General features: G+C 43.3%; 1 long non-coding RNA gene across 1 annotated transcript; it reads left to right on the forward strand.

Moving 5' to 3' along the window:
• The first annotated feature begins 377 nt into the window (after positions 1-377).
• Positions 378-11,324, forward strand: LOC103181041. The gene is made up of 3 exons (XR_488161.2): positions 378-454; positions 8,261-8,320; positions 11,197-11,324. It is a non-coding gene; the product is annotated as an uncharacterized LOC103181041 (long non-coding RNA).
• Positions 11,325-72,089: the final 60,765 nt, after the last annotated feature.

Genomic DNA, 72,089 nt, shown 5'->3' on the forward strand with positions numbered 1-72,089 from the left:
TATAATTCATCGCTCCCTGATGTGTATCCTATCTGTATACACCCCATTGCTTCAATCGGACATCGTTGTTGTACAGATCAGATGCTATTGACCTCCCTCAGAACTGGTAGGTTTTTTTCTTGAGTCCTGGAGAAATGTAAATAATAAATGAATGAAAAATCACTTTCAGTCAGTGCCAGGCTCTGTTCCAACTTTTTCTCTAAGCTCCTCTGTGTGAGGCTCTGTCCAGATGCATCAACGAATGGGCCTGATCAAAGCAGCCATTGGCAGAGATTGACAGCAGCACAGTTAGACGCTAGATGCTGGCACTCCCAGGAACATTCTGCAGTACTCTGTGAAATTACCTTTATTTTTGTGGGGAGGGAGGGGGAGGGGAAGGGGGTGATGAGGGGGCTGAAATCAGCAGAGAGGTCAAAACGGACAAGCTCTAGGCCAGTAGGACCTTGTGACAGTGGTGAGTAGAGATTTATTTTGCTCATAATTTTTTAAAAAGAAGTACAAGGAACACATTGGAATAAGGGGAATAAGGCTACAGGGGCGATCCGTGCGTTTTATAGACCACTGTTTCACTGCAGCTGGCTCCCCTCTTTTTCTTTCCATTTGTACTTATCTTTCCAATGCGCTTGGATTTCACGTTAATCACCCAAAATTCCCATTAACCTTGGGGCTAAGCAAGATCTGTCAATACCCAATTTGTCTCCTTTAATCCATGTGTACTTACTGTTCAGCGCTCTGAGATGCTAGACCCCTTGAAGGGAGCAATATAAATGCAAATTGTTGTTGTTCGTTCGTACGCGGCAGCAGAATTTCCAAAATGATTTCTTAGTAAAGAATCCTTTTAAGAAATACCGCATTTTAGATCATAGGTTAGCAGTGTATGTTTCGGGCAATAGATCAATGGCCCACTTCTGCAAATAAATAAATGGCACTGACATTCACTTTATAACATCATGCTGCTATTTTTGGGGTGTGGAGTGGACGGAGTGGAGAAATGAGGGAGATTAAAAGAACTTGTTGAGCTTGCAGTCTTTGGGGACGTCAGATGTGGTTTGATTTGGACACCATCTACAGTCTCAAATTTACGATTGTGCAGAATTGTGGAAAATCCATTCTTAAATTGGAAGCCTGTTACCTTTTAAGAACTGCAGGAAAAGTGGCTTCCAAACTGAGACCGAGAGGTTCAATGGTTTTCCACAATTCTGTTAGTATTTCACCCACAAAATACACAGTCAATCCACTTTACAATATATTCTGTAAAACGCTTTGAGACATTTCAACGATGTGATAAGGCGCCATGTCAAATGTGAGGATCGTTATTATAGATCTTAAACTTGAAGAGAAAACGGCCTTTTAGGCTAGGGCAGGTGGAATTTCATTCCAGGAGGGGGTTGGGGTGGGGGGACAGAGCGATGAGTCAACTAACACTCCTAGGTCTTTCATGCATTTTCATAAAAATATGATAATTATAATGAGTTAAATATAGTTTGCTGCAGTATCTTACTGAGGTGTTTGTAATATCAACACATGCACTGACAACTGCCCTAGTGTTTAGCTCCAAAATTATCAGTTATATTTTTCCAGACCAGCAGCAGAGGTATTTTCCCTCAGAGATATTTTCTGTTTAGCTCCACAACTTGGGCCAAATTTACATGTGGGACCCCATTATAAAATGGTTGTGTGGGGGGTGCAGAGGTAGCCAACGCCTATAAATATATAAAATCCCAATCAGCGTTATAATGGGGCGCACTTGCTGGTCAGCACTTCTGCATTTGCTGTACATATCTGCAGAGAGATGGATTGCTTCAAAATGTTGTCTGGCTTCTAGCACCGGGCATCCGAGATGGTCGACTTCCTGCTGGAGGACATGAAATCAGTGTTGACCCGGTGACTTAGTGACCTGGACGGTGGCCATTGCTTAGCATGCAAATAAACTGCTGGTGTTTTGAAGCGAGCCAGCCAGCCTTTGGTACGCACCTTCAATTTTTGGGGAAGTAAAAGTTGTGCACCACACTCCAATAAGTGAACCCATGTTACAATGAAGCACATGGTTCTCCTGTACTTAACATTATGAAAGGATTCAATAAGGTGGACGTTGATAGATTGTTTCCGCTTGTTGGTGAGTCCAAATATAAATATAAGACAGCCAGTGGTAGATCCAATAAATAGTTTAGGATGAACTTCTTCACCCGGAAGGTGGCGAGAATGTGGAACTCACTGCCAGAGGGAGAAGAGAACAGAGTGTTATGGGAGGCGTGGAGTGTGGAGTATAAACACCAGCTCGGAGTAGTTCAACTCAATTTCCGTGCTGTATCACTCTATGTATTTGGTTTTGTTGTGAAGTGAGTGCAGAACTTCCTTTCCCCATCTCTTCTTCTTCTTCTTCTTCTTCTTCTTCTTCTTCTTCTTCTTCTTCTTCTTCTTCTTCTTCTTCTTCTTCTTCTTCTTCTTCTTCTTCTTCTTCTTCTTCTTCTTCTTCTTCTTCTTCTTCTTCTTCTTCTTCTTCTTCTTCTTCTTCTTCTTCTTCTTCTTCTTCTTCTTCAACTTGCAAATGCAAGTTGTTGTTGTTGTTGTGCATTACTAGATAACTATTCATTTCACCCTAGTAAACTAGTAATTACTTTTTATATCTTATAAATATGAAATATAATTAGATATTTTATCATTTTAGTTTTTTCACCCACAACATATATATATTAATATATATATTAATATCATGAGTGATCTGGACCTCACCAATTATTGATTATTATGGTCAAGTTCACGTTAGTGTCAGCATGAAACTGTTTTGGTGGGAGCGAGCAGTTCATACCGTGCGTGAAATTGAAGTAATGATAATAAATTTGGTTTCAAATGTATAAAGTTTAAATGGGACAGTGTTTGTTCAACAGCTGGTGTACGCCTAATAATAATACCTCCAATAAAACAAAAACAATAATAAATTGGTCATTTTCAATCTGTTTGTGGGACATTACTATGCGCAATTGGCTGCTGTGTTTCTCCCACAAATATACGGTCAATTCACTTTACAGACTATTCTGTGAAGCGCTTTGAGCCGTCGAGAAGACGTGAAAAGCACTATATCAAATGCAAGGATTAATATTTTTATATTCTTCTTCTTCTTCTTCATAGGCAAACAGCCGTGAACAGGTGTATACAGGGTTCATGATAAATAATGCTCACAGTGTGCGACGCAGTTACACGGAGGTCCTCGGAAGTGTGCAGTATTATGTTAACTACACAACTTGGCACAGGGATTAGAGTAATCAAACTGAAGGAAAAAGAGATGTTTGATAACGTGGCGGAAAGAAAGAAACATCTCATTGTAAAAAATAACACCATCAAGAATGCTCTCGGGATGTCAGGTCCTTACAAATTAGCCAAGTCTAAATAGATCATCTCTAAGCTTCCCATTGTGCCACATGAGCTTTCAGTCTGTGGTCCCCATTGATAAGTAGTTGTTTCATATTTTTGAAAAAGATATGATGGGAGAGGAATGCAACATTTCTTATAGGAGGTGAATTGTTCAATGGGAAGGGATAGAAATTGCCAGGAGGGAAGTTGGAATCAGTGACTTGGGACATCCTTGGGACATCCTCTTAAGGTGAAAGGCACTATACAATGTAATTTGTTGTTGTTGTTTCTCTGTCTCTCTTTCCACTCTCTGTCTCTCTTGTTCTCTCCCTCTCTCCTCTCTTTCTCCCTCGCTCATTCTTTCTCCCTCCCTCTCGCTCTGTCTGTGTTCTGTTCATCTTGTTCTGTTCTGCGCTTAATTGAAAAGTTACATTTCATGTTTACAAGTCACATTTTGGCAGGATGCCTTCATCCAGCACCAGCACTGATGAATTGCGAAACAGCAAAGCGATGGGAAAAAAAACAGCTCACATGTTAAATATACACCAGCATGCAAACTATCTTTAAATATCCCCCAAAGGAAAGAAAATTCCCCTTGAGGCATGAAGCCGGAGCCAATTTATAGCACATCAGTTGGCTCTGCGTTTGCTATCATTTACATAAGCTTTGGTGTTGGGTTTCTGTTAAAAATCTCCCTGTTTTTTTGGCAGTCTCAGGCACGCTGCAATAACAGTTTGTCCAGCCTTATTTTGCTTTGTTCTCTTGCGAATCCAGAGGTAGTGTTTTCATCTTGCTGAATTCTCAGCAAGTCACGGCCGACTCAGTCTGCATCGTCTGGCTCCAGCAGTGACAAAAGCTCAGGAAGAGCAGATGTTTCACATGATTAATAACAATGTTTGCTTTGTGTGAGAAAATGAGATGCTTGATAATTTACATACATAAGGGCCGTTGGCATATTTCTTACCATTAAACAGCTTTGACACTTCCTCTTAATCTGCCAATTTTTCTCCTCAAAGATTCCCCCCTCCTTCTCCTCTCATAAAAGAGGGGCAGGGGGTTGGGGCAAATGCAATCTCACCCCTTTTCCCTTTTTTCCCAATTTCACAGGCATCAGTCGCGCTCTGGTACCTTGCCTGAGTATTTTCCTGGTGTGTGTTTGTAGATAAGAGGGGCTGGCAGGACGTGACGGACAGATGGTCATTGTGAGCAGGAATTCTTTCCGCTTGGTTCCCGTTGCCTTCAGTCATCCTCCCCCGTGGCCTCTCAAATCTAACCCGCAGTTCGTGTTCAAACCCTCGACTGTCCAGCACCTTGGGACATCCTCTCGACATGAAAGGTGCTATATAAATGCAATTTGTTGTTGTTAACCCTGCAAGCCAAAGACTTAAGGGGAAGGGTGCTCCTAGCTGGACAAGCAGCGTGAAGCTTGCCAGACAGCGCTCTCAATAGCAAGTTATGTGGTTTTAGCTGGTTACATTCCAGCAGTTAGCCCACACCACAGTCTGGAGAACCCAAACAACAACAACAACAACAGCCACGATTAAAAAGGTTTTCAAGCGGGACTTGAAAAAGGGGAGGCGGGGGGCAAGGTAGAGGGATTGAGGGAGAAGGTGTTCCACAGTTTCGGGGCCTAGTGACTGAGGGTGCGAAGGACAAGCAGGAGGCTGGTGCCAATCGAGCGGAGGTGCCAGGTTGTGGATTGGGGAGTGAGAGAGGTCAGAGAGGTAGGGAGGTGCCAAGTCGTGAAAGGATTTTCCAAGCCTTGACTCTTGTCAACCTGCCTAACACTTTCCGGGATTAGATAAGTAGAGTGTATCCCTTCAGGGAGAGAGTGCGTGTTCCATTTTGTAGCATTGCCACAGAACTGATGGTGTTATAAATTCTTTAATAAGTTTACAAAAATGTCCATTAGAATCTCTTGGGTGGTTCAAAGGGTGGTTCTGAGAGTTTTTAACCAAAGACTCTTTGATGCAGGAAAAAGCTGTGATGTTTTATTGAAGTAGAGAGGAGGAGGGGAGAAAGTAATATTAAATATTAAACTTTTTTTGAAAAATATTAAAGGAAAAGGCAAGGATGTTCTACAGAAAGTACTTTCTGTTCCATGTAATCCCCTGGGTGAAATAAAAACTGTTGCTTATAAAAATGATCTAATACTTTGCCAAGAGCCATCCTATTCCTCACCACTTTATTTAAAACCAAACGTTGCTTTATCAGCAGCTCCTAAACATCTAGGTAGGTAATTGTCCCTAAGATCCACATCTAGGAATTATTCAGGCAAACAACAGCGTGTCTTAATATAGTGCCGTTCATGTAAAAATAAGTCCTGGAACATTTTGATGAATCTCACTAATTAGACCCCAGTGTCCCTGACTGGGATATCCCCCCACCTCTGCCCTCTTCAGTCCCTGTTCTCGCCCCACCAGCACACACTCACACAGATACAGACACACACACACACAAACACACAGCACAGGTGTTCAGTCAGCTGTGTGAAGCGCTTTGAGATGTCCTCCTGAAGTGAAAGGCGTTGGGTAAATTGTACTGTGATTGTGTTGTCATGTAAAGGTTTAGGCTGTCCTTTCCTTCCTCCCATGTTGACTTGTAAAAACCCGTACAAAAATCATTCGCCGTGGCCAGCATTGTTTGAGTTGCTCAATAATTCCCCAGAGTCTGGTGGTTCTACGGTTTGCCATATTCCTTCATTATTAATTTATGTCTGAGTGATGGCACCTTGTCCTACACTGAACTTTGCAGAAAGATTCTCCTCGTAATATCATTTTTTGTGAAAGTTTAACAAAGTTAAACAGACCCAAGTGAGTTGTAGGAAACACATTCAGTGACTTTCATGTATAGAGAGGTGCAGAAAGTTTATTGCTGCTTATAGTTAAAGAAAGATTCTCCCCTTCTTCCAACATTATTCCTGTTACTATATATGCCCTTTTTCTTTGATGTGCCCTTTGTTAATTTTAAGGCCAGGTTTAAGGGGTATTAGCCACAAGCAGGAACTCTGAGCTCAGCTGTTAGATTAGCTCAATGGATTTGGCGCCCAGCTTTCAAAGCTTTCAGTATGGTCGGAGGGGAGGGATGGTTTTGTGACTATTTCAGTTCAATCCCAAATAATAACAAACATAATGATAATAATACTTGTGTTTGACATAGTGCTTATTTCATTACAAAGCGTGCAGCTAGTAGCTGTAGATTTGTGAGTGAACCACCCTAGCAACCAATTTGTGCACAGCAAATGTCTCACAAGCAGCCAGGAAGTGAATGACCAATTTTATCTGGAGGACAGTTTTGCCAGGACACAAGACCAGGATTCATAAAGAGCCTTACTGAGTGTGCCTGTATGTATATATGACTCACACCATGGCTTCCTCAATTTCCGGAAAGATTTTGCCCCTCCTAAATACTCTCTAAGAATATGCGTTTCATAAATTGGCAATCAAATGCTCTGGGGTCTGATACACAGGCAATAATGTGCATTGTCTGAGGTGCTGTGAGATGTTAAACCGAGGTCCAGTCTGTGCCTAATCAGGTGGTTAAAATCCCGTGGCACTATTAGAAAAGAGTTTCATTTGGCGTCCTGGCCGTCAGTCCTCTCATAAAATTGGTCATTCACTCCATCGCTGTTGATGGGATGTTGCTGTGTTAGCTGCCATGTTCGCCTACATAAAAAAACAGACTCCACTTTAACCGAATATCCTATGAAGTGCTTTGAAACACTCTCCCGACATGAAGGTTCTGTATCAAATGCAAGGATTCTTTATTCTATTTTACACTGATGAGCTCTGGGTCTGATCTGTGCTGTCACTAGCTGAAGACACAGTCCAGATGAAGGACTCATCGGTCCTCAGTGGTTTCCATTTAAGAACATGCAGAAAAAATGGATTTCAAGACCCACATTGGGACATTGACCTTATATTAGTCTAGACCCAAAGTGGATCTTGAACCCACAACCTTCTGGCTCAGAGGCAAGAATGCTACCAACTGAGCTAAGCTGACCCTTGCAATTTGATACTGAAGTTGGGAAATTTTCACATTACCTCAGGAGCTTGAAATTTTAAGACAAGTGCGTTAAGGTTAAGAAAGAGAAGTTAAGTGCCTCGGGCTATTTCTTGTGCTGTTGTCTTTAATAAAATGAATTATAATCCTTGCATTTGATACAGTGCCTTATCATTTTGGTGAGATGTCTCAAAGAGCTTCACAGAATATACTGTAAATTGGTTTTAACTGTATTTTATGGGAGAAATGTGAGAGCAAGTTGCACACAGCAGTGTCCTATAAATAGCCATGGAATGAATGACCAATTTTATTTGGGGTGTTGTTGGCCAGGACACTGGGAGAGAGAAACTTCTTTCTTTAAGATGCTGGCGTGAAAGCTCAGGCAACAAAAGCACTTTGAAATTAAATGAGCGAACTCTGCTTTTCGAGCGGTGGTGGTGGGAGGGGAGAGAATTTGTATGCCGATCACTCACAGAAAGTTCAAAAGTTGACAAATGGTCTTTGTCTCATTGTGTTTTTAGGGGAAAAGGCTTGAGAACGCCAGGCCATTTCCTCTTTTATCAACCACCTTGCTGGCTTGTCAGTTTCATTAATGTTTGTTCACTGGGAGGTACTGGGTGCTTTGACCATGTGTCCTGCTCTCTCTCAAGTCAGTCCTAACCCTGAGGCTGAGTTACAGCTCTGAATAAATGCAGCCTATGGGTGTGAGGACCAGTTGGATGGTGTGTGTGTGTGTGTGTGTGTGGCACAACCCTGGGTAATTTTAAGTAGCAATTGGGGGAAGGCATTTCTGTAATGAACAATGCATGTCCCATTCTTGAAAGAACAGGGCTATTCGTCAAACTTGTCAGCCTATAAATCACAGGGACGCAAGCTGGCATGGTCATCATTCCTTGACTCTTTGCAGTGTTGTGTTCCCGGACCGGGCTTTGAGAAGTGACTGGATCCAGAGACAGCAAACACAAAGGTAGGAACACAGGAATGTGTACAGGATCAGAAAAAGGACCTTGAGGTCCCACTGGCAAAAGTAAGAAAAAATGAAGAAATAAATCATGCTCTGTCTGGTATCCCTCAATCAGTTCCTTCGTCAAATAGTTATCCAGTTCTCTCTTGAATTTTCTGGCACAATCTGCTTCCACCGCTTCCCCCAGGTAGCTCATTCCATATCATCACCGCTTAGCTAGCAAAGTACTGTAGTTAAAACCAAACAGTTTGCTCACTTTCTCTCTTCTAGGGCCCCAACATTTCTTATGTTCTTAGGCTTAAGACCAATGCCTTAAAATTTCTGACCACTCAGAATTTTGAACCAGTCTTTAGTTCAGTCTTTAGCTGTAGATCATCCAGAACTCTGCGGCCCAAGTCCTCTCCTGCACTAGGCTCCGTGACCCTATCACCCCCATCCTTGTCCAACTCCACTGGCTTCCCATCACACAGAGGATACAGTTCAAGATCCTGGTCCTTACCTTCAAAGCCCTCCACGGTTTTGCTCCCCTCTACCTCTCTGCCCTACCACCCTGTTTGCTCCCTTCACTCAGTGGGCTCCGGCCTGCTTCACGTCCCCCGCCTCGCTCGCCCCACTATCAGCAGGTGGGCCTTGTGCCACTCTGCACCCACCCTCTGGAACTCCATCCCGCAGTCCCTCCGTCGCACCCCCTCCCTTGCCACCTTCAAGACCCACCTCAAGACCTTCCTCTTTCGATCTCCCAACTTCCCCCCCCCGCTCTCCACCCTCCCCCACACTGACCTTCAGTTCGGGTCCGTAACTCTGTCTGTCCAGCGCCTTGGGACGTCCTCCCGATGTGAAAGGCGCTTTACATTTTGTTGTTGTTATCTTAAACAGGAAACTGATTTTCCACAGTTCCCCTCTCCCCCCACACAGAAAATCAGCCCCCAAATTACGGCAATTTAAATGGGCTTGAGTATCACGCTCACTTCTGAGTCAGAAAGTGTGGGTTTAAGCCCCATGATGGGAAGTGAGCTCATAATCCAGGCTGACACTTCAATGTAGTATTGGGGGCAGGGTGGAAACTCTACATTATCAAATGAGATGTGAAACCTGATGTCCCATCTATTCCTTTTCCAGGTGAACGTCAATGATCCCATAATACTAATAATGCTTGCATTTGATATAGTGCCTCATCACGTCATTGACATGTCTCAAAGGGTTTCACAGAATATACCGGAAAGTGAATTCACTGTACATTTTGTGGGCAAAACGCGGCAGCCAATTGCGCACAGCAGTGTCCCACAAACAATCATAGAATACTCCTCGAAAAGCAAAAGGAGTTTCTCACACTATCCTGGCCAACAAGCCTCCAGATTAACTAACTACTTTATCTACTTTACTGCTGTTAGTGTGACCGAGTTAGAATAAAATGACTGCAGTGGTTATCTACAACAGCACCTAAACCTTGCCGCAGTTAGATGTGAAGCAATTTGAGATAATTCGATGTGATAAGATGCTGTAAAAATGCAAGTTCTTTTTTTGGTGTGGAGTATAGTTACTACTATAGTTACTATGACCATGATTACCATGGTTAAAGCACATCTAAAATCTGAATAATAAGGTGGCCGTCGATAGGATGTATCCATTTGTTGGTGAGTCCAAAATGAGGGAGTTTAAATATATTAGCCAGTTGCAGCCACAACAACTTGGATTATATAGCTCCCTTCATGCAGATTAGGGTCTTGGATTGCTGTATAATGCCAGGGTTGGACATTAAGCAAGGGAATAAGAGGGAAGGGGTGACCATAGGCATGTTTGGTTGAAGAGGTAAGTCTTAAGGTGGGATTTCAAAGATAGATAAAGAGAGGACGAGGTTGAGGAATTGAAGAAGGGAGTTCCATAGGTTAATGGGCAGATCTTAAAGAGGGTTTAGGAGGAACTTATTTAAGAAGAGGGTGGTGAGAATGTGGAACTCATTTAAGAGAAAATGTGAATCCTACACAAGGAAGAAGAGAATCGAGCGGTATGGGAGAAGGTGTTCGGATGGAGTAGAGGCTCGCGTAGAGTATAAAAACTGCACAGATTAATGTCTGTGCTGTAACGCACTGTGTAGTTGTAAATCCTGTTGAATAGAGCAGATTATGCCGAAATGTGGTTGATGGAAAGAGTTGGCTCAGCTTGACTGCTCTCCATCTCTCTGATCTCCTCCTACCCCACTCCTCTGCTCAGCTAACTTGGGTTTGCTACAAGTCCCTCTGCCCTACTTACACCATCCACCTGGTTGCTGAGCTCTCCAATTCTACACCTTTAACCTATGGAACTCCCTCTCTCAACCCCTCAGTCTAGGCCCCCCCCATTTTATATCTGCCATCAAATCCTGCTTTAAAATGCTATCTCTTTGACTGCACATTATAGAGACAGTGGAAGCAGAAAGTGTTGATTCATTCAAACTCAAATTTGATAGATTTATTTTAGAAAATAATATTCTGGGACACATGACATACAGTCAGTGTAGTTATGCTCGGAAGAACCAGGCAATTTTGGATCTAAGGTTCCCCAAACTTTCCACTCTGTTGTAGACTAATCCATAAAGAATTAATTGTTCTCTCCCATTATTATTCATTATTCGCCCACAAGATGCACAGTCAATCCACTTAACGATATATTCTGTGAAGCACTTTGAGATGAAGTCTTAAGGCAATATATATCAAAAGCAAGGATTATTATTATTAATATTATTTTTATTATTATTATTGTAGCATGTGACTACCAGGATGGTAGAAGGCAAACGAGAAGGACCTTGGGCTTTTATATCTAGCAATTCCTATGTTCCTAGAAGAGGAACCATTTTCTGACCTGAACTTTGTTCTTTTCTCGCAAACAATAATGGAAAGCAGCTGCTGGTTCAGGGCTGGCCTCAAAAGCCAACAGCCGGACACTGGAACATGGAACAGCGGAGGGGGAGGAGAGCAAACAAGGGAAGACTTAACAAAGGAAATGAAATACAAAGTAGAAACAGAGCTATCGGAAGGTAATAAGGTAGAACGCCCCCCCACCCAAAAAATCTTATAAAAAGAAAATAGGCTCTGTTATAAATGGCTCCCCACTGGTTTCGTGTAAATGTCAATTTTATTTAAATATTCAATATTTATAACTGTTGGTTTTGAGAGTAAGGTTTATGTGTTCTCAAGTTCAGAGCCCACTCCCTCCTCTCCCACCCTCCTTTCCCCCTCACTTTCCTTTTCCCCCTTACTTTCTTTTTCGCACCACTCTGCTTCCTCCCACCTCCTCACCCCCTACCTTCCCTCCTCCTCCCTCCCAGACAGTAAATGGACCAGCCTCTTACCTAATGTGTACATTTTGACAGGTCTGTAGCAGAGTGTTTCCCTCGTTCAATCATAACCATTAAAGAGGCTGTAACTCAAGCTACAAAGGTCTAAGTGTCAGGAATGAAAGAACAATTGAAATACATTCTCATCGATTACGATATCCTGTTTATTCTATATGTGAGCACTGTTGGGCTGGACTTGAGGCAGCGCCATTTTCTTTGGTAACTGATACTTCACACCTGCACGCGTGAAGTTCTCCTGTATTCAGACTGAATGTAAGTATCTTCCAAAATTCTGAACAGTCTTCAATTTTAAGACAATGAACCTAAGAGTATGAAGCATTTCAAATCTCTTAATTCTGAATTTCCCTCTCCCCTCCCTCCCCTGATGTGTTAAGTAAATACTATTGTGTTTTGCCCTGAAACAGCAAAGGATGTTGTGTGTACCCGGAGAAATGAAATTGAAACATCTGCCGTAATTCAGTAAACTGGCAGAACAGGCTCAATGAGCTGAGTAATAATATTAATTGATGCATTTGATTTAGTGCTGTTCATTTTGGGAGGACAACTCAAAGAGCTTCACAGGATGTACTTTAGAGTATAGAGACTGTATGGGCAAACATGTCAGACATTTTGTGCACAGCAATGTCCCACAAACATCCATTAAGTGAATGACTTGTTTTTATTTGGGGAATTGTTGGCCAGGACACTGGAAGAAACTCCCTTCTCTTTTCCAATAATGCCATGGGATCTTTTAACGTCCATTCAAATAGGCAAACAGGGCCACATTTTAACATTTTATCTGAAGGACAGCATCTCCGACAATGCAATCCTACCTCCAGCATTGTATTGGAATGTCAGCTTGGACTATAGGGCTTGAATCCACCACATTCTGGCTCAGAGGCGATAGTGCTACCAGCTGAGCTGGGTTGACCTGGAGCCAAGATCCTTTCTGTTGCTACATTCCTACTAACCTCTAATTCAGTGTTCCCATAAAAAATAAAGTTTACAGTGGTTACAATATAAAAAGTGTGGTCAATTTTCCCCAGGAGTAGCTTTTCTTTTTCAGACTCGATGAACCGCACGCAGTTCACGACCGGTGGGGAAGGGGACGGGGGGAGGAGTGTGGAGGGGCTTTGTCAAGCTGAGAGCAATTCATTCCACATAACAAATGTTTACCGCTCCACAGGGTGAAACCATTGGACTGTGGCAGTGATCAGATCAAAGCGATCCGTAAGCCCATCTCCACTTGAACCTGTGCATCGCCTTGACCCCTGAATGAAGAGTACGCCTGTTTGTCTTTAATTATTAACTCCTTTCCTCTGAGCCAATCTGGGAAACAATCAGAGCATTGAGCAGTAAAGTTGCTGAGCTCCGTTTTATTACCTGAATGAAATCCACCAGTATATCCACTAAAAGCCATTTGAAATGATGGGAACCTCTTTGTTGCCGGTTTTTAATGGGTTGAATAACCAGTGGCTGGACTTCATTAAAAAGAGGCAAAGCACATCAGAGAGTGCAGTCAGACACTTGCTTTATGTTGGATCATCCACAAAGGAAAATCCTAACACTGATACAGAGTAAAGGTGATGGATAAACATTTGGGGCTACAGCGGCTCACATTCACAGTGAGTTAATAGACTAATCCGAACTCTGATCTGTCAAAGAAAAATGCCGCCTGTGCTGTGAGTTGTGCAGTGAAACACATGAACTTCTAACCATTCCGTGTGCGTGAGACTTATAAGGTAGGGCAGAGGATAGAAATGATGCTGTTTTGGCTCATTTGATAGCACTCCCTGAGTCAGAACGTTGTTGGTTCAAGCTCCATGTTAGGACTTTGAGCTCACAGTCTAGGCTGATACTCCAATGCCGTGCTAGAGGTAATAATAATAATAAGCCTTGCATTTGATATAGCGCCTTATCATGACATTGAGACATCTCAAAGAGTTTCACAGAATATACTGTAAAGAGGAGTGACTGTGTATTTTGTGAGCGGAGTGTGTTGCATTGTCAGATGTGCCCTCCTTTGAATGAGACATTAAACCGAATATCTTCTGCCTGTTTAGCTGCATGTTAAAGATCCTGTGGCACTATACAAAAATACAATACAATGCAAAGTTACATGTATATAGTGCCTTTCACATCGTGAGGACATCCCAAGGCACTTGAGAAGAAATTTTCTTGTGTCCCTGCCAACAATTTACCAGAAGAAATTGGTTATTTACTTCATGGCTGTTCGTGGGACATCGTTGTGTGCAAATTAGCTGTCATGTTCACCTACAAAATACAGTCACTGCACTTTACAGTACATCCTGTGAAACGTTTTGAGATGTCCTCCTGACATGAAAGGTGCTATACTAAAATGTGGGGATATATTAAGCTTTAGTCAGGATGGATACAAGTGAGATCAGAAAACATTTCTTCACACAGAAGTTTATGAAAAATATGTAAAGCACTATCTGTGAAGGCCATAGAGGCAGATTCAATTGGGTTGTATAAAGGAAGAAGGAGACTTAGAAATAAGGAATGTTAAATGGTATGGAATAAAGGCAGGGACATGGGATTAAACTTTCTGCCATGCCCGTGATCTAATGAATGGAACAGGTGGATTGAAAGGCCTCTTCCTGTTGCTGTGTTATTAACTATGGAAATCATTTCACAAGGAAATAGGAGGTAAAAAAATTGCAGTCAACTGGCTTCCAAGTTAAAACGCAATTCAAGAATCATTGAAATTTCTGCAAATTACCTAAACATTAAGGCAGTGGGCTTGAAGGCTAAGACTGAGAAATTTCGGGCCTTAGCACATATTGGCACCAGTTAACAGTTGGCATACCACTTATTAGTGCTTTTCTGACGCACTATTTAATTGCTTTTAAGAATTCAGTTTACCTGAGTTATGTCTTGTTAAATGACTTACAGGCAGCTTGGCATAAACATTAACATCCTGCCATTCCGTCATAAAAGTAGAAAACCAAGCTGGGGGAAAAGGGGGTTATAAAATCTTTATTGTCCTATTCACATTAATACCAAGAGCTTAATGCCACCCCTTTTGAAGTGTGTCACATCCTGACGACATTCAGATCATCAGGGCCCATTGCTGCGGCCCAGTATATGAAAACCTTTCTCCTCAGTGTTAACCATCTGTCATTATTGGAATCAGGCCACATATTCTCTTTAACACTCCAATGATATCTCCCTATTTTGTGTTGAAATGCAAGATAGACACAATGCTTCCTATGCCAAGCTCACTCCTCCAGTTCTCTGGTGTTAGACTGCTGTTGAACTCATGGCTGCAGAGGGGAGGTCCTGTGCCACAGTGGATCTCAAATACATTCTGTGGCTAGACAGCACAATATGCTAATGTCGGGAGTTAAAAGCAAAATTGATTCACTCTTGATCCACGGATAGTCAGTTTGTATTCTGGAAGTGTATCTTCAATAACGATGACAAATTACATGTGTATAGCACCTTTCATGTCAGGAGGATGTCCCAAGAGGCTGAACAGTCAGGGATCCGCACCTGAGCTGGTGGTTGGGATCAGGACGGGTGGAGGGTTATGTAGGGGTATGAGGGTGACTGAAGGCATGGTCAAAGACCAGGGTCTTGAGATAGGTCTTGAAGGAGGCAAGGGAGGGTGCGAGGCGGAGGAACTGTGGGATGGAGTTCCAGAGGGTGGGGGCAGAGAGGCTGAAGGCCCGCCCGCCAATGGTGGAGAAATTTCTTTTTCTTTGGTCAGCCAGGTGTCTGACAACATACAGAAACCCAGCAATGTGCATATGACTGTCTGAACCAGATTGAGAGTTTCAGAAATATGCCATCTTCACATGGAAATTTCCCTGCCATTGGAAAGAAATGCGCACTCCCTCCCTGAAGAGATGCATCCTGCTTACCTAATTCCGGAGAGTTTTAGGAGCAGGTTGGCAAGAGCCAAAGCTTGGTGACCCCAACAGGTAACTTCTTGAGTTTAAACAGCTAAAACTACATAGTTTGCCATTGAAAGCACGGTGTGGCAATCTCCTGTCTACTTTTTAAGAATTTAGGAATTTCTATATGCCCTGTCAGCTTTTCTTTGGTCAGCCGGGTCTATGACACAATGCTGCATTAAGTGAGTAAAGCTTGACCCAGTTGGAATGACTACCTACAAAATGCCTTAGGGGTAATGTGCAAGGTATTTAAAAACAAGGGTTTGGGATTTAAACATCTCACTGCAAAGGTAAATTCATCACATCCAGGCTTGACTACGCAAACTCCATGCTTGCCAGCCTCCCCCAATTCCTCTTTCCACAGGCTACAGATCATGCAGAACTCCGCCGCCCGTGTCCTCTCTTGCACCAGGCTCCGCGATCCTATCACTCCCATCCTCGCCCAACACTACTGACTCCCCATTACTCAGGACTTAAAAAATACTTTTAAAACAACACACTAATAATACACAGTCTGTTGCATTAAAAACACTTTACAGCTCAAAGCGTGTTCACAATTGGTTTAAGCAGCAGTTCAAGATCCTGGTACTCACCTTCAAAGCCTTCCATGGTCTTGCTCCTCCCTATCTCTGTAACCTGCTAACCACCTACCAACCTGTCCACTTCCTATGCTCAGCGGGCTCCGGCCTACATCACATCCCCCTCCATGCCTGCTCCACCCTCTGGAACGCCATCCCACAGGCCCTCCACTTCGCCCGCTGCCTTGCCTCCTTCAAGAACCGTGTCAAGAACCCCCTCTTTGACCGTGCCTTCAATTACCCTTGTACCCTTACCTACCCCACCCTCCACCCTTCCTGATCCCAACTACCAACTTGGGTCCAAATCCCTGACTGACCAGCGCCTTGGGATGTCCTGACTTGAAAGGTGCTATACAGATGTAATTTGTTGTTATTTGCTGTTGTTTTGAGGTAATCCTGGAGGCGAAGGACAACCCCAGGCTACTGTTCTCTACCACATCCCAACTCCTCTGTCCCCCCCGCCACCCCGCGCAGGTCATCTCCTCCAACCTTCACTGCGAGGAGATGCTGGATTTCCTTGAATCCAAGATCAAGGGAATCCGCTCCGCGGTCACTTCCCCTCCAACATCCACCCACCACCCACCCCTTCCCTCCCACACTCCGACTCCTACCCATCCTCCCCTACACACCTTCGTACACGGTTCCCCATCCTCTGTCACCAAACTCATCCTCTCCCTGAAACCTACCACCTGCTCCCTTGACCCCATCCCCACTCCACTCCTTATCTCCCAGCTCCACCTCCTTGCCCCTCATATCACAGACATCGTCAACCTGTCCCTCTCCTCTGACTCTATTCCCATTCCCTTAAAAACTGCCACCATCACTCCCACCTTAAAAAAACCCTCCCTTGATGCGTCGCAGCTATCAAGCTACCGGCCCATCTCCAACCTCCCCTTCCTATCCAAGGTCCTGGAACGAGTTGTCGCCTCCCAGCTGCGCTCTTTCCTCTCCAACCATTCACTATTCGAACCCCTTCAATCAGGTTTCCGTGCTGCCCATAGCACAGAAACTGCCCTGGTCAAGGTCACCAATGACATCCTGACCATCTGTGACCAGGGCTCCCTCTGCCTCCTCGTCCTCCTCGACCTATCGGCAGCATTCGATACGGTCGACCACGCTATCCTCCTCCACCGCTTGTCCTCCCACCTAAACCTTCAAGGCCTTGTCCTTGAGTGGTTTAGGTCATACCTCTCCCACCGTCTTCACTTTGTCTCCACAAATGGTTTTTCCTCCGGCCCCCGCACTGTCTCGTGCAGTGTCCCTCAAGGCTCTGTCCTCGATCCCCTCCTCTTCACCCTCTATATGCTCCCCGTTGGTGACATCATCCGCAGACATGGGGTTAACTTCCACATGTATGCGGATGACACCCAACTCTACCTTTCCTCCTCTACCCTCAACTCCACGACCACCGATGTCCTGACAGCCTGCCTGTCCGACATCGAGTCCTGGACGAGAGATAACTTTCTTCAGCTCAACGTGCGCAAAACTGAGGCCCTCCTGATTGGCTCACATCAGCGCCTCCGCACCTCAGGTGTTCTGTTCGACCCTGAGCTGTCCTTTCTCCCTCATATCCGCGCCACAACTGGCACCGCCTTCCATCACCTCCAGAATGTCGCCAGACTACGGCACTACCTCACCCCTCACGCTGCTGAAACTCTGGTCCACGCCTTTATCACCTCAAGGCTGGACTATGGGAACTCTCTCCTCGCCGGCCTTCCCGGCACCTCCCTCCATACTGCAGGTCATTCAGAACTCTGCAGCTCGTGTACTGTCCCGCACCAGACTTCGGGACCACATCACTCCCACCCTCGCTCGCCTCCACTGGCTCCCATCCCCAGAGGATCGAATTCAAGATCCTCACCCTCACCTACAAGGCCATTCACGGCCTTGTTCCCCCTACCTCTCCGACCTACTATCCCCCTACCTACCCGCCCGTACCCTCCGTTCCTCTGGCTCCGGTGTGCTCCACATCCCCCGCCCCAACCGCCCTACCATCGGTGGTTGGGCCTTCAGCCTCTCAGCCCCTAGGCTCTGGAACTCTATCCCCCAGTGCCTTCGCCGCCTCCTCCCTTTCCTCCTTCAAGGCCGGTCTCAAGACCTTTCTCTTTGACCGTGCCTTCAGCTCCCCTCTCGACTCTCTACACCCTCCTCGCTCCCTCCCTTCCCTCCCCTCACCCTGACCATTTCCCCCCTGCTCGGATCCCGACCCAACTGTCCAGCGCCTTAGGACGTCCTCCCGACGTGAAAGGCGCTCAATAAATGGAATCTTGTTGTTGTTGTTGTTGTTGTAAACAAGACACAATGTATAGTTGATGGCCAAGCTGCACTAAGCGCAGAATTTGCTATGTTCTCAAGGACGTTTGCTCTCTACCTTTCCAGCTTTTGTCGCTGCCTGGTAATAATAATAATCCTTGCATTTGATACAGCGTTTATCACGTCTTCGAGGCGTTATCAAAGCGCTTCACAGAATAGACTGTAAAGTGAATTGACTGTATATTTGTGGGTGAAATGCAGCAGCCAATTGCACACAGCAGTGTCCCACAAACAGTTGTGGATTGAAATGACCAATTTATTATTATTTTTTTGAGGGTTTATTATCAGGCGTGTGGAGTAAGGAAACTTGCCCAAGGTATTGACCTGCCGGGAATCGAACCCAGGTCTCTCGCTTGCGAGGTGAGTGCTCTAACCACTGAGCTACAGGACTCCATGAAATGATATTTCATTTGCGTACAATATTACTGGAGAGCCCCCTCCCATCCCCACCACGCCCTGCGCTGATGCTGACTGCAAATCTGTCGCATGTCATCTGCAATTCGCTTTGATTTGGATTGCCAGACGATCGAAGCCTTACACGATTGCCGTGGCAAATGCCCAAGCAGCATCGCTCCATAAATGCGCCCCATTCATCTGTGCGCAGAGGCGTGAGTGCAGGGGCAAAACAAAGCATAAAGGGTTCAGCCCATAATGCGCTATTGTTAGCTGGTACATGGAAAACTGTACGAATCTGGATGATCCGAAGGAAAAAGAAAATACCATTTTAAAACTTGGATGATTTTAAGTAAAAAAAAATTGCAGTTAGGTACAATCTGATGACTCAACTTTCTTCCTCCCCACTCCCAGAAAAGACATGGACAATGTAATTATGAGTAATTATATTTGGGCTGTAAGTAAGTGGAAAATTTAAATCTTATGATTGTTTCAAAGCTTTGCTGAAGCCCATATTGGATTTTGGAGATCGACAACAAAGCCAGGCTGTGAGGTAACCCCTGACTCTAAGGGGATGGAGGGGGGAGGGAGAGAAGGGAAAGAAAGGGACCATTTGAATGCTCCTCTTGATTATGTAACAAGTTGTCTCGCTCGACCATTATGAATTCTGACAAAGGTTCTTGGCTGAGCTCAACTGCCTTGCCCTGAGCAGCGTCTGATCTTAAAACCTGCATTTTATTAGTGGAAAATAATGAGAAGAGCTTGCATTTATTTCCGTTTAGCCCTAAACCCTAAACATCTCGAATCGCTTTGTGGAATATAATCACTGCTATAAAGCAGAACACAATTGATTGGAAATGAAAGGCAATTGGCGTTATGTAGAAAGAAAGAGCTTGCATTTTTACAGCACCTTATCATGGTAAAACATCTCAAAGTGCCTCACAAGGAATTACTGTCAAGTTTAGTGTCTGTTTACTTTACTCATGCTTATGGTCCAACCTACAATTAATTGCACTTATATTGTCGGTGTCTTTCTTTCTACTGTTACCCTGACAAACAGTCCTGAGCTGAGATTGGCACCACCTGGTACAACAAATCAGCACAGCACAGCACAGCCAGTAAGTTGCACAGGTTCAATAGAATGCACGACTCCCTCTTGTGCTCAGATTTCCTGGGTTATAATAATAATCTTTGCATTTGATTAAGTGCCTTATCACGACAGTGAGACGTCTCAAAGCGCTTCACAGCATTTTACTGTGAAGAGTAGTGACGGTGTATTTATAGGCCAACATGGCAGTCAATTTGTACACAGCAATGTCGCACGAATTGCTGTGAAATAAATGCCCTATTTTGTCTAGGAATTGGTGAAGGACACCGAGCGAAAGTTCTTTCTCTTTTTGAATATTGCCATGGAATCTTTAACATCCCCCTGAACAGGTAGACAGGAACTCAGTTTAATGTCTCGCCTGAACCATGGCACCTGCCACAATGCAGTATACCCCAGCATTGCATTGGAATATCAGCATAGACAACATGAGTTCCAAGTCCAATATGAGTCTTGAACTGGATCAACCAGCAATGTTTTAAGAAGCAACAGAAGGATTTTAAAGTGGATAAACACAAAGTAATTCAGAAATATAAAGGTGAGAAGGGAATTGGCTATACTTACTGACTTTTCACTGAGGGTATCTAGTTAGTATAAAACTGAAGACAACAGTAACTTACATTTTTCTACCAAGAAGACCAACCGAGTATAGTATTAAGATGCACCAAAAAGACGTTTGATCAGATGTCAAATGAACATATCCTAACATTGTACAGATGAATGTATATTTTGGAATATTTTAGCTATTCTAACTTTGAAAAGGCATTGAAGGCATTGTGGAGTCCTGTAGCTCAGTGGTTAGAGCACTCGCTTTGCAAGTGAGAGACCTGAGTTCAATTCCAGGCAGAGGGCGAAACCTTGGGCAAGTTTCCTTACTCCACACAGAGCCTAATAATAATCCCTCCAAAACAAAAAACAATAATAAATTGGTCATTTTCAATCCATGACTGTTTGTGGGACTTTGTTGTGCGCAATTGGCTGCTGCGTTTGCCCACAAATATACAGTCAATTCACTTTACAGTATATTCTGTGAAGCGCTTTGGGACGTCTAGAAGACGTGAAAAACACTATATCAAATGCAAGGATTATTATTATTATTATTATTGAAACACTTTTGGAGAACAGTGTAATGAATGATTCTGAGACATTAGGATTCCAAGAACTAAAGCTGAATTCTCTGAAGAAGAGAATATTAAGAGATGGTTGACCCAAATCTTTCAAATGCTGGGAAGTATAACTGGTGCTGTTAGAAGTAGGCTATTCAATCTTGGCGGAGAGCACAGAAGCAGAGAGCATGAGTACAATGTAATGCAATACAGTTTACATTCATACAGTGCCTTTCACATCAGGTGGACATCTCAAAGCGCTTGACAAAACTGGCTGGGCACCCAAACTGGGGATGTGAGTGAGCACGGTGGGGAGGGGAAAGATGCCCGAAAGCATGCTGAAAGAGGTACATTTTGAGATGGGCCTTGAACGATGGGAGGGAGAGAGCACGTCGGGGGGAACTCTGGGATGGAGTACCAGAGAGTGGAGGCAGAATGGCTGAAAGCCCACCCGCCCCAATGGGTAAGGCAGGGGACATGAAGCAGGCTGGTGCTGAGTGAAGGGAATGGCCGAGTAAGTATGGTTGTAGGAGGTTGCAGAGGGAGGGTGGGGCAAGACCGTGGAAGGATTCAGCATGAGAACAAGGATCTTGAACTTGGTCCATTGGGGGATGGGGAGTTGGAGTTGAATGAGGATAGGGATGATAGGCTCGTGGAGCCTGGCGGAACTCTAGATAGTATAAAACTATCAAGACTTAAATGAGCCTACAAATTGGAAGAAATTCTTTTTTGAGTGATGGATGTTTGGAAAAAGACTGCCATAAAAGCAACTAATGCTGCGTTGATGACTCTTTTAGCTGGATATTTGATAAATTTCCAGCCACAAATGAGATGGAAGGTAATAGCACCGAGTATAAACAGAAATGATCAAATACTTCATGGAATATGACAGTTCCTGTGCTGTTGGACTATGGAAATTAGGTTATGCAGAAACCAACCAGTCATGGTTGAATAATGTAGATTGTAAGGTTGTAAGATTTTCCAAAACGTTGCTCAATTACTTTTGGGGCCTAGGAAGAAATTATACATTATTCTTCCTCAGGAGATTAATTGAATTGGATGGAGACTGTGACAGGGCAAATGCTGTGTGGTGTGTGAAAGGTTTTCGACGGGCTGAACAGGAGTTCCTCATTCCATTCTTTCTCACTCTCCCCTTTCACGATCAGTGCCTCCCAGAGAGTGGAAGGACATGTGACTGACAAGCAGATGTCAGCCCTTCTCTCCACTTTACCAATGTCAATTATAATATTCTTGCTTCTCCTTCACAAATTAACTCTCTGGGTCAGAAGTTTGTGGGTTTCATCCGAACAGTCGGACTTGGGGCTCGTACAACAGCAGCAACAATTTTACATTTACAACATTTACAATTTATGTGCATGTGTGTGTGTGTGCGTGCGTGTGTGTGTGAGTGTGTGTGTGTGTGTAAATACAATTAAAAAAATTCCCAGTTGAGGTTTCTAAGGAAAACAAAATAAAAAATATTTACAAAAATGCTAATGTGGAACACATTTTGCTTCACAAACAAAATGTGGACATTGTGAAAAAAAAAGCTGGAAACAATAGTGTAAAATATGGCATTTATTTCAGAGCTATTGTTTTGTCAAAGAGCCAGATGTTTTCACTAGCTCCTATAACAACTGTAAGATTGTGTTATATCTGTGGTTGTAACAGCCTGAAGGTTTCCAGCAACATTTCTCCGCCAGTGAATTTTTCTTTGAACAAAACATCACATTGGCCAAGCCCATTGAAAGAACCCTGAAAAATGATTCCAATCACTAGAAGCATTAAAGTGTCCAGTTCCATAGTGCAGTCTGTATTATCATTCATTTAAAAAAAATTATTTGAATAACAGTGCAGAGATGCCCATCGCAATTATGATTTGGATGTATTACAGTCCATCAGATTGCAGAATTTCTATTTATGCATTGATGAGTGTTAAATATTATATGGTAAGAATAATTATCTCCTCCAGGAGTGAGTACGCATTTTATAGGCAGTAACACGGCAGCCACTATGAGTAGCCATGGAGCGAATGGTGAATTTTTTATTTGGGGATTGTTGACCAGGAAACTGGGAGAAAGTTCCTCCTTTTCAAATAGTGCAATGGGATCTTTAACATCCTCGTGAACAGGCAGATGGGACTAAACTTAACGTCTCATCCAAAGGACAGCATTCCCCAATAATGTAGCAACTCCCAGAACTGCATTAGAGTGTCAGCCTAGACTATATGAGTTCCAAGTCTCAACGTGGGCCTTGAATTCACAAACCGTTAGGCTGAGAGGCAAAAATGCTACTGATTACGCTTGACTCAGTTGAAGGCAATTGAATAATTACTTTTGGGGGAAAAACATTAAAGAGTCAGTGAACTAGAATAAGTGGAGTCCTGTAGCTCAGTGGTTAGAGCACTCGCTTTGCAAGTGAGTGACCTGAGTTCAATGCCAGGCAGGGCGAAACCTTGAGCAAGTTTCCTTACTCCACACGCCTAATAATAATCCCTCCACAAAAAACAATAATAAATTGGTCATTTTCAATCCACGACTGTTTGTGGGACACTGCTGTGCGCAATTGGCTGCCACGTTCGCCCACAAATATACAGTCAATTCACTTTACAGTATATTCTGTGAAGCGCTTTGGGACGTCTAGAAGACGTGAAAAGCGCTATATCAAATGCAAGGATTATTATTATTATTATAGAATGGATCTTGAGTAGATGACTCAGTGGGGGAGCAAGGACCAGCACAAACACAAACAGTTAAGTGGCTTTTTTGTGTGCCGTACATACACTGATTCTATGATTCCATATTTTGCATTAATAAACCAGAGGTTTATTACTCACGATTTTACTGTTGTCTGTCACGTGCCCAGACAGAACTGTTAAGCACTTTGGGACATCCTCGCAAAACGAAAACTCTATATAAATGTAAACTCATATTTTATATTGTGTTGCACATATTGTTCTGTAAATCATCCATGATCTTTGTCTTGGCGACTAGAATTGACAGGTGTCAGTTTGAAAATTTTAAGATTGGATATCTCGGTATCTACTGATGAAGGCCTAATGGATCCTCTCTTGTTACTGACTTCTCAGATATACAGTCTATACTTTGGGAAGTGGAAATGGTTATGTTCAATCTCTTCCGTCAAAAATATCAAACGCAAGGATTAAAACATCAGAGCAGTAGTGTTAAATCATAACAAGGTTTTGGTTTACTTTACAAAAGTGCTCACTTTCTTTATTGTCTCAAGCTGCCTAAACACTCCCGAGCCTGTGTTTAATGTAGACTTATTGAGTTGGCGAGCGCGAGGGCTTTAGTTGGCAATAGCTTGCGGTAATAGAAAGAACTGCATACAGCTTCTGAAGTAGCGCTGACCACAGGAACTTTGAGCGGGTGGAGCTTGCAAGCTGGCAAGTATCTAAGGTGGGATGGTGAATGGTAACAGGTCTATAGGATCTCCTCCCCTTCCCCCCACCCCCAAATAGAAGATCATTAAGGCACTTGTGAGACAGTGACAACTGGACATTCAACCCGCATAATAATAATAATAATCATTGCATTTGATGTAGCGCCTTATCACTTTGTTGAGACATCTCAAAGTGCTTTGCAAGAATATATTGTAAAGTGAATTGACTTTGTATTTTGTGGGCGAAACGTGACAGCCAATTGTGCACACTACCATGTCCTCATGTCTCAAAGCATTTCACAGCTAATTGCTGTCAAGTGGTAGTGACTAGATATGTGGCATCAATTGAGGCAGAGGCAGCCAATTTGCTCAAGATCCCAGAAGCTGCTATGAGGTGAATGACTAATTGATCTGGAGATTGGAAGAAACTCCTTTCTCTTTTTGAATACTGCCTTGGGATCCTTAATGCCACCTGAAGAAAGGCAGACAGGACCTTGGCTAAATGTGTCACGTGAAGGGCAACACTTTCAGCAATGCACTGCCTCCTCAGTACTGCAATCCAGTGCCTATGAGCTCCAAATTTTTTGTTTCAGATGTTAGTCTAATTTCCTTTGAAAAAAGCTATTATAGATTATCTGCTTCCATACTGCAGGATTCCCTGGCCTCGTGTAAACTAAAATCTTAAGCAAACAAACAATCCTTGCCAGCTGAGGGAACAAAGAAGGTCCAAGAGCTGTCAGCTAGTTAAGGGTTAACTCTCGCCTGCAGATAATTTATTTGCCTAGGCACAATCAGGTTGTGGCGGCTGCTAAAAATAGACCCGTCTGACAGCAGCTCTCACAAGTCTGATTCATCCTTAAACATCAAAGGTTTACCCGATCCTGGCTTTGAAACAACCGAGTCACGATTCAGTCTTTGAGCTTCAGATTGGTTGAAAGACTGATCTTTATTGAGGCTGATGGTTTAGCTAATCAATGACCAGTTCTTATTATGGATTCTGCTCTCACACTTGAATGGTCAAGTGCAGCCAAGAGAAACAAGAAAGCTCAGATCAATACTTGTTACAAATAAATGAATAGGGTGGGATAATAATAATATTGATAATAATAGTAATAATTATCCTTGCATTTGATATAATGCCCATAAACATCAAGAACATCTCAAAACGTTTCATAATACTTCTGTAATTCCTAGTGATTTGTATATACTTGTAGGTAAATGTGGCAGCCAATTTGAGCAGCATAATGTCCCACAAACAACCATGAGGGCTGTGTAATTGAATAATCAGTTTTATCTGGGGGACTGTTGGCCAGGATTCTGTGGTAAACTCCCTTCTCTTTTCGAATTGTGCTTTAGAATTTTTAACGTCCGCCTAAAGCAGACAGACAGGACCTTGGTTTAAGGTCTCATTGGAAGGAAGGCACCTCTGACAATCCAGTGCACCCTCAGCACTGCACTGGAGTGTTGGCCTAGACTATGAGCTCAACGCCTCATCACAGGAATCGAACCCACAACCTTCTGAAAAGGTAGTTAGTGTGTGCTACGTACTGAGTAGTGTTGAATCGATAGACAAAGCTGCAACAAAAACAAAGTTACATGTGTATAGCGCCTTTCACATTGGGAGGACATCCCAAGGCACTGGACAGTCAGTGTTATGAACCCGAGCTGGGAGTCGGGATTGGGGAGGATGGAGGGCATGGGGGGAAGGAGGCTGATGGGTTTTGAAGGAGGCAAGGGAGGGGGCGAGGCGAAGGGACTGCGGGATGGAGTTCCAGAGGGTGGGGGCGGAGTGCTGAAGGCTCGCCCGCCAATGGTGGGACGGGCGAGGTAGAGGACGTGAAGCAGGCCGGAGCCCGCTGAGCAGAGGGAGCGGGCAGGTTGGCAGATTAGATTGAAGAAATAACGAATGCAGAGAGTGCAGGAAAGAAGAGTGAAGCTGGACAATTGGAAGGCAGGATAATAGGTAAAGTTTCTTTTTACACGTACATTTTAAGGATTGTGTATTAGTTTAGTTATATATGGTTAATATTAGACTAATAAAAAACACTCTTTATATTTGGGAAGCTTTATTATTGCAACATTAGCGTTGGAGTGTGTGAGCTGAAAACTATTTTAAAAAAAATATAGGCCAAGGTTCTACTTTTGGTCTGATGTGCTGTTTTTCTAAGGATTAATACCTGTAAATGAGGCTGCCAACTAATTCCTGGTATCCAGTCAGTATTATTTTATTTACTGGTCACATTCACACAGGGTAAGTATTTATTTATTAAAATCTGTCAGTCTGCCAGCAACACATTAGCTTTCATTCAGTCCAGTCAAGAATTTGGGACTTTGAGCTTGCAGTCTGGACTGGCACTCAAACATTGTACTGGAGGAGCGCTGCATTATCGGAGGTGCTGTCCTTCAGATGAGATGTCAAACTGAGGTCACGTCTGCATGTTCAGGTTGAGTTTAAAAATCTTGTGGCAAAACTCAGAAAGGGAATTTCTCCTGGAGTCCTGGTCAACAATCCACCAGATAAAATTGGCCACTCATTCATTTAATGGCTGCGTTTGTCTACAAATATGCCTACAGAAGCTTCTGAACGGTTTTGAGATGGTTTGATGAGATAAGGCACTACGTCCAATGCATTTAGGCAATGGCTTGAGAAAAATAGTTATTATTATACAAGCACCAGTTTAAGTGGGTTGAAGGGCCTTCTTCATCTGAACTCTCTTGTGCTCTTGTAATGGAGAAGGGGACATGCTCTCACTCTAACAATAGGGTGGAAGCTTGAATCTGTCGTGTTTAATTTGCGGTATTTCTTAACGGGATTGCTTAATGAATTTCCATGTTGCTTCTGAAGGAACTCCTTCCAGAATTAGATGGTGTTCGAGTGGAATTCCTGTGGTTGGCTGGAACCTCTCCCAATTACTGGGATTTTTATTAAGAACTAACACAAATGAGATATTTTGCCTCCAGATTTAACTGTTTGCCAGCTTGCTAGTTGAGATTACTTTCAATACCTGATTTTGGCAACTGTGAGTATCCTTTATTGAGGACATTAAAACGATGATACTTTTCTCTTGAAAGCAGCTGTCCAGTGTGTAAGTTTACAGAGTGGATTAAGACAAGACATTGAATAAAATTTGGACTTTTTTCAATTCCTACCACCTTGTGGTGCTTAGGAAAACAGTTTCCTGAGTCTGTGCACATTAGACATAATAATGTCCATTTCACTCAGTTGGTAGAATTCTTGTCTGTCTATAGGTTCAAGTATCACAGTAAGACTTCAACTTGTAATCCAGGCTGACACTGCCCTGCACTGCAATGCTGCAATGTTGGAGCTGCTGCCCTTCGGATGAGATGCTAAACCATGTTTCACCAACAAAAAACACTTTACAGTTTATCCTGTGAAGGGCTTTGAGACATCTCAATAACGTGATAAGGCGCTATATGTAAATGTAAGGATTATTATTATTGCTGTGTGCAGGACTTTGCTGACCTATGTACCCTATTGTTAGCACCAATTTCAATGGAAACAAAGCATCATTATTGGGAATTGCTTGTCTAAATTAATCAGTTTCGTTTTCAACAAAGTCCACTCAAATGTATGCATTGCCTCCCTTTGATCATCTTACTACCATCAGCACATGATGTTGTGCTCATTTACCTGTATAACGACATCTCTCTTTCATTTCCAACCAATTCTATTTCTTAATAGAAGACAAGACATTTATTTTACGTGGAAGGCACTCTATGAAGCTAATAACTTATCAATAATAATGATCCTTGCATTTGATATAGCGCTTTTCATTTCTTCTAGATGTCTAAAAGCGCTTCACAGAATATACTGTAAAGTGAATTGACTGTATATTTGTGGGCGAAACGCGGCAGCCAATTGCGCACAGCAGTGTCCCACAAACAGTCGTGGATTGACTTACCAAACTGTTATTTTTGTTGTTTTTTTAGGGATTATTATCCTCGGAAAAGCAATCCGCCAATCGACTAACAACTGTGTTCCTACGTATTGCTAGGTAAACGGAGGCCTGTGGAGTAAGGAAACTTGCTCAACATTTCGCCCTGCCCAGGAATCGAATCCAGGTCTCTTGCTTGCGAGGCGAGTGCTCTAACCACTGAGTTACAGGACTCCACAAATACATTAAGATATGTTACTTGGCCTTGCTCTTTGTCCTTCAGACAGTAGGGTTACTCTTTAAGAGAGCCAGGACACACACAATAAGCTGAATGACCTTCTGTGCTGTAAATTTTTAGCGTGCTATAGTGTGAATAATAATAATAAAAATCCTTGCATTTGATATAGCGCCTTATCATGTCATTGAGATGTCTCAAAGTGCTTCACAGAATATATTGTAAAGTGGATTGACTGTATAATTTGTGGATGGAACATGGCACTGAATTGTGCAGAGCAGATTCCCACCAATATCTGGTTGAACATCTTAACTTACTACTAGTGGTAATTTTAGATCCTGTTCACCAGGGATTTCCAGTTTAGGCAGTGTGTGAAGAACCCGTTTTCACATACCTGTCTAAAGTGGCTTAATGCTCCATTGCCTTTACTCTCCTTAAATACTCTCAAAAGCCTTCATTTATAACAGATGCCAGTGCCTTTTGCTGCTCCAGAAATGTCTAGCTAACATACCTATAATTCCCAAGACCCTGCCTCTGAGATGTTTTAAAATGACTTGCTGCTGAAAGCCTAAAATAATCAGTTTTCGCCTCATCAAACCCGCTTTCTCTCCACTTCGAGTTTAGATACTGCCGTTTACTCTATGATCTTTACCACCACCAGCAGATGCACTAATCTGACACTGAGCCTGTATTTAATGAGTTACAAAGAGTTCAGTCACAGCAATCTCTCCGGTGCTCCATTTACCTTGTGCCCACTTAGATCCATTCAGCCCCATTGGCTCCCTCCCCATCACCCAGCAGACTCCCAGAGTTCAAGATCCTTGTTCTCACCTTTAAATCCTTCCACAGTCTCGCCACACCTTACCTCTGCAATGACCTCAATCCCTACCGACCGGTCCACTCCCTTCGCTCAGCGAGCACCAGCCTGGTTCGTGTCTCCCGCCGTATCTGCATCATCATTGCAGATGAGCCTTCAGTCATTCTACCCCATTCTCTGGAACTCTATCCCACTCCAACTCACTCTTGCCTGTTTCACCTGTTCAAGGTCCGTCTCAAAACTCGACCGTGCTTTTGGTCATCTTTCCCTTCTCCACCCTTCTGAGACTCCCACCCCCAGATCCAGCACTATGGACACGTTGCTGTGGGACATCCTAAGGTGGAGGCGCTAGGGTGTGAAGGGATTTGTGGGGTGGTGGGTGCGAAACTTGAAGTTGATCTTTTGGGAGCCAGGGAGCTAGTGGAGCCTGGCTAGGTCTGGGATGATGGGTGTGGGGAGTTTGGCGCAGTCTGGGTGAAGGTACGGATTTACATTGCAAACGGAACGGACACGCCATGTCACCAGCTCGGAGTTCTTCAGATGTAACAAGTTCAGTGCTTTCTCTTAACGGGAGAGAAATATGTGGGTCAGGAGACATCTGTTCAAAATAATGGTGACAAGCAGTTGGCACTCAGCTTTCACTCTGCCACAAACCATTAAATTGGTGAATTATTAAAGATGACAGAAGTAATCGTTCATGAATCCCTTTATTTTTTTTCCGACCAACGTAAAAAAAAACACCAGGCTTTCCTCTTCCTGTGTGTTGGCTTTTTATGAGATATCGGCCACTCGCCCGTTTGTGGTTTTGATTTACGGACGAGCTATTGCAAATGAAATTGAACAAGAAGACGTGCATGAGGTGCATATAAAGGTGTCATGGTAATTACTCTCACATGTAATGACTGTATTTTGTAGGCAAGCACATTTGACACACAGCAAGGTTCGCTGAAGAGCCATGAGGTGAATTGGCTAATTGAGCACCAGAGGTGCAGATGAAGAAGGCCCTTTGGGCCTTTTGATCTCATCCTTCCGGAATACCCACCCTACCATCTTCCTGTCTGATCTGAGGAATGTGAAGTGGAGAGGATCGGTCTTTATCACATCACACCTGAAGCTTCTTCAGGAACTTCCTCTTCGACCATGCTTACGGTCACCTCCTCACTTTCCCCAGCTTGATATCAGGCCTCGCCACTGTTCAGCGCTCTGAGCCTCAATGAAGGGCGTTATGTAAATGCAGGTTGTTGATGCTGTTTGATTGGGGGTGGTGGTGGGTGGGGGAGCTTTACTTTCAGCTGAATGTAAGAATTCACCTTGCTTTGAGCTGCTGTGACCTGAGTTTTGTCCTTGGAACATGAAAAATTTCCATTTATGCGGCACATTTCAGGTCCTTGGATTATTTAATCAGCAAGTCTGGAGGAGGCCTGGCTGTTGTGGTCACAGATACTTTGAATCCTCACACAAAAGTAATTAATTCTAGATTAATTCCTCTCTCTCCCCCTTTTCTGTCTCCTCTTTCTCTATCTCTCTCTTTCCTTCCTATCTTACCCACCCCACCTCTCTTCTCCCCTTTTCATTCCTCTCGCTCTGCCCCCTTTCCTTTTCTTTCCTTTCCTTCCACTCTATCTCTCTCTTTCCCCCTTTCTTTCCTCCCTCACAAGCCGGCCTGAGCTGATTAAAAGGAAAGCTTAGCTTGTCTGTTTGTGTGACTTGCGTCACTTTGGGCCAGGCTCAGGGAGATGTCTGTGGGAATCTTCCAGGAAACCGGGAGAATGAGCAGCTCCCAAGCCGTACAGTTCTCTCAGGAGCTTTGACATTTCTCGTGTTGCTGCAGTTGTGTTGCTGGGCTGCCCTGCACCATCCCCTGTGGCAGCTGTTGCTTGGACCGGTATCAATTTCAAAGCCCCTATCCTCTCGGAAGATAAACTTAATTGTTTTCCTTCCTCAAAGAACCTTGTGAAGGGTACGACTCCCTGAGGGCTTTTCGTCTTTCATCTGGATGGCGTTGGGTGCAAAGTGGGGGGGAGGGGGAGGGAGAGAGGAACACTTTGGATTCTGAGAGAAGTAACATGATTGAATCATTTGAACACCCAACCTCTCTGCGCAAGAGTAAGACAAAGAGATAGAGAGAGAGAGAGAGAAGTCACTGGGGAAAAGAGAATCCATCACACAGATGAATGGCCACACACGCAGTGTACTCATGTAAGGTTCATGTCAGTGGCTCCCTCCACTGTGTGATTTAATGCCGCTGCCCCTGCTCTCTTGTTAAGTGCAAGGCCTTCAGATTGTTTAGCTTGGATGTGTAATCGAGTAAAAATGCCTGCATTTAATATAAGCGCTTCTTCAGGTCAATGTCTTGCAACACTTAACATAAAGAGCATCATTAACGTGGCGGCTGTCGCTCAGTTGGTGACTCTTGTTTTCACAGAAGGTTGTGGGTTCAAACCCCACATCAGGACTTTGAGCTCATCGTTCTAGGGCTGAGACCCCAATTGCAATGCCAGAGGAGTGCTGCATTGTCAAAGGTGTTGAGTGAGATAATAATCCTCGATTGATACAGTGTCCAGAGGACATTTCTTTCCAAGGACGAAATCTCTGACAATGCATCGCTCCGTCAGCATTACACTATCATGTGTAAAAAAACATTGTAGTATNAAAAAATGGTATTGTGTTGATAAAAATTGTCAATCAATCCACGCCTGTTTGTGGGACACTGCTGTGCGCAATTGGCTACTGCATTTTCACCCACAAAATACACAGTCAATTCACTTTACCGGATATTCTGTGAAGCGTTTTGAGACGCCTCAATGACGTGATAAGGCGTTCTATCAAATGCAAGGATTATTTTATTATTATTGCCAGCCTAGATTATGAGCTCAAAGTCCCGAAATGGGGTTTGAACCCACAACTTTCTGTCTCACAGAGGAGAGTACCACCAACTGAGAGGCAATATATAGTATATAAAATATGAGAGAGAGAGATTCTGCACTGATTGAAAATACCTGAATACTTATGAAGTCTATGAAGTTTGGTCAACATAAAAGGAGGTTGTCTGTTATTATCATCACACAAGCCAGCTGCCAAAAAAAGCTTAAAAACAAAGAGACTTTCCTGCAGCTATACTCTTTATAGCTTTATTTTGCACATATTTTGTACATATTGCCTTGATTTTGTTTTCTCGTGCAGTCTAGACAAAGGCTAAAATAAACATTTACAGACATTTTACTGCAATGGGGCATGGTGGCTCTGATCAGAATCATATCTGTTTTTTGTAGCAGTGTTGGGATGAGGCAAAGCTGTCTCTAGTTTCAAAGGCCACAGCCGACAGTCCACGTTTGGGTGGGTTTATAATCAATTCAAGACCTTGCCCCCACCCTAACCTCTGAGGTCCTACTACCCCAACCCCCCTCCCCTGCCCACTTCCTCCAATTCACTAACTCTGGTCTGTTTTATGTCCTCCACTTCACCAGCATCAGACGAGCTTTCAGTCACGTTTGCCCCCTTCTCTCTGGAACTCTCTCTATTCCAGAATACATCCCTCTCTGATTTCAAAACCGGTCTAAATTTGTGACTGCGCTATCGTCCACCTGCCCCCCCACCCCAACCTGCCTGCCTGTCTCCCACCCAGCTCGGGCTCCTACTCCGTCTCTATAAAGCAGTTTGCAAGTGCAAACTGTTGTTTTGAACTGCAAAGACATATGTTTTTTTAAGACAGGAATCTAGCGTCTTTCTTGTACTTGGGGAAACAGCAAGGAGAGGTGAGGAAATGTAAGGGTGAAACATGCGACTTGTGATGTAATTCCCATGACTGGGAATAATGGCAGATCTCGATTACTTGTTCACAAAACAGAAAACAAGCATCGACTATTGAATCTTCAACGATGAGCAATAAATGACTTTAGAATGACGAGGGGTTTTGATAGTCAATACGGAGACATTATTTGCACTCGTCGGTGACTTGAGGACATTGGGCCATGACCCGCTCTGTCTTCCCCCACCTCCGCAACATCTCCCGGCTCCGCCACTGCCTCACCCCTCAGGCTACCAAAACCCTCATCCACGCATTCATCACATCTACGCTTGACTACACCAACTCCCTGCTTGTCGGCCTTCCCAACTCTTCCCTCCACAAGCTGCAGAACATCCAGAACTCTGCACCTTGTGTCCTCTCCCGCACCAGGCTCTGCGACCCCATCACCCCCACCCTCGCTTGGCTCCACTGGCTTCCCATCCTCCAGAGGATAGAGTTAAAATTCCTCGTCCTCGCCTTCAATGCCCTCCACGGCCTTGCCCCTCCCTAGCTATGCAACCTGCTGTCCTCATATCAACCTGTCCACACCCTCCACTTAGCAGACCTGCTTCATGTCCCCCCCGGCCCACCCCACATTGGCGGTCAGGCCTTCAGTCTTTCCCCCCCCCCACTTTGGAACTCCATCCCACATTCCCTTCGCTTTGCTCCCTCTCTTGTCTCCTTCAAGGCACATCTGAAAACCCTCCTCTTTGACCATGCCTTTGGCCACCCTCCTACCCTTCCTGCCCTCCACTTTCTCTAATCCCAACCCCCAGCTGATCCAAATCCCTGAATGTCCAGAGCCTTGGGACATCCTCCTGACATGAAAGGCACTATACAAATGTAACTTTGTGATGTACTGTATTGATTTAAACAATAATAGTAACAATAATAATCTTTGTATTTGATATAACGCCTTATCATATTGTTGAGATGTCTCAAAGCATCACAGGATGTAATGTAAAGTGGATTGACTGTGTATTTTGTGGGCGAAATGCCAACAACCCTTGGGATTGCCACACTCATCCACACACTTCCACATAAAACTGTATTACAATTTTTATTCATGAGACAGTTCAGTGGCAGACTCGGGCATCCAGTGATCCACCTACACAACAGGCGCAGATGGAGGTAATCCGAAGGATGGCACCTCCAACAAACTAACAGTCCCCCAGTACTGCACTGGAGTGCCAGCCTAGAGTGTGAGCTCAAAGTCCCACAAGGGATGTGAACTGACAACCCTGGACTCAGAACCGAGAGTGCCACCCATTCCTCTCAATGTTCTCACCTGAATGAGCAGATCATCCATCATTTCCTTGATGGGAAGACACTTCGGCTGATGACCATTAACCTCCAGAGGGAGATTGAATGGAGCCAGAGTCCAAAATATTTTAGGTCTATTATGACCCATATGGCTATACAAGATGACAATCCTCGGCAAGGTGTGAATTTGGTTCAGTTGGGAGGGCTCTCATCTTTTGGATTAGAAATCCCAGGACGGAACTTGAGCTCAGTCTAGGCTGGCACTCTGGTACTGAGCTGGGGGAGCACTGAATTACCGGAGACGCTGATTTTCACTTGTGGACGTTAAAGATCCTCCTGGCGCTATTCAAAAGAACAAAAGGAGAAGAGAGTTTCTCCCAGTGCCCTGGCCAGCAAACAATAAATAATTCACTTCACGGCTATTTGCATGACAGTCATGTTTATCTACAAAACCAGTCACTAGACCTGGCAGTAATTATTGCNAAAAAGTGCTTTGAGACATCTTGATGTGAAAAGGAACTATAAAACTGCACATTCTTCATATCTTTTACTGAACAAAAACACTTCATAAAAACTTTATGGATCATAATAACTTAGCATTTATATAGCGTCCTACATGCCAGAGTAAATGTCTCAGGCGCTTTGCAGAATCTAATTGAGTTGGAATTGAAAGTGAAATGTCCATCATATAAAAACAGTAAACGTTCCCCAGTTATTGCAAGCTGGTAATCTGACCTCATGGTCCAGATGCTTGTTAAGGAGTTCGAAGCGCAGGTTGGAGAGTGCAGCCGAGAGGTTAACATGTCCCTGAGACCGAAGGCTCACTAATTGGCCACTTCCTCACTGTTTCCTGCTCTCAGCCTGTTTCAGACAGTCGAGTGTACATCAGCTACAGCGGACACGCACATCAAAGCATGGACAGCAGCTTCCGGAGGGGATTTAAAGGATGAAAAGCAAGTGGTGCAAAACATCAGTAGTTGGGAGTCACAGAGCGGGAGCTTTGGAAATCTCAGCCCCACCTTTCTCAATGCAACAAACCAAGAGAGTAGACTTACTCTTACTCTAGAGTAAAACTAACCAGTGTGCAGTCACTATAATTCTCCAAGGTCCGAAATTCCAGTTTGTCTTTGCCTGTAAGACCATTCCGACTTTTAAAAAAACATTAAGCTTGTGGGAGAATTCCTAAATTCAGCCTTCGTGTGGAAAACAGTTTTCTACAGATTTTGTTTTTGCATTTAATACAGTGACTTATCACAAAGAGTTTTACAAAGAGATTACTGTAGTGTAGTGACTGTATTTATAAGAGAAAATGGCAGCCAGGTTTCATATAGCAATGTCCCAAAAACAGCTATGAAGTGAGTGACCAATTTTATTTGAGGGTTTGTTGGCCAGGAGATGGAATCATTAACATCCACCTGAATGGTTAGACGAGTTTAACATCTCATCTGAAGGACAGCAACTCAGGCAATGCAGTGTTTCCCCAGCACTAAACTAAAGTGTTAGATGAGACTCTGAGCTCAAAATATTTGCACTGATCTGCAGCTATAGATCGAAATGTGAATAATAATCTTATTATTGCCATTATGTTCTTTGCCTCAAAGGGGTTTGTGAGGCAGACCTCTTTGAGCCATCTTCTCTCAGGACTGAAGCTTACATAGAACAGGTCATTTGGCCCAACTGGTCTGTGTCGGTGTTTATACACCCACTCCATACTCCCTCCCATACTCTCCCACTCACTTCTCATTCCCGTGTATATCCTTGCTCACGGTTCACTCCCGTAACACTGGGGATTATCGTTGTTGTTCTCCTTTGCACTGTCTCTATGTCCTCGGCAGCCCTCTCACTTCATGATAACCAGAACTACAGTGGAAGTGGCTTTAACCGGACAACGGTTAACCCTGGACGTCGGGTAAATCAGTCAAAACACCCGACCCAATTCATTTGTATACCGACTTGTTTTAAACTTGCCCGTTAATTCAGACAAAAATCCAGTTAATCCATACAAAATGCCGCTCTGGTCACCGCTGCATCTCTCGCATTCTGTGTCTCGACTGTAATGTACTGTATATGCAATTCTCTAACCAGAGCACTAGATAGCCTTACTATGACCTGAGTCCTGGGATGTAAATTCAACTGATTTTGCATGACAACACTCCAGGGATTAGATAACAGTGCTAAACACGCCCAGTCGATTTATCAGTGCCAGAATATGGCGAGGTGCATAGAGCAGTCCAGAACAGCAGCTCTGATTACATGGTTTGCTTCAAATAAGCAGTATAGCACGGACACATGGGATCATGGGCTTGATCGGAATCTGTGCCAACCCCACTGCATTCTTGCGGAGGATTTCAGTGGATTGGGATGCATTTTTCTAACATGCGAACTCACTCTTGGATCCAGGACAAAAATGAAGGTGCTTTAAACTGCCAATTTTTTTGTTTCTCTCCCTCTCTCCCCTCCGCAGCCCGCCCCCAAACAGTTTAAAAATAAGATCCAGTCAATAATATGATTTCGGAATTACCTAATAAAGTGCTGCAGGGTTTACAGGTGGGCTGCTGTGGTGTGATGCCAGACGTTTAAATCAGAGGCACTTACTGTGTGTGCTCATCTTATTGTGCAGAATGTTTTGAATATATACACATTCAGTAGGAGCTCTGATAAATACATTTGCACTGACATTCCTGATCTGCAGCTATAGGTTGGACTGAGAATAATAATCTTTGCATTTGGTTCAGCGTCTTTAATATGGGGAGGACATCTCGAAGCGCTTCACAGGATTTACACTAAAGCGCAGTGACAAAAGCATTTTGCAGATGAAAGCGGTGGCCAATTTGCCAATCACAACAATGTCCCACAAAAACAGCCATGATGTGAATTAACAGATTTATCTGGGGGATTGTTAGCTAAGGCATCGTGAGAAACTTTCGTCGTAATAGCGTCAAGGGATCTTGAACGTCCACCTGATTTAGATTTAAATTTAGCTTCTCCACAGCGAATAAAGTGGTGGGCTCTGAAAAGCCTCCTGTTTCGGGGGAAACTCTGGAACATTCCTTCTCTATCCCTCCACCTTGCCCCCTTCCTTCCCCATCTCCAGGTTGTACCTGAAGACCTTCCTCTTTCACCGTGCCTAAATTTACCTCCGCTCCCCACCCCCGGCTCGATATCGTGCTACGCCACTGTCAAAAGTTCTGGGTCGCTACGCTGCGTGAGGAGCGCTGTATAAAGTTGTAGCTGTAGTCCCCCAGGAGAGCTCTTGGGAAGAGCTGGAAGGAATTTGATTTCAAAGAGTCCTTCAGCCCAAGCCATGGCCATTTGTTTTCAATTCGGCAAGAATGAGCGCACAGCTTCAACAATTCCTTCTCGGTTCCTGGCAGCAAGGGATAACTCATCTCAGCTGGCCATGCCGACAGATCAAATGACAGACAATTCCTCTTGAAGCCCAAGTTGTCCTTCTGGCAACCAGAGACTCCGAACATCCTCTTTTTTCTGAGACCCCCACCCCCTACCTCTCCCTCCTCATTCTTCATCTGGTTTGGGCTCAGTGTTAAGCCGGGTGGAAGCAGACTGCTTCCCAAACAGCAATTATCATTGCCAGATGTTAGCTCGCAGGCTTCTGCGTTTGGCCAGACGTATTTTCGAAAGAACAAAAGGAAAGTTTGTTTTGATATGACCGTAAGAAAAAAAAACCTCTTCAGTGCCATTCTGTGTATTGTTGAGCATCATAGAGTTTTACGCCAGAGAGTCACAGAGTGTTGCAGCCCAGAATCAGGCCATTTGTATTATCAAGTCACTGCTTATATTTTTTCATGTCATCTAATTCCATTTTGGAGTGGAGTCCTGTCGCTCAGTGGTTAGAGTGCTTGCCTCACATGCGAGAGACCTGGGTTCGATTCCCAGCAGGGCAAAATGTTGGGCAAGTTTCCTTACTCCACATGCCTCTGTTTACTCTAGCCATAAATAGGAACTCAGTTGTTAGTGGATTGGTGGATCCCTTTTCCAGGGGTAATCATTTCTTCTAAAAAAAATCATAATAATAAATTGGTCACTTCAATCCATGAGTGTTTGTGGGATACTGCTGTGCGAAATTGGCTGCCACATTTCGCCCACAAAATATACAGTCAATTCACTTTACAGTGTATCCTGTGAAGTCCTTTGAGATGTCTCGAAGACGTGATAAGACGCTATATCAAATGCAAGGAGTATTATTATTATTATTTTATAGCACCTTTCATGCTGAGGGGACGTCTGAAAGTGCTTCACATGTCTGACAGCAGCTCCAAACTTTAGGGGTGGCGGTGGTGGGGAGGGGTGGGGAAGAGCTGACAATCCACTGGAGTGCTGGGGTGTTGGAGGTGTCATTCTTCGCATGAGATGTTAAATCAAGGTCACGTTTTTGCCTGTTCAGGTGGACACTAAAGATCTCATGTCGCTATTCTAAACGAGAAGGGAATTAGTTTCTCCCGATGTCCTGGACAACGATGCACCAGATAAAATTGGGTCACTCACTTCACAGCTGTTTGAGGGGCATTGCTGCAGCCATAGAATTGGCTGCTCCGTTCGTCCACAAGTACACAGTACTACACTTTCCTGTAAATCTTGTGAGATATCTTCCTGACATGAAAGGGGCTATATGATATGTAAGGATTATTATTATTATTATTATTATAATCACATCGGCCCTTAATCTTCTCAGCTCTAGTGGAATAAAAACTTTTGGTTGGTGGTGGGTGGCTCCCTTCTCCCTTCCTAATCTTCCAACCCCGTCCTGTAAATTGATCCAAGATTACGACCCTATGTGAAGGTTGCTTTAAAAAATCGAGTTGTCCATCACAAGGTCACAAGATTGGTTCGGATGAAGAAAGCTCTTCGGTCCATCTGATGCCGTTCCTCCAGAAATCCTGTCGCAACATCAAGCTGCTATTTTTAAATGAGTCCATTGTTTTAAGGGCTTTGAGATGCCCCACTGACATGAAAAATGCTACACCAAGTACAAAGCTTATTTTTTTATAAAGTGAATGTCCAACATGCAGTGGCTCAGAGCCCCACTGCAGGACTTGAACTCACAGCGTTTTGACCCAGAGGGAAGATTGCTACCAGCTGAGCTAAACTGACACTGTTAGTCAAAGATAGATGCTTTATGATTTTCTGACTTTTTGCCAGACGTGTTATAAAAATACAGCAACAATTTAGTTGCTTATTAGCTATAAACATCCAGTTTTGGAGGCTTTCCTGACATGCAGTTGATCATTTCCCAGTAAAACTCAAACCGTGGTCCAAATGACAGTGTTGCTTCGTGAAGTTCAGTGGTTGCTGGCCTAGGCAGCTGGTTTGCAGAGGTGGTGTTATGACTTGTTATGGTAACATTCAATGAGCATTGTGACAGCTGTTGATTCTTGGGGTCTTACAAATTCTGTGTGATTCGGGATGGGTGGGTAGGTGGGTGGGTAGCTGGGTGTGTGGCTGGGATGAAATACTTAATTCATGACGGTCACCACATCACCACAGCGGCAGCAATCGTGGCCAATCCCATTAAATGTGTCTCATCTGGAGCCCACACTGTCAAACAATGAAAGGCAGTGGGGAATTTGGAAATATCCTTCAATTAAATCATAATTTAGAAGCCAGTTTCTCCACAATCCCCCCGAATTAAGATTGAATGTAATGATTTTCCCAACTACTACTCCGCCTTAAATGAAGACTTTGAACTCACGGTCTTGGCTGACACTCCAATGCAGTGCTGGGGGTGTGTTGTACTGTCGGAAGTGCCGTCCTTCGGATGAGCCATTCAACCGAGGTCTTGTCTGCTTGTCCAGGTGGACTTTAAAGATCCCATGGCACTGTTTGATAAGGGAAGAAGTTTCACCCCGCCTGGCCAACAAGCCCCCAGATAAAATTGGTCACTCACTTCACGGCTGTTTGGGAGAAATTGCTCTGTGCAAATTGGCTGCCGCATTCGCCTATAAATGCACAGTCACTACACTTAAAATCCTGTGAAGCGCTTTGAGATGTCCTCCAGAAGTGAAAGTTGCTACATCAAACACAAGGATTATTTATTATTATTTAAGACAACGGTATTAAGGCTAAGACCAAGGGAAATTTCAGACCTAGCAAAGCACCATGGAACCTGCAACTGAGACTATTTAATCGCTTACACATCAAGGCTAACCTTATGGGCCGAAACATCTGCACATGCTGCTGCTATAACGTTTTAAGAAGAATTATGCTAGCATGCACATATTTTACATCCGACAAGCTGCTAAGCTTTATTAAGGGACTGTTTAAAATCCGCACACATGGTCTTTGGGAGGTTGTTCCAACAGGCAGAATTGTAAATCCAAGCACTTGTAAACAGGATGCACCAGTCTGTGTGCAAAATGAGTGCTTGTGCGTCTTGTCCACTTAGCTGCGGTCTTAAATCATAGTCGACAAAAAGTAAAATATTGAAAAGGAGTAAAACATTTCAATAGTAAAAATAACAAATGCATAATATTTTTTTATGGGTGGCACACAAAGGAACCCATCGCCAATCTTAAAGAGAATCCAAACCAGCCTGAGAGTTCCACATATGCATGGCACCTACACATGGACATTTCCCTGTGTCTGGAATGCTGCTGACTAGTTATTGAGATTGGAACAAGACCAAAGAGGGAAGCCAATCCAAATTTGGCCAGATCAGAACTGTGAAATAGTTGGCCATTTGGCTAATGCTTATTTTTTCTTCTTTTCAATCCCCCAGCCCTGCCATGCTTCCTTCCTTCTTTGGCTTTGCACCATTTCTCTGGCTACTGCCAACACCTTTCTATCTCTGTTTATATTGGAAGCTATGGGCCAGGCTAAACCCAGTGCACTGTTAAGACTCTCCAGTGCAAACATTCTTTACCAATGTATTCAGTGTGAAACCAGAGCAGCGGGGAACTAATATCAAAGGATGAGATGAAACGCAATAATCCTTGCATCAGATATAGCCCCTTATCACGTCATCAAGACATCTCAAAGTGCTTCTCAGGATACGATATAAAGTGGATTAACTGTGTATTTTGTGGGCAAATGTGAAGGAATTGGAAGTTCAGCTTTGGAGAATGCGAAGAATTAATCCAAAGCGAAGGCTAAAGTTTAAAGCGAGGCTTGAGGCTTACGTTTCCCGAGTATCTGTTTATCTCTCTATGTAATTCCAATAATCTGTCAAATATTCATGTTTTCTTCCTTGTTGGCTCAGCTGGTACATCTCCTGTGTCAAACCAAAGGGCATCGTTACATGATCCAGGGATGGCAGTGGACAAACCGAATTGTATCCGCTGTGGTCAGCTAGCTTATGGGTTATAGCAAATGGCAACAGTATGACAACGCCTAATAATAATAATAATAATATCTCCAAAACAAAACAATAATAAATTGGTCATTTTCAATCCGTGACTGTTTGTGGGACACTGCTATGCGCAATTGGCTGCCGCGTTTCGCCCACAAACATACAGTCAATTCACTTTATTATTTACAGCATATTCTGTGAAGCGCTTTGAGACGTCTAGAAGACGTGAAATGGGCTATATCAAATGCAAGGATTATTATTATTATTATTTCGATGTAACCATTTGGTAGCACTCTCATTTATAAGGTCAGATTCACTTCTAAGAGTTCAAGCCCCATAAACTCTGATTCCTGGTTGACATTCCAATACAATGCTCGGAAGTGGGTGGGAGGGGGTGACAAAAGGTGGTGTATTTTTCTGTATTATTGGAGATGCCGTTCTTCAGATGACATTTTAAGCTGAGATCCTGTCTGGGCCTGTTCAGGAGGCTATTAAAGACCCCGTGACACTATTCGGAAAGAAAAGGATGTTCCTTCTGGTGTCCTGGCTAACAATCCCCATACAAAAATTTGACCATTCACTTCATGGCTGTTTGCGGGATATTTCTGTGTACAAACTTGGCCTCTGCATTCGCCTACAAAATACTTTAAACTTCAGATAACTTGTCGCTCCAAGGGAAAAGGGCTCAACGATGAGTTATCTGGAGTGTTGAGTTAGGCTATTTATAAATACATATATAATTGAAGCCTGGATATTGACAACATGATGATTTAAGTGGCAGTGACAAGTTAAGACTGGTTCAAGTTATCAGGAGTTTACTGTACATAGGGCTATATTTTAGGGAATATCTTGTGAAGCCCTTTGACATGTGACCAAATATCAGTCACATGAGTCACAACAACAACTTGCATTTTCACAGCGCCCCTCATGTGGGGTAGAATGGGGAGCGCTTAAATGAACGAATGCTTGAATGGACATGATAGGTGGAGTCCACAGAGCAGAACAACTCTTAGTAAGTTTAAACCTACCTATTCTTGTCTTTGGGCTCCAATTAAGTTGCTGTGTGCCATCACTGAGGCAACTTAATGACTGAATTGCACTTTTTTATCCCTCAGATAAAATTGTCCATTCGCTTCATGGCTGTTTGTGGGACATTGCAGTAGACACATTTGCTGTCGCGTTTGCCTACAAAATGCACAATCACTACATTCTACAGTAAATCCTGCGAAGCACTTTGACAACGTAATAAGGCTTTAAATCCAATGCAAGGACTATTATACTGATTGCAACTGAAGGAAAGAAAATGGCACAAGTCCTGAGACAACTAAAGGGGAGGGGGAAAATCTCTTCTCTATCTTACTGACATTAGAACTCAAAATGAACAACAGAGTTCCACAAAAGATAAAAACACCCACAAAGATTAACTTCCAGTCAGAATGCAGAATTACTGACCTCCACTGGGACCTTTATAAAAGGCAGATGTCTTTGATGATGTGATTTTTCCAGATGTCAGGATACTTGTGATCTTTTTTGTGCTAGAGATTGGGACAACATATTTCTAGCGAGTGCTTTTATTGACTTTTACTCCAAAGTCATCCTGTAGGCAGTCAACAATCTAAGACACTGTTTTCCATCACCTCCTCCGTGCATCCTCTCAAACCCCCTCTATCCTCATGTCAAATGCCAAGTGCGAAGAGGTCCTAGACTTCTTTGCCTCAAAAATTGAAAACATCCGCTTGGCTGCATGTCCTCCACCCCCATGTTCCCTTCCACCCCACCCAGACCATTCACACCGCCTTCTCCCTCCGCCACGACTCCTGCCACTCCCCCCTCCTTATCCTCCTTTGCCCCATTTCTCCCTCTTAATCACAATCACCCGGATGAAGTTCACCACCTGCTACCTCGACCCTCTCCCCAGCCAGCTGCTGGTCACTCAACTCCCCCTTCTCTCCCCCCTGCTGGCCAATGCGGTCAGCCAGTCTCTCTCCTCAGGCTCTGTTCCACGCCCCCTGAAAACAACAACAACAACAAGAAGATTACATTTGTATAGCATCTTTCACGTCGGGAGGATGTCCCAAGGTGCTGGACAGTGTACAGCATTTCAGACCCGAGCTGGGGTTGGGGGGGGAGAAGGGAGGGGAGGGGAAGGGGGGTGGCCGATGGCATGGCCTGCGTACTGATCCGGACCAAACTCCGTACCAACATCTCATCAGTTCTGGCCAGGCTCGACTGGTTCCCCATCACCAAATGGATCGACTTCAAGATCCTTACTTTTGTGTTCAATTCCATTCACCCCTGGCACCTCCCTACCTCTCCGACCTCCTCACTCCCCAATCCACCATCCGGCACCTCTGCTCGACTGGCTCCAGCCTCCTGCTCATCCCTCGCACCCTCTGCCCCACCATCAGAGGTTGCACTTTCAGCCACCCTACCTCAAAACTCTGGAACACTCTCCCTCAATCCCTCCGCCTTGCCCCCTCTCTCCTCTCTTTCAAGTCCCACCTGAAAGCTTTCCTCTTGCTTACGGGCACCGCCCCCCTCCCCCCAGCTCGGAGTCAGACTCCGCCACTGTTAAGCACTCTGAGATGCTACCCTGCATGGAGGGTGCTATATAAGAGCCCGTTGTCGTTGTTGTTGACATATGCGGGAAAGACTCGAAACATTGCGACTAAGGAAAGCGAATAGGAACGGAACCCATTCCCACAAGTAATTTGCCTGAGTTCTAAACCTGGCTATTAATCCTTGCATTTGGTATAGAGTATTATCATGTCGTCAAGACATTTCAAAGTGCTTCACAGGATATGCTATGAAGTGTTTTTGCTCTGTATTTTGTGGCTGAAAATGCAGCAGCCAATTTGCGCACAACTGTGACCTACAAACGTCCATGGGGTGAGTGAATCATTTTTATTTGGGCGATTTGTTGGCCAGGACACTGGGAGAAATTTCTTCTCTTTTCAAATAGCGCCATGCTATATTTAATGCTCCTTTGAATAGGACCATGGATTAACGTCTCATCTGAAGGACGGCACCTCCCACAATACAGCACGCCCCCAGCACTGTATTGAAGGGTCAACTTAGACTATGGGATTCCAAGTTCCAACGTAGAGCTTGAACCCAAAACCTTCTGACTGAGAGGCGAGCGTGCTACCACTGAGCCGGGCTGACACATTGGAAGGTAGTACATGATTTTGAGCATCTCCAGACATTTAACAACCTACAAACAAAGATTAGATTAACAACAGCTTGCATTTAGATAGCATCCTTCACTCTAGGGTCACATCTCGGAGCACTGTGCAAAGGCAAGGTCAGACACGAGCAAAGGAGAGAGGAGAAGGTGAGCATGGTGGGGGTGGGATGGGGGCAGGAGAGGTGCCATCGAAGAGGTAGGTTTTAAGGTGGGAATTAAAGACAGATAAAGAGGGGACAAAACAGAGAGAAAATTCCAAAGGTTACAGACATTACTAATGCAAAAATTTCACAAGGCCATTGCGTTATGCAGCAATTTAATGCTGTAGAGTGGTGATAGTTTAGGATCATTCCCGGATTCCGTGGACAGCAATGTCTTCATCCATGTATTCCAGCAGGGAAAGGCATAAAAGTGGAGGCTGAGGATCTCTCTCACATACGGAGGAATGGAGCAATGGAAGACCTGACTCGGTGTGACTTGTTCAATCAGTCTTCCACATCTGCTGAGACAGAGTAAAGTGCTTGCATTTTTATAACACCTTATCAGATCTAAACATCTCAAAGCGCATTACTGGAATTACTGTCAAATATCTTTTTAATGAAATGTGACAGCCGTTTTGGTGCACATTCAGGTTCCACAAACAGCCGTGAGGCAATTGATCAATTAATCTGCAGGGTTGTTAGCCAGGTCACCGGGAGAAACTTCCTACTCTTTTAGAAGAGAGTTATGGGATCGATAGTCCATCTGAGCAGACAGACAGGACCTCAGTTTAACATCTCATCTAAAGGACAGCACATACAGCAAGGCAGCACAGTACAGCTCAGTATTGAACTGAGTGTCAGCCTGGTCCGTGAACTCACTCATTCTCTTAGTGTGCTGTAGCATGATTTTGTTTTAGTCTTACACATGTGGAAACCCATCACCGTGCTTAAGAGTATCCAAACCAGTCAGGGTTCCACTAATCTATGCCACCTATAAGTTGAAATTTCCCTGTGCCTGGTGTGGAAAGTGCACTCTATCTTGCTGGAGAGATACATCCATCTTACCTAATTCCAGACAATACTATTTGAGGCATAGATTGGCAAGAGCCAAGACTTGGGGACCCCAGAATATGCTTTGGGGTATCGCTGGAGATTAACCAGTTAAAAATGCATTGCTTGCTAATTGAGGACATTATTTGGGAAGTTGTCTGCTGCTTGTCCAGCTCGGACCACCCATTAGGGCTTTTGGCTTGGTGTTAACAGGAGCTGCACGGGAGTGAGAAGAACCTCTACTCCCAATGTCTGCCCTTCCAAGTCCTTTGGTGAGCCAGGCTGGCTGGGCTGTCATTAGCACCGACTTAGAGGGTTGACACTATTCCAACATTCTGTTACCCAGCACATCACCTTGGAACCAGTTCAGCTCTGAAGAGACCCCACTTACCCCCTTCCCCTCCTCCCTCCATGATAGCATGATTTATTGCAGCGCTCATGATACTTGCTGCTGGGTAAGAGACAGGTTCAGTCCTCCCATCTATTCACAGAGAAATCCTTTGGTGCAAACACTAATCTGCTTTGATTAAACAAGCTTCCATTAAGCCCGAGGGTTAAAGATTGTTAGAGGAAACTTGTAAGAAAAGCACGCCTTGAATCTTTTCGGATGTGGAGTAATACTATAAAGTAGGACAAAAAGGTTTTAAGCCAAGGTATCTCTTTGAAGCCCAGAATGCTATAAACATTAGACGCACCAACAAAGCAATTACATGTCTGACGGCAACAGTCAAGTCTCACAGTGATGAAAAGACCCAAACGTCTACAATTCACTTGCAAATGTCAAAGTAAATTGATCCGATTAACTCGACCTATGCCCCTTGGAAAGGGCAAGGCTGGCTGAACCTTGCACCCTTGGCCCAGGGAGCCTTTGATATGTTCCGATTTTCATGCTCAGTATTGGCACAAAGGATGCCATTGACACTTGTACTGGCACTTTTAGTCCGATGGATTTTCGTGCAAAGTAACAAGGAATGGCGAAGGGAAGGGTACAAAACAGAGGCCTGCACAATTCCAAATGGTATCTGAGAGGACACTTCCCACTGGCAACAAGGGGCATGAGCTCAGGATGGGTTTGAGGCAAGAGGGTAAAATGGATTCTTTTCACACAGAGGGTTATCAGAATGTGGAATGCTTTGCTAAGCAGCCAAGGCTGTTGAAGCTCAGATGCTTACAACATTTCAAACAGAGTGAAATAAGTATCATTTATTATGAATATGTATTGGAACAGAAATGTGATTGAAAAAAAGATACAGCATGTGATGCGATGTTTATCGCTGGTGATATTTATCATGCTGAGGAACGTTGCAGCTGATAGATAATAATATAATAATAATCCTTGCGTTTGATATAGGACCTCATCACATTGTTGAGACATCTCAGAGTGCTTCACGGAATATATTGTAAAGTCCAGTGACGGTGTATTTTGTGGGCGAACTCAAATTGGGAATCCTGCCTCTGTCTCGGCACAGTGGTCGTGTTCAGCCTTTGTCTCATGAAATGCATTCAAACTTTAAACTCCGCGAGGGAAAACTCCAATGGAAAACCCAGTAAACGCCAGGTGCGGGCAGTGGTGGAGGGGTGTTGGAGTTGTGGGAGTTGGGGGGGGAGTCCCTGAATGTTCTCATTGTCTTAGCCTTAGTTACATTGTTCTCAAATTTAAGATTGTGAAGAATGTTAATAATAATCCTTGCATTTGATATTACGCTTTCTCATGGCATTGAAGCATCTCAAAGCACTTCACAGGATATACTGTAAAGTGGAGTGACCGTGTAAAAAGTGGTTAAAAGATTTAAGTTTGGCTAAGACTGATGTTGAGGTAAATATTTGGAAAATATACTTTAATTTGGAAGCCGATTTTTCTACAGATCTTTCTGGGTAACTGAGGAAAACAAATGAATTCCAAATGAAGACCACATTTAAGACTTTTTAACAAAAGTCTTCACAATCGTAATTTTGAGGACAATGGTTTTAAAGCTGAGAACGTCTGGGCCACAGATATGGTCATAGGTAGGATGTTCACAAAGTCCTGTTACTCCGTTTTTTTTATATAGCACACTGACCAACAACTGAACCATATGGAAGAGTGATGATAATTGTATTTAGAAGTACTTAATTGTATTTAGTACAAATGTTTAGATGCCCAGAGGATCAGTGGGTGGCAGATAATGATCTGTGGCCATGTTCGGTGTGACATCTTCTGTAACATGAATGGAGTGATGGACAAGGAAGTTACTGGTAACAGATATTGTTACACTTGACTCATCTGCAACAGAAAAAAAATTATTGTAAGAAAAAGAAACAGGGGGTAACAGGACTTTGTGAACACCCTGTACATCACAGCTCTGACCTGAAGACTGATCTGCAATCATTACAATGCACAATAATTTCTGTTTCAAGCATACAATGTACTCTGTTCCAAGTATAACAATTCCCCCAGTCTGCCACTCAATGCACAGCAAACAGATTCAAGACTTTGCATTGCTTTATTTCTTTCTTCTTAGTGAAAAGGTCTATGTTTTTTTTAATCCAGATTAATTTGTCCATTCAAGGACTGAATGGGCTGAAGCACAAACACTGAAGCATGGACATTTCGTTTTACATAGATATATTTATGCAGTCTTTGGAAATCCTGATCCAAGGAAAACAATTCTTGGCAGTCAGCTTGTGCCTTTATCAGCATTTGACTGCGTTTACACAGAGAAGCAAGACAGATTTAAGATGAAAGTGTCTTCTAGTCCGCTTGATGTCACTGTAAATGTTAGACTCTGGCAGAACTGAAGAGGACCATGTTTGTTTACCCTGCTCCCTGTCACCTGATGCACTTTCCAGCATGCTTGGAAATCATACAGAAATAAAAGTTGAGCCACTGAAAAAAACCTCCCTCCACACCCACTCCCGTAACTGCATTCAAACTTTTCTTCAAATAGTAGGATGAGATAGGGCGAAGGAAATGGTCTTCTTCATCCAAACCAGTCTTCCGATATTGTGAATGAAAGTATGTGGGGAATCTTATTGTAAACCGGGACCAATAGTTCAGAGGCTGTGTGAAACACTTAAAGGTGGAAGTGGTATCAATGGCGTTTCTGGCACCCAATCAGCATTCACAGCATAACACAAAGTGATGTCAAAAGCGACCTGACCACCTGGAAGTTGTTTTTTTTTCAATGGGATGCTGGCTAGCCAGCGCCGGAGGCTGGGTTTACCACACATCCAGTTAGTTTGGGTTCTCAGGACACCAGCACTACAATTGAGGCAGCATTGTACTGAAGGGTACTATAGTAGTATAGTAGGAGTCCTGTGTAATCATTTAAAATGTGCGTGGATCAAAAAGTAGAGACCAGTAATTCCACCAGTAATAACAAATGCTCTTATTAGTGTTAGGCTATAAGGGCATTTGTTATTAAGATTTAAGATCACAAAGAATCGTGAAAAATACTTCAATTCAGTTTTACCGGAAGACGTTTCTCTTTAAAAAGTTGGAAAACCCTTTCGAAATTAAGTGCAAAGTTAAAAATGGTTCCCCAATTCTGTATGATCTTACAATTTGAGGCAAAATCTTCTTCCAGGCTGAGACTAAATTGAATTTTGGGACTCTGGCTTGCAGCAGAGAAATAAAACATGCTACTGACTTTTCAGTGACATTAATTGATTAAAATATTGTAAAAGATTGCACATGGATGCAGAAAAGACTCAGTTATAACAAAAACTACAACTCACTACAACAACAACTTGGATTTATATAGTGCCCTCCACGCCAGACGGCATCTCAGAGTGCTTCACAGTAACAGATCCCGGGGCCTAATGCACTAATGGTTATGACACATCAACTGAGTTGAAACGTTGGCTAAAATGAAACAACATTTGGGGCCTGCATTTGGCTCTGTTCCTAATACGATTCAGAGAGGCTTATATCTTCATCAGAAACTCAATGTCAAACTCTACGGGAGCACAGAGCAGTCAGTAGGAGCTGATTGTTCTGGTTTTCTGCATTATCCCGCTGAATAAGAAGGGCTCAGAGCAGAAGTGCAAACTAGCTGCTTTGAACTACGTGGTCCTGAAAACCCACCTAGTCTCAGCCCGTAAGACAAATTTGTCTTAACGTTTAAGAATGGCGTAGAATTGTGGACAAATCTTAAATCCAGTCTTAATTCACAAGCTAGGTTTATCGCAGTTCTTTAAAACAGGAGCAAATTAAGACTGAGTTTGAGAATCCGACACAATCCTGCAGGAACATAAGTGTAAAGACAACATGTTCTGACAGCTGAACTGAGTGGAATTGGGGTGGGGGGTGTTTCTTGATCTATGGAGTTGAAAAAGTTGAGTAAAATCATAGTGTTACTGTAAAACTGCTTGCCAAACAGGGCTTTCAATGGCAAGCTATGCAGCTTTAACTGTATATCTCCAGCAGTTATCTCAACTCACACTCTGGGGTCCCCAAGCCTTGGCTCTTGCTAACCTGTGCCTGATGCTCTCCATAATTAGGTAAGCGAGATGTAACCCTCCAGGGACATTTTCATGTGTAGGTGGCATACATATGTGGAATTCTCAGGCTGGTTTGGATATTCTCAAGCACGGTGATGGGTTTCCACATGTATCAGAGACCACAGACCAAAAGAATCTTCCATAGGCCTCGTGTAATCTGTCTTATTATGGACTCGACTGATCTAATTCATCTCGTGAAGGAAGCATCTGTAAAGTTTTTCTCTGACTCCCACACCATGTAATGAGAGCAAATCTGCAGAATATCCATTAATCAACTGAATACTTTCCATCAACCACATTTCTACAATTGCAGCAGCACAGGACTTGACATGTTCTCTGGAGTATTTGATCATCTCTTTTTATACTTAGTGAACCCCTTACCTCTTTTGAGATCCCCTATCACAATCTATATGCTTTCAAAGCCTCAAGTTTGGCATCAACTAAATCCACTTCTTCTTGACTTAACTTGCTCCTCTGTTATTCCTTCCGAACTTGGAGATTTACGCTTTACAAACGTTGGCTCTTCACATAGACTCTCAATACAAAGAGACAAAGCAATGGGAGCTGCGCTAAGACCAAGGAAGCATCTCACTGTAACACAGGCTAGATCTTATTGGAGTTAACTACCCATGCAATCTGCACAAACATAACGATGGTCTGAACCTATGTGTACCACTTACAAATTGACAGTGTTTATTTGTCCAGCACGTTGCAGTGCCATATTACCACTTGTACAGTGTCTGTTTGGCACCTTCGCCTCCTGGTCAGAAGCTGACTGGTTCAAACCCCATGGGTCTTGATCTTATAGCATAAGATGACATTCCAAGTGCAGTTCTGGGGAGCACTATGTTTTAAATAATAATAATAATCCTTATATTAGGACCTTATATCGTTTAGACATCTCAAAGAGCTTCACAGGATATACTGTAAAGTGGATTGACTATGTATTTTGTGGGCAAAACTCGGCAGCCAGTTGCACACAACAATACAACAACTTGCATTTATATAGCGCCCATCACTCGGGGTAGGCTCCCGGAGAGCAATATCCCACAAACAGCCACGGAATAAGTGACCAATTTTATTTGGGGATTGTTGGCCAGGAGGCCAGGAGAAACTCCCTTCTCTTCTCGACTAGTGCTTCGGAATCTTCAACATCCACCTGAACAGGTAGATGGGACCTCGATTTAACATCTCATCCGCAGGATGTCCAAAGCTGCCATCCTTTGAATGACATGTTAAACTGAGTCCTTGTCTGCCTGTTCCCCAAGTGGTCAGTACCTGAAGACAGTTTCTCCCAGTGTCCTGGCCAACAAAAAGATTAATCATTTACTCATCTCAAAGTTGTATGGCCTCGGGATCTTGCTGTGTGCGACATGCTTGCAAAAACATTCCCTTCCATTTTCACAATAATTGCAAAGTAAAGTGCTTTAAGGCACTTCAAAGTTGTAATAACTTCTTTATTGTTAGAATCCTTTGAAATAAGTAAAAATTATGTAGGGGGTGAATAAAGACTATTTGTTTCCAGCCATTGCTTTTAGTGACTAGAGCTTTGTCTTGTAATGATAAAGGACAAAAACTACTTATGCCTCGGCTGATCCTGACTGACCTTATTCCTGGACAATGATCACAAGCAACATTGGACAAATGCTAATAATAATACTTTCATCTGATATAGCTTTCACATCGGGAGGACGTCTAAAAGTGCTTCACAGGAATCACTGGAGTGTTGTGACTGTGTATGTTTGTAAGTAAATGTGGCAGCCAATTTGTGCAGAGCCATGAAGTGAATTACAACAACAACAATATTACATTTGTAAAGCGCCTTTCATGTCGGGAGGACTTCTCAAGGCGCTGGACAGTCAGAGTTTCGGACGTGAACTGGGGGTTGGGATTGGGGAGTGTGCAGGGCAGGGGTGAAGGAGGGTAATCGAAAGCACGGTCAAAGAGGAGGGTCTTGCGATGGGTCTTGAAGGAGGCAAGGGAGGGTGTGAAGCAGAGGGACTGTGGGATGGAGTTCCAGAGGGTGAGGGCAAAGTGGGAGAAGGCCCGCCTGCCAATGGTGGGGTGGGCAAGGCAGGGGCATGAAGCAGGTCGGAGCCTGCTGAGCAGAGGGAACGGGCAGGATGGTAGGGGCCAGGGGGTCGCAGAGATTGGGGGGAGCGAGGCCATGGATTGGCTTTCAAGATGAGGATCAGGATCTTGAACTGTATCCTCTGTGTGATGGGAAGTCAGTGGAGTCGGGTGCGGATGAGGGGTGATAGGGTCACGGAGCCTGGTGTGGGGGAGGACATGGGCTGCAGAGTTCTGGATGATCTGCAACCTATGGAGGGAGGTGCTGAGGAGGTCGACAATCAGGGAGTTTGCATAATTAAATCTGGATGTTACGAATGCGTATGTGAGGGATTTGGTGGCTTGCGGCGTGAGACAGTGGCGGAGCCGGGCAAAGTTGCGGTGGTGGTGGAAGGCAGAGCGGGTTATGGCACGGATGTGGGGTACAAATCGCCAATTTGATTTGGGGGGTAATTGTTGGCCAGGAAACCAGGAAAACTCCCTTTTCTGTTCAAATATTTCTCTATGGATAACTAAGAATTAGGACCATCCTCTGGACTTAGGGCAAGGTTTCTATTTAATGGCCCTGCTCTTGTCTCTGTTGATGATGGAAGTGGTCATTGTTAGTGGTCCTTAAGCACGGAGAAGAGTAACAGTAACAGATGTGCCTCTCTTTCTCTTGCGTTTTATTGTTAGCTGAATTAAAGCTGTTTACTCATGAGCGCCGGAATATTTAATCCCCCGCGGAGAATTAAAATCCAAACCAAGGGAGTCTGAAAACTCAGCCCCTCCATTTGTAACATGGTGTATTGTGTGGTTAAGCTTTGATGTGTTGTTAATCGCTTTGACAACGTCTAAGAAAATGAACAAAAAGCCCCTTCAACCACGCTTTATTTGTTACAGGCTGTACACGCTGCCCCACTGCACATTGCTGAATTTTTAAGTCATGAATATTTTTAAGAGTCAGACCGTAAAAGCTGAATTTAGTGTGTGATTCCTACTGGAAGGTGTTGCTCCCAGTAGATTTATAGCCATTAGCTGAGTGCACTTGCTGGCACTTATTGCACTAACTTGCATTTAATACAATATAATGTTGGGCAGACGTTTCAAAGCGCTTTTCAGGATTTTACTGTAAAGTGTAGTGACTTTGTGTTTTGCAGGCGAAAGCGGCAGCTAATTTGCACATGACAATGTCCAGGCAAACAGTCTTGAAGTGAAATTCTGTAAGTGAAATTCTGTTGGCTTGAATTCAGGCAATCCATCATTAAAACTTTTGCGAGGAATCCTCCCATTTGGAATAAATCACTCTTATCTCGAATATCCAACCGCTTTTTTATCCCCTATTCGAAGAGCTTGTGTTTTATTTGCACTCACACAATTGCCTCTCACAAACTACAAAGTCATATGATAAATCTTGTCTTTTGTGCACTCTGATCTCATCTTAAAGGCTGGAAACCATAGTTACGGGCCAGCTTGCTCTGCAGGATGTGTTTGATGCTGAGCATGCTTTTGTGTCGACGGAACGGCTTCAAGGGTTTAAAGCGTCCAGTCAAATATCAGGCCGAGAGAGAACAATGAAGAGGCGAGAGCGAAGGGCACAGCCTGGGTTATGTCGTCACTCGGCTCAGTGTTTGTGGGGCTCAATGCTTCTCTCTGTGTGTGGTGGCGAGAGTGGGGGAGGTTCACTGCCAGTCTGCAAACATGCTCAAAGCGACTCCGATAAATGGCACATTAAAATTTTCAAAAGACAGTCTGAGGGTGAGTGGCAGTGTTGAAGGCAGACCCTGACACCTGCTGCAAGCAGAGTAGGAAGTGGGAGCCCGACAGTGTTTCGCTGCAGTGCTGAATCTTGTTTGGATATAACTGGGACGGGGACTACACTAATTGGCTGCTGCATTTCGCCCACAAAATACACAGTCAATCCACTTTATAGTTTACCCACTGAAGCACTTTGAGACATTTCACCATTGTGATAAGCTGCTGTATCAAATGCAAAGATTATTATTATTATTATTCCAGGCAGATAGAAGAGGAGGCAAAAGATCAGAATTGTAGTTTTAAAGTAGCCTCACATGTTGATCTTAATCTTTATTGGGGGATTTTTTAAAATTTGTTGGAAGCCGATTTGATAACAACTTTTAAAAGAGAAGTAGATAATTATTTGGGGAGGACAAGTTTGCAGGGCTGTGGAGAGAGAGCGGGGGAGTGGGATTGATTTGGATAGCTCTTTTAAAAGAGCCAGCACAGACACGATGGGCCGAATGGCCTCCTTCTGTGCTGTATAATTCTATGATTCTGTGATATCAGGCTGACATTTGGTAATTACTGTTTCTCTAATCTGCCAATGGATGCAGCTGACATCAAAGGGTACAACTTTGCATCTGCTAGTCACAGAAAACACTACTTTCAGTGAGCGAGTAGTAAATATGTGGAACAGGCTCCCTAGGGAGATAGTGAAAGTATTGATGCTTTCAAGGACAAATAGATTTCTGTTAGGAAATAATAGCTCGAGATGCAGTTTATAGTTTGGGACACGACATGTGCACACGACTGCTAGGATGGTGGAAGGAGAACTGGATGGATCTTGGTCTTCTTTCGGCAGCAAATTCTTAGGGTCTTACGTTCTACTGCTGACAGGTGAAGGGCCAGACTGCATTCACCAGCAGCGAGAATATCCAGACCATTATTTTTCTATTTAACTGAAAGCTCAAAGGGTCTGTGTTCATAAAGCCTGAAATCCACGACCCCACCAAGGTGTAGTGGAGAGCACGGAATAAATCAAGAGAGCCGTGTGGCATCAATTATAAATGTCTGTCGATTGTAGGAAGAGGAGGAGGAGGGACGGGCCCGAGGCTCAGTGAGGAGTATTGCAACTTTAATTGTCGGGGAAGGAGTAAGCTTAAGTGGGAGTAAATGTGATTTAAAAAACTGTTTCAGCATTTCAACATCCCCAATGTGCTGGGGCTTTGCAACACAAGCATTTAATGGCGTTATCATTGTTGGGGTCTAATTTGCAATATTCTTAATAAGGATTCCCATTAGAGAGCAGAAGCTCCACTTTAATAATAATCCTTGCATTTAGTATAGTGCCTTTCATGTCAGCAGGACGCCCCAAAGCACTTCACATGATATACTGCAAAGTGCAGTGACTGTATTGTGTGGGCGAATGCGGCAGACAGTTAGTGCACAGCAATGTCCCACGAACAGCCATGAAGTGAGTGACCAACTTTACTTGGGTGTTGTCCAGGTCACAGGAAGAAACTCCCTTTTCTAGCTATAGGCTGGAGCCAGTTGAGCAGAGTCAGTGGGAAGTGCATTGCTGAATAAGCAGGTCGGAGAGGTAGGGAGGGATGAAGGGATTTGAAGACGAATGTGGGATGAAGGGATTTGAAGACGAATGTGAGGATCTTGAAATCGATCAGTTCAGTGATAGGGAGTGGAGCCTGGCTAGAGCTGGTGTGATGGGGGAACGGAGTTTAATGCAAAATTATTATTAAGCCAACAAAATTACTTTTGACCGAGTCTCTTCCCACAAGCTATAATCAAAAGTTTTGGTTGCTCACTTTCGGATAAACCTATCAAGCCAAGACTGAAACTCAGCAAGATTTTAAAACTCTAAGCATGGGTCTTTGTAAGTTCAGGCAAATGTTGGGTGGTGGGTGGGGGGTCGGGGGCTGGTGTGGGGGAGAAGAGGTAGAGAATTTGGCCCCTTTTCTGCTGTGACCAGGGAATGATTTTCATTATGATGCAGACAGACTGCATCGCTGCACGGCAGATGTGGAGGCGCTTGGGAGGACAGAGTCAGGATGTGTGTGGAATAATTTCCTTTTAAAGTTTAAATAGATATAATTTAGCCTGCAAATGCTTTCAGTATGGTTGCTGGGAGGTGGCTCTGGCAGTCAGTGGGTGCGCTGTTGCTGAAACTATGTGCTATGTGATCTTGGACACAGAAGGGAGACAGAAATTCCTGCACTGGCTAGTTTTAGTGCCAATGTGGATACAATGTGAAGAGGAGGGCAGAAAGATCTGTGCGCCCGTGTTCAAAGCTCCTTTTAGCATTCCCGGGTAGGACAAAATCTTAGGCAAGTTTCCTTACTCCACACCCCTCTGTTTACCTAGCAGTAAATAGGAACCCGGTTGTTAGTTGATTGGCAAATTGCTTTTGTGGGGGTAATAGTCCCTCAATAATAGAAATAAAATAATAATAATTTGCTCACTCAACCCAGGACTGTTTGTGGGACACTGCTGTGTGCAAATGGCTGCCACGTTTCTCAAAAATATAGTCAATTCACTTCACAGTATATCCTGTGAAGCGCTTTGAGATGTCTCAACGACATGAAAAGGCACTGTATCAATGCAAGTATTATTATTATTATCAATCCTATCTCTCACCCCTCTTGGATTAGAATATTATAGCGTAAGGAGGGGAGGATCACTTTGAGCTACAAATGCAGGGTTTTTGGTTTTGTTCTGCAAACCTCATTGAACCAAAAGCTAGTGTTGGAACACGGTGGAGATTGAGACGAGAGGGATATTCCTCTCCCTGGGGCTTCATCAGTTGGTCATCTATGTCTTCAACCACGCCTGTTGTCAACTCCTGCTCCCCCTTCTCCTTTGCTGTGCATCCAACCCTGCCACTGTGAAGCATTCAAAGACACCGTCCTGCGTGAAGCGGGCTATACAAATGCTAAATAAATCCAAGTTGTTCTAGCTTACACTAGGGACTATTTGCAAAAACAGGAAAGAGTGACACAGGCACAATAAGACAAATGGCTGCCTTCTTTGCTGAAAATGGGCATGCTTCCATGTTTCTCTGTAGCTGGTGTGGAGCCACCTTTAATGGTCCCCGAATGGGATAGTTCAAATTCCATTACCCAATGGACGTGAGTGGAAGCACAGGGTGTTCTGTTGTCACGTTGAACAGTTCTTGAGAGAGAATGATGGAACATTTCAATATCACCAGACAAGCAAGCCATTTCTCCTCCCCTCCTTGGCACTATTAGAAATGAGGGAAGTTTAATGTATTTTTACAGTTTGAGCTCATAGCCTTGCACAAATGGCACTGCTGAGTGATAAATTAGCCCGTTTTCAATGTGATTACAATTACATTTCGATGTGATTACAATTGCTCAGTATGCTACTGTATGTAGCTTGTAAATTGTACTGAATAAACATAACCAGTTATGTCCTTATTTGAGGTTTGGCACTCCATGGTTAATTCTGGCAAACTGTTTCCAGTGATAAAATATCTTGCAGAAAGAAAGAGAGTGAGAGAGAGAGAAAGAGAGAAGAAAAAGAGAAAGAAAGAAAAGAAAAAAATTCTTGAGTCGCTGAAAAGTGTTGTTACAATAATATAAAACAGATCTGAGCTGAGAAACTGTGGCAGCAGGCACTCCAAGGGAAAAAGGCGGGGAGGGGGGGGGACAGTGACGAGTTATCAGGAGTGATGACTTAGGCATATGTATAAATACCTAAATAAATGCAGCGGGATATTGACAGCATGATGACTTAAGTGGTAGTGACATGTTAAGTAAAGTTATCAGGAGTATACCATATAATAATCCTTGCATGTGATATAGCGATTTATCAGGTCAATGCACTTCACAGGATTTATTGTAAAATGTAGTCACTGTGTATCTTGTAGGCAAATGCAGCCAATTTACGCACAACAGTGCCCTACAGAAGTGAATAATCAATTTCATTTGGCAGATTATTGGCCTGGACACCGGGATAAACTCCTTTCTTTTTTTCAAATTGTGCCAAGGGATCTTTAATGTCCACCTGAACAGATGGAACCTCATTTTATCATCTTATCCAAAGGACGGCAATGCATCTGACAATGTTGTGCTTCCCCATGGGGAGTCAGCCGAGACTGGGAGCTTGAATCTACAACTTTCTGACTCAGAGGTCAGGGTGCTACCGACCTGACATCTGATAGTAATTGACATATAACTGGAGATAGAGAAGAAGTAGAGACAAAATGAGGACGTTCAGAAAAACATTCAATACACGGAAAATGCATAAATATTTAAGTGCATTTGTTAATTACTATTTACGACTTGAATGGAAAATCATTGAGGACAAGATTGTATTTGGTTGTGATGGTCTCTTGATCAAATAACCTGCAGATACAGGAAGACTGACACTTGGGGTAAGGTACTGGGTGGAATCTTCCCCCCCCCCCCACACACACACATTCACCACCCACTGCTGCACATGCGGCACAAATCTCTGCCCTAGAGGCTGAGGAGGAGTAAGGCAGGTTTATTGCAGTAAGAACAAAAACAAATGGCTGCTCTCTTCATTTTGTGGGACTTGCAAACGGTCTTTGCTTTACCTCGTAAAAGTTTACCTGCTGGTTTTGCTATAACCTTGCACCCCATGAACAGTGCGCATTCTGAAAGTGATCTGAGGTCAATAAGGTTCAACAGTGCAATAAGGTTCAGATTGTCAGAGTTGTGTTCAATGGCTGCAATCCACCACTTGTGACCTTTTTGAAGCATCTCTCTGTTTCAGATCGAGGATTCAGTGACGCTTCTGGCTAAGAAAACGATCCTGTGAAACAGTCTACTTTGAAAAAAATTAAGTCACAAAGACAGAGACGAAGGCAGCTGTTGAGGCTCTTTTTAAAAAGAGAATTTGAAAATAATAATAATCCTTGCATTTGATATAGCGCCTTATCACTTCTTCTAGACGTCTCAAAGAACTTCACAGAGCATACTGTAAAGTGAATTGATTGTACATTTGTGGGTGAAACACAGCAGCCAATTGCGCACAACAGTGTCCTACAAACAGTCGTGGATTGAGTGACCAAATTATTATTGTTTTTTTCTTGAGGGATTATTATCAGGCATGTGGAGTAAGGAAACTTGGTTTAGAAAAAGGTTTTGCCCTACCGAGAATCGAACCCAGGTATCTCGCTTTGCAGGCGAGTACTCTAATCACTGAGCTACAGGACTCTGTATGAAGAATATTAAAGGGTACAGAGAGCGAATGGTTATTAGATCAGACTGGACCCTGTGGTGCTATTCAAAAAGAGATGGGAGTTTCTTCTGTCCTGTCCAACAATCCATCCAAATAAAATTGGTCATTTACTTTATGCCTGTTTGTGGGATATTACCATGCACAAATTGGCTCCCAAGTACGATTATGAAATACACATTCATTACACTTTAATGTCCTCCTGACGTGAAAGGCTCTATATAAAATGCAAGGATTATTACTATTATTGTTCTTAACTGTTTGTGGAGACACATTAAATATATATTGTTCTGTAATGCATGAAGAACTGTTTTAGTTGTTGGCCCCTATAGTAATTGGCCAGACTAAATGGCTCAAGTGCAGAAAAACACCAAAGCAGACTTGATGGGACGAAGTTTCTGTGCTGAAATATTACATGTGTGTTTGTGACATTCTCAGCCTCCATGACCCCCAGTTAAAATCATTGAAGAGAATACTGGGGGTCACCTCTGCGGTAACGCCACCACCCATTGAGTGGTTGCAGTGGAATGGTAATTTTGACTTAACTTTGGTTCTAGATCAAGAATTGTAAGCTTGCATTTTATTTTTGGTAATTAATCGCAGGCGACATGCATTACTGATCAAGAGTTAATATGACTAAGCCAACGATTATAGGGGCCCAAAACTAAAATAAAGCAACCAGCACAGTTCTTTGTGAGTTAAATCCATACAGAACAATATACACTTAAAATCTCTCCACTAACAGTGGAGAACAATAATAGTAATAATCCTTGAATTTTATACAGGACCTTTCATGTCAGGAGGCAATTAAAGTGTAGTGACTGTGTATTTCATGGGCGCACATGGCCACCAATTTGAGCATCGTAATGTCCCATAAACAGGCATGAAGTAAATGACCTATTTTATTTGGGGAGTTGTTGGCCAGAAAACCAACAACTTCCATCTCTTTTTGAACAGTGCCACGGGATCTTTGATGTCAACCTGGACTGGTAGGTGGGACCTCGGCTCATCCGAAGGTACCTCCAACAATGGAACACTTCCTTAGCATAGTCTGCGAGTTCAAAGTCCCAGTGTGCGGTTTGAATCCGCAAACTTCTGACTCAGAGGTGAGAGTGCTACCAACTGAGTTATCTCAACATGAGGATCCACTGAACAGTCAAAGTCAAAAACACAGTCTCAGCCCATCATACCTACTTCATTTTACCTTATCTTGGGCTCTAACCCAACAAATTCAGGGATTTGTTTCTCTTAATGCTTGGGACCATGAGGATTTTTGAGCGGTTCAGTTGGTAGCCCTCTTTCCTCTGAGTCAGAAGGCTGTGAGTTCAAGTCCCATGTCGGGACTTAGAACTCATATATTCTAAGCTAACACTCTAGTGCAGTCCTGGGTGTGCTGCACTGTTGGAGGTGCCGTTCTTCGGATGAGACATTAAACCAAGTATCTCTGTTCAGGTGGACGTTAAAGCTCCCATGTCACTATTCGAAAAGAGAAGGGAGTTTCTCCCAGGGTCCTGGCCAACAATCCCCCAAATAATATTAGTCACTCACTTCATGGCTATTTGTGGGACATTTCTTGGCTACTACCCACAAAACACACAGTCACTCCACTTTGCAATATATCCTGTGAAGCGCTTTGAGACCTGCTCCTGATGTGAAAGGCGTTGTACCAAATGCAAAGATTATTATTATTAATCCCACCTAGCCTTAACCTGTAAGGTATTAGAGTCTCAAACTTTATGCTTATGGTTAAAAGCTCAAATGCAGTCTTAAACTTGAAACTTTTTTTCTGAAGTTCCATTTAATAATAATAATAATAATCCTTACATTTGATATTGCGCCTTTCACGTCATGAGGACGTCTCAATGCGCTTCAAAGGAACGTATTGTTAAGTGGAATGGAGTGTGTGTTTTGAAACTGAAGTTAAGAATTTTGCACAATTCTGCAACAAATTAACCTTTAACACAAACAGGTCTTGCAGGCTAAGACTATTGGGCCTGTGATGTTCAACACAGTAATCTATCATTTCCAGCTTCATGTTTCATTCCTTTTTTTGAACAATGGGACGGCAGCATTTGTTATCACCCAATCCTCAGGTACAGCTCCAATGTTTTTAAACAGATCCCGCAAAATACTAACCAGAGCCTCAGCTATTTCCTTTTTCATTTCCTTGAGGATTCTTGGATGTAGAGATTAATTACTGGAGTTTCTTGGTAACACATGCTCCACTGATGTGTTTAAAGATTCCTGAGCTGAAACAACTGGACCTGGAATTTGACCGCACTCTTCATTGTGAATGCTGATATGAAACATCTGTTTAACACAACTGCCATCTCCTGATCTTCTGTGTTCGTCTCCATATCGCACCCTCCATGAGCTATTGGGTGACAAAACTGTCTTACCTGGCTCTGCAAAGCAGTTAAAGACAGCTGTAAGGACTCATAAGCATCCTCGGATACTGACTCTAATGGTGATGTTTTTGAAGAAAGTTAATTGCAATTTTATAGCACTTTATCATGTTGAAACAGCTCAAGGCACTTCACAATTTGCAAATGTTTTTACATGTTATGTCAAGTTTAGTGACTACTTTTACAGGCAAATGCAGCAGCTATTTATGGCAGCACAAGGCTAACAAACAACCTTGTGACAGGGGGAAGACATGCAACAACTTGCGTTTATCCAGCTCCCTTCAGACTGCTTTACAGGGAAGGGGTCGGATGCTGAGCAAAGGAGAGAGGGGATGTGGCCATAGACAGGTTTGAAGAGGTAGGATTTGAGCCGTAACTTGATGACAAAAAGAGAGGGAGCGAGACAGAGCGATAAGAGGGAGGAGGTTCCAGAGGTTAGGAACTGAAGGCTCGACCGCAAAATAATAATAATAATCCTTGCATTTGATATAGCACTTATCACATCATTGAGACGTCTCAAAGTGCTTCACAGAATATACTGTAAAGTGTAGTGACTGTGGATTTTGTGGGCAAAACTCGGCAGCCAATTGCGCACAGTTGGTGTCAGAGAGGGTAAGTGAAACACAACAAACCTGAGTTAGCTGAGCAGAGGAGTAGGGTAGAGTGGATGTCAGGGAGTGGATTGATTTGTAGTGATAGTACCCTCTCTTCTGGTGATCCAAGAAGGAGCCCTGGATCTATCTTCTCTATCTGGTTGTCCCAAAGGGGATAATAACTAGTTCAATCTGGACTAATATGTGATTAAGTGGGTGATTGTCAAGCAGAGCGTGCATTTGGGAAAGAAAATAAAGAGAAAAGGGAACAATAATTGTTGTTAAAGTACCATACACGTTAAACTGCTGGATGATATTTTAAACCTGAAGCCACAAGGCAGTTTATCTGGAGGATTATTGACCAGGACACTGGGAGGGAGAAGTGGGTGAGTGGAAAGTATCATTACTGTAATTCTTTCAGCAAACGAGAACAAAGTTCAGAAACATCTTTTACTGTCGATTGAACTCCCTCATCCAAAGGATTGTCTGTCGGAGCAAGGTGTCAAGGAAAGGATTTCTTGAATATTGGGCCTCTGGGGAGATATCCATTACTGTCACTCTAATTATTATAATAATCCTTATATTTGATACAATGCTTTTGTTGTGAGGCCATCTCAAAGTGCTTCATTGGATACAATAATAATAAATGATGAATTTAATTTTGTGCCTTATCACGTCGTTGAGATGTCTCAAAGTGCTTCACAGAATATAAGTGTAGTGACTGTGTATTTTGTGGGAGAACACAGCAGCCAAATTTGTACAAAGCAATGTCCCACAAACAGCCATGAAGTGAATGACCAATTTTTATTGTTGGCCAAGACCCTGATAGATACTTCCTTCTCTTCTTGAATAGTGCCATGGGATCTTTAGTGTTCACCCGAACAGGTAGACTGAACCTCACTTTAAAATCTCATCAGAAGGACAATATTTCCAATAATGAGGTGCTTCCCATCTAATAAATCTAATACTTAGGAAGAAATGGTTGCCCCTTTTGAGCTATTTTCTTTAGCGTTGTGGAACCATGTTTTTGTTTCAAAACATTTTGCGGTAAAACGTGAAAACTTGTTCAATGTGACCATTGGCTTTAGGTCAACGTCCTGACGGTATATGAAACTGAGGCAGGGCCTGCAATATATCAGGCTGTGTTTTTTACACTGAGCTGGAGAAACTATAACAATAATAATCTTTGAATTTGACATAGTGCCTATAAACACTGAAATTATTTCAAGGTGCATCACACATAATTGCTATCAAGAGGCTGTATTTGTTGGCAGGTTACTTGCACACAGCACACCCCACAAATATGAAGTGAGTCACTAATTTTAGTTGGGATGGGATCTCGGTTTAGTGTCTCATCTGAGGGTGGCACCTCTGACAATGCAGCACCACCCCCAGCACTGGATTGGAACATTTCCCCCCAAAATACACAGTGACTGCACTTTACAGTATAATCTGTGAAGCTCTGAGATGTCTTACTGATGTGAAAGGAGCTAAACCAAATGCAAGCATTATTATTATCAGCCTAGATTGTCAGCTCAAAGTACTTCACTTTACATGTTTTCCTTGGCAAGTTCAAGAATGATCTCACTCTGTGCGCGCACTAATGCGACTTTTTGAATGGAAAATATTCACATCTCATTTTTCATATAAATGCAGTTCCAAGATATGATACAGACGTTTGACGAATGGGAAACGCACAGATTTAACGTTCAAAGTAGATGGCCCGGAAATTATTCCTTATGAAAATTCTTAATCCCCTTGCTTACGGTATTGTAGCAGGCTTATAATAATCCTTGCATTTTATATGGCGCCTTTCACTTCACGAGGACATTTCTAAGAGCTTCACAGGATTTTATTGTAAAGTGTAGAACTGTGTATTTTGTAGTTGAAATCCAGCAGCCAATTTACACATAGCAATGTCTCACAAATAGTCATGAAATGAATACAATAATAATGTGTTTGTATAGTGCCTTTCACATCAGGAGGATGGCCCAGAATTTATTGTGAAGCGGAATGACTGTGTATTTTTAGGCGAACATAGCAGCCAATTTATGCACAGCAACATTCCCACAAACAGCCGTGAAATGAATGATCAATCTTATGTGGGGATTGTTGGCCAGGATACCAGGAAAACCCCCTTCTCTTTTTTCAGTTGTGCCATTCACATCCACGTGAACAGGCAGACAGAACTTCGGTTTAACATCTTATCTGAAGGACAGGAGAAATTAATTAATTAATTGTACCTTTGGGATTGTTCACCAGGAATTTGGCATTTCCCATTTTGATACATCCACAGGCAGGCAGGGAGATGGGCCACAAGGGGCGAGGTCGATAAAATAGCAGTCGATAATGAGGGAGGGAGAGAGACCAGTCGTCCAGGAGCTTTGGCAGGGTCAGATCGGCAGGGAGAAGAAGAGATTGCTCTGTGGATCAGGCCACAGCAAGTGACCCCAGGGGAAGGTGGATCAGACTGAGGAGCAGGGGGAGCAGCTTGTGCCGCGTAGGGGTTTGAGTGAGTGACTGAGCCAGTGAGTCCAGGGGTGTGTATGTAAATGAGTGAGTAAGGTGGGGTGTATGAGTGAGAGGGGTGTGAATTAGATCATGAGGGAATTGCCTGTTTGCACCCAGTCCTCTGAGGCTGCATGTTTGCTAATTGCAGATACTGATGCGGGCAACTTTACCAGTGTGCCAGTTACCCACAATATAGATAAATAGATAAAATATTAAGTGTTGTCCTTTGACTTTTCCTTTGTGTCACTCCTGTGATATCAATAATGGTTGGATAAAACATCTGTGTCAAGGCTGACCAGAGTATTATTTTCACTGACATTCCTGTCATAAGTAGTTGTATATAAGAGCAAACCTACCATTCAGCCAAGACTTTGTGAAAGCTTGAAGTGAGGACGAGTTTTTTAATGGATGTGAAAGTCACTGGAGTGGGTTCAATGAACCTCTGGGAAGAAGTTGTTCTGCATTGAAATGAGGAGAGGATATAGAGGATGTAAATGTAAGCAAGGCTATTAAACTTGGACCGTGAAAGCAGAACTAGGGTCATAAGTTAAAAATAGAAAAAGCCTTGAATAGGACAAGAGATTAGAAGTTCTTTGCCCCTCATCACTTCCACCCTCCTCCACTCATGAAGTGGTTGTTATTATTGTTGTTGTTGCATCACAAGTTTGGATGAAGAAGGCCTATGTTCCTCCAGAACATCCACCCCACCATCCTCTCATCATAGCAACAAATCCCTCCAAAACCAAAACCAATAATAAATTGGTCATTTTCAATCTACGACTGTTTGTGGGACATTGCTGTGCGCAATTGGCTGCTGCGTTCGCCCACAAATATACAGTCAATTCACTTTACAGTGTGTTCTGTGAAGCGCTTTGGGACGTCCTCCCGACGTGAAAAGCGCTATATCAAATGCAAGGATTATTATTATTATATCATAGGAGTCCCATTGTCCAGGCCTCAACCACCCTTCCCTGGTAACCTGTCCTAGTTGTTAATTCCCCTCTGGGTAAAGAACAACTTCCTCATGTCTGTCCTGAAATTGCCCTTTGCATCTCTAAACCTGTGTCCTCTTGTCTCAGAGTGTCCACAAGTACAATCCTACAAGTACACAGTTACTACACTTTGCAGTAAATCCTTGAAGCCTTTTGAAAGATCTCAACAATGTGATGAAGGCTATATCAAGGGCAAAGATGATGATTATTATTATGCATCAAGTTTCCTTTTAAATGTATTGATGCATTCTGCTTCATTCACAGCTACTGACAGTGAGCTCCACTATCCCGTGTGTGAAATTGTTCCTAAACTTGTTCTCGCTTTTAGATCCACTTGTGGCGATCCTACATTTGTACCCCCTTGTTATAATCTGCAGTGTAGGCTTCACTTAAAGAACAGGAAAGCATCAAAGACAGTCAAATAAAACCAGACCCCGACATTGCACATTCAGACTACAGGCGGAAACGTTCTTGGAAACAGAAGTCACAATAGAACAACTTCTGTAGAAAGTTAATCGTTTGATCGCACTGAGCATCTGGAAGTCGATTGTTTCTTTTCCGTTAGCTTAAGTTCTTATCAGGTCCTTAGTGCAGCTCAAGTGTTCCTGTGGAAGCCTGTCCATTGAGCACATTCCTGGTGATACTGAGCAAGAACAACACATGAGGTTTGGTCAAGAGAGGTCAGGACTCTGTGTTAATATTGACTGAGGTGCACGCATTTTCTATTAATAGAGCACAGTCGCTGGAAAGGACCCAGCACTGGTGCTGAGGTGCCTGTGGGGGAGAATGTGCCAGCCTATGACATGGAGTCCTGCATCATAGTGTAGTGGTTACTGCTCTCCCCTCATAAATGAGAGGATCCGGGTTTGATTCCCGTGTGGGGCCAAACCTTAAGCAAGTTCTCCACACGCCTTTGTTTACCTAGCAGTAAGTAGAAACCTGTTTGTTAGTTGATTGGCAGAATGCTTTCCGGAGGTAATAATCCCTCCCAAAAAAATGTGGTCACTCAATCCATGATTATTTGTGGGACATTACTGTGCGCAATTGGCTGCTGTGTTACTCCTACAAAATAAACAGTCAATCTACTTTACAATATATTCTGTGCAGTGTTTTGAGTCGTCTCAGTGATGTGATAAGGTGCTATGTCAAATGCAAGGATTATTATTATGCTCTCGAATTCAGACCGCAACATTGGTGAATATTAACGTCTTGGGGTCTGCTGCGTTAGTTATTCTCCAGACACTGTTTCAATGTGGTGCCTGTGCTGGTGTGGTTTTGTGTGAGCCGACAGCCTGGGGTTATCATAACAACTCTGCATCACTGCCTCCGAGCTCAACACCAGTTGAGTGCAATTCTCCACACTTACATTATCGTGAGCAGAGCCACACTAAGTGCTTTCTGAATGATATTTCAGTTTTAATATTAAAGATTTAGGTAAATATTGATATGAGGTGAATATTGTGTTATTTCCTAATGGAACTGGTATGAAATACCTCCCCATTCCCCCAAAATGGACATGATATTTATAGTCAGGTGATAGAGATCATGTAGGTATATTGATCCCAAACAGTCTAGGCTGACACTCCAGTATAGTGCACTGCATTGTCAGAAGTGCCATAACTTTGGATGAAATGTTAAACTGAGGCTCCTGTCCCTGTTCGGGTGGACCTTAAAGATCCAATGGCACTATTCTGAAAAAGAAGAGAGTTTCTCCCGGTGTCCTGGTCGACAATTCCTCAGATAAGATGAGTCATTCAGTTCACGGCTGTTTGTGGGACATTGCTGTGTGAGCGAGTGGATATTTGTGGGGAATGCATGTGTTTTTAGTGCCATCATAGAGCCATACATGCTCTGGTCAGAAAATAATGGGTTTGAGGCTCATTCCAAGTCTCAAACTCATAATGCAGCCTCATTCTCTAGTCACGCACTGCTGTGGGAAACTTGGTTTGTCAGAGGTGCGGATTTCAGATGAGATGCTAAACCTGTTTGCATTTTCTGGTGGTTCAAGTAGAAGTTAAAGATCCCACGGTAGTAGTAGTAGTAATCCACTTTATAGTGTATTCTGTGTAGCTCCTTGAGACGTCTCAATGACATGATACAGCGCTACATCAAATGCAAGGATTATTATTATTAGTAGTAGTATTATTTTAAAGAAGAACAAGGCATATTCTGCCCTCATCCAAATTCACTCAAACCCTTCAGAATTTTTGAGCATTTAGCTCATTGCTGTGTGTGAGATGTTGCTGCCACAGATTAGTTGCTGCGTTTGCCTATATAACCAACATTCTTCAGATTACCTAATCGTGAGAAGTGCACTGAGACATTTCAGCGTGATAAGTCATTGTACCACATGACGTTCGGAAAAATAATCTTAGAGTCAGATGCATTGCACGGATTGTCTTAATCTGAAAGAGTCTCAAGCGATTAAGATGCTCTATTACTTCATCGTTTGCTGTGACATAAAAGCCAAACGGCTTAAAACAACTTCAAAGCCTCGGCACACAGCGATCTTTCAAGTGCAGACAGAAAGAAAATATTTGCACTAATGACACGTAATCTGTGCAGAGTTTTGAAGAAACAGATAACAGTATCGTTAAAAAAAACTCAGGCGGAGCCAAGGCACCTTGAGTGGAGCGATTTAAACAAAAGTCTCACCAGGGAAAAATCACAAAGTGAGATTTTTTGCCGTCAGCTGTGAACTGAGAGTCCGGGTAGGGCTGTGTGTTACTTTTTTTAAAAAGACTCAGAATCTCATTTTCTTTGAATTTTTTGATAAAATTACAGTCTTTGAACGTTTCTCATCTTTCAATGCCGTCATTGAGACCTTATTTACTGATTTAAAAAAAAATCATCTCCTGTGACACCAATACTTTTGTGATTTGTAATGATTATGGCCAGTTATTTATCACATTGTTACGATGTTGGTTGGATTTTCCTCTTACAAAGGGATGAGCAGTATTGTTGATATCCCTTCATTATCTAATACTGTTGGCATCCCTTATTCATTGGAATGTAACAATGTTGGAGTCCTATAGGCTAAGTGGTTAGAGCACTCGCTTTGCAAGTGAGAGACCTGAGTTCAATTCCAGGCAGGGCGAAACCTTGGGCAAGTTTCCTTACTCCACACGCCTAATAATAATCCCTCCAAAAAACCAAAAACAATAATTAAAAATTGGTCATTTTCAATCTACGACTGTTTGTGGGACATTGCTGTGCGCAATTGGCTGCCGCGTTCGTCCACAAATATACAGTCAATTCACTTTACAGTGTGTTCTGTGAAGCGCTTTGGGACGTCCTCCCGACGTGAAAAGCGCTATATCAAATGCAAGGATTATTATTATTATTATTATTATAAGTGGTTAGAGCGCTCGCCTCGCAAGTGAGAGTCCTGGGTTCGATTCCTGGTAGGGCGAAATGTTGGTCAAGTTTCCTTACTCCACAAGCCTCTGTTTACCTAGTCAGTAAGTAGGAACCCAGTTGTTAGTTGATTGACGGATTGCTGTTCCGGGGGTAACAAATCCTTAAAAAAAAATTGGTTGTTTCATTCCACGACTGTTTGTGGGACACTGCTGTGCGCAATTGGCTGCCGCATTTCGCCCACAAAATACGCAGTCGATTCGCCTTACAGTATATTCTGTAAAGCGCTTTGAGACATTGCAAATACGGGATAAGGCACTGCATCAAATGAAAGGATTATTATATTTATTATTAGCCCTTCTAACACTATAACGTAACAATGTTAATATCCCTAATTCTCTGGAATGTAACATTGCTTGCCTCGGGTTTCCTGCTCAATAAGAATCGTAGAAAATACATCACAGAAGAAAGCCATTTGGCCGATCGAGCCTTTGCTGGTACTAGCTCCCCCAGTGGAGTTAACAACTCTAATCCCAATTCTCTGCTACTTTCTCAATCCCGTTTTGTATTGTTTCTCTGTGCAAAAACTTGATTCCTTAAATCCTTATTTCCTTAACCAGTTTGCTTAAAGAAACAACTATTGGAACAAATGCCTAAGTGAATCAGCACAGATGTTTCCCAAGATTATTCTAAGGGGCTGGGGGGGGGGGGGGGGGAGGAATTGCGTGTGTGTGTGTGTGAAAGGTGTTTAAAAGACTTTCTTTTGATAGCGTGAGTGGCAGCCGCGAATCCTCCGGAAAGCACAATGGCCATGACAGCACAGGGCATGGTGCAGCAGCTGCAAACACAGACAAAAAGCCACATCAAAGGCTTGGGGAGGAGAGACACGACCGAAATCGACTGAAAGAGACGATGAACATAGGACTGATCGTGCCGTTTCGCAGACACCAAGGTCAATGTCAGTCTGGATGTCAATTTGGAGGGATCGGGACTGGAATAAGGAGAACAGGCTCCCGTGTTGGAATGTACAATGTTGCTCTTTACAGTGCATTTATAGAGCGCCTTTCACATCAGGAGGGCATTCTAAAGCGCTGGGCAGTCATGGACGTGCACCTGAGCTGGGGGTTGGGATCAGGAGGGTTGGAGAGCAGGGAGGGTGTTGGTAGGAGGATAACCGAAGGCATGGTCAAAGAGGAAGGGAAAAGGATTAAACTAGGTTGTTGGCTGAAAGAGAAAGGTTCAAACCCCTGGACTGGGGCCGAGGCTGCAATTATGCTAACCAAGCTATTGCTGTTACAGTATTACATGTATTTCTGTTTGCTTTGGCCTTCTTTTATTTTTTGAAAAAAATAACATTTTGCAACCACACCCATTCCGTGAATTAACATGTTATGTGAAAGAAAAGTCTCTATACATTTGGACAAAGAAAATTATAAAATAATTATGTCTGTCTGTTCAGGTGAATGTTAAAGATCCTGTGCCACTGTTCAGAAAGAGGAGAAAGATTCTTCTGGTATCCTGGCCAGCAATCCCCTAGTTCAAATGATTATTCATTTCCCGACTGTTTATGGGACATTGCCATGTGCAAATTGGCTGCCATATTCGCATTTCAAATACACAGTCACTATACAGAAAGCTCTGTGAAGTACACTGAGACACTTTGAAATGATAAGGTGCTATATAATTAATAATCCTTCATAATATTTGCACTTCATAGAATCATAGAATTATACAGCATAGAAGGAGGCCATTTGACCCACCGTTTCCGTGCTGGCTCTTTGAAAGAGCTGTCCAAATTAATCCCACTCCTCCGCTCTCTCCGCATAGCCCTGCAAATTTATCCTCCCCAAATAATTATCTATTTGATATAGCACCTTATCACACTGTCAAAACATCTCAAAGTGCTTCATGGGATTTTACAGTGAAGTGTAATGACTGTATATTTGAGGGTGGACATGGCAATTGATTATGCACACTGAATGACCAAGTTTTATCTGGGGGATTGTTGGCCAGAACACTGGTAGAAACTCCCTTCTCTTCTTGAATAGTGGAGTTCTGTAGCTCAGTGGTTAGAGCACTCGTCTTGCAAGCGAGACACCTGGGTTCAATTCCAGGCAGGGTGAAACCTTGGGCAAGTTTCCTTACTCCACACGCCTAAATAATAATCCCTCCGAAACAAAAAAACAATAATAAATTGGTCTTTTTCAATCCACGACCGTTTGTGGGATACTACTGTATATTACAGTACAGTATATTCTGTGAAGCGCTTTGAGACGTCTAGAAGATGTGAAAAATGCAAGTATTATTATTATTATTATGGGATCTTTCACATCTAACTGAACAGGCAGACGTATCTTGGTTTTCCTTCTAATATGAAGGATGGCACCTCGGACAATACAACACTTCCTCCAGGATTTACTGGAGTGCCAGCCTAGACTATAAATGCAAACTCCCATGTGAGAAGTAGGCCTTGAACTCACAACCTTCTGACTCAGAGGCGAGAGTACTACCAGCTTAGCATGCCTATATTAATGCAAGTATTATTAGTTCCAGTAATTAATAACGAAATGTGAAGCATCATCTACAGTGAGACCTGGGGGATGAACTACATACCTGTACTTATTCCGTTTCCATTTGCTGCTATGAATGGGCAGAGCAGTGAGGTAAGATGCGTTTGACGCAATCTGTGTGAACAACCATCATTATTCTACACGATACCTGCAATAAACACAGGTGCTCCACTTCACAGA

The sequence above is a fragment of the Callorhinchus milii genome, unplaced genomic scaffold, assembly GCF_018977255.1.
Source record: "Callorhinchus milii isolate IMCB2004 unplaced genomic scaffold, IMCB_Cmil_1.0 Scaffold2, whole genome shotgun sequence".
Classification (NCBI taxonomy): Eukaryota; Metazoa; Chordata; class Chondrichthyes; order Chimaeriformes; family Callorhinchidae; genus Callorhinchus; species Callorhinchus milii.